General features: G+C 42.8%; 2 protein-coding genes and 1 pseudogene across 5 annotated transcripts in view; all 3 read right to left on the minus strand.

Annotated features, from left to right (window-relative positions):
• Positions 1-4,962: 4,962 nt before the first annotated feature.
• LOC309617940 (C-C motif chemokine 8-like) lies at positions 4,963-54,236 on the minus strand. 3 transcript variants are annotated; one of them, XM_082370939.1, is made up of 4 exons: positions 49,707-54,236; positions 9,517-9,532; positions 8,585-8,702; positions 4,963-8,190 (listed from the first exon to the last, which is right to left on the minus strand). In XM_082370939.1, exons 1-4 carry the CDS (start codon positions 49,764-49,766, stop codon positions 8,085-8,087), a joined length of 300 nt encoding a protein of 99 aa, XP_082227065.1. In that variant the 5' UTR covers positions 49,767-54,236; the 3' UTR covers positions 4,963-8,084. The 3 variants fall into 3 exon arrangements, with proteins under 3 accessions (XP_082227065.1, XP_082227064.1, XP_082227066.1); XM_082370938.1 differs by lacking the exon at positions 49,707-54,236 and having other exon boundaries at positions 9,517-10,502; XM_082370940.1 differs by lacking the exons at positions 4,963-8,190; positions 8,585-8,702; positions 9,517-9,532 and adding exons at positions 47,432-47,981; positions 48,379-48,490 and having other exon boundaries at positions 49,691-54,236.
• Positions 54,237-55,186: 950 nt separating this feature from the next.
• Positions 55,187-60,254, minus strand: LOC309619399 (eotaxin pseudogene; annotated as a pseudogene). The gene is made up of 3 exons: positions 60,114-60,254; positions 59,557-59,624; positions 55,187-59,145 (listed from the first exon to the last, which is right to left on the minus strand). The product of its transcript is annotated as an eotaxin pseudogene (transcript).
• Positions 60,255-69,316: 9,062 nt separating this feature from the next.
• Positions 69,317-71,117, minus strand: part of LOC309618269 (C-C motif chemokine 2) — a 1,905-nt gene continuing 104 nt past the window's right edge. The window contains exons 1-3 of the mRNA XM_082371745.1: positions 71,063-71,117; positions 70,191-70,308; positions 69,317-69,819 (exon numbers count right to left, since the gene is read on the minus strand). The exon at positions 71,063-71,117 is cut by the window's right edge and continues 104 nt beyond it. Coding sequence (XP_082227871.1) covers positions 69,714-69,819; positions 70,191-70,308; positions 71,063-71,117 — 279 coding nt within the window. The 3' untranslated portion in view covers positions 69,317-69,713. The remainder of the gene's footprint in view (positions 69,820-70,190; positions 70,309-71,062) is intronic.

Consider the following 71,117-nt stretch of genomic DNA (forward strand, 5'->3'; position numbering starts at 1 on the left):
AGGTCCCATTTGTTTACTTTTGCTTTTATTTTTATTGCCTTGGGAGACTGACCTAAGAAAACATTGCTACGATTTGTGTCCGAGACTGTTTTGCCTGTGTTCTCTTCTAAGAGTTTTATGGTATCATGTCTTATATTTAAGCCTTTAAGCCATTTTGAGTTTATTTTTGTGTATGGTGTGAGGGTGTGTTCTAACTTCATTGGTTTACATGCAGCTGTCCAGCTTTCCCAACACCACTTGCTGAAGAGACCGTCTTGTTTTCATTGTATATTCTTGCCTCCTTTGTCAAAGATTAATTGACCAACTGACCGTAGGAGTGTGGGTTTATTTCTAGGCTCTCTATTCTGTTAGACTTAGATTTTCTTGATGGGTGTGGGGACCATGTCCCTTTCAGGAAGGGCCCTGCCATGCCAGGTTGACAGATGAAATACAGGATGTTTAATTAAATTTAAATTTCAGATAAACAATGACTTTTTTGTGTGTGTAAATATACTCTTGGCAATATTTTTGCTAAATCTGTAAACCCATAGGTCTGTACTGTAAATCATCTCCAAACTTTCCCCCAGGGGGGCCTGCTGCCATATAACCAGAGTGACTCTGCAGTGGGAAAAGAAATATTGACATCTTCTGGGATTATTTGATGATAGCTCTAAATGGATGATATTCTCGAGACACCTGAAAAGCCACTCGCTTACCAGTCAGAAAGGGAGCTTTTGGAGGTTCTAAATCAGTTCTTCAGGTATATGAAGAGAAGAAGTTCAGCTAGCTCTTTTCCAGCTCAATGAACTTTATAGAATAGAAGCCTCAAAAACTATAGAATCCTGTGATTTTAGACACATTCTTTTGCTGTAGAGCCTTAGCACCCAAGTGTCCTGCAATCTGTCTCCAATAGCCCCGGACAATCTTAATGCCTTACCATCTAAGATCCTATGAGTAGAGTTAACTTCACTCTGCAATGTTGTGGTTTTCAGGGGTGTGTTTACCTGCTGATGTCTATTCTCCAGGAATAACTTATTGGGAAGCCCTGATATATACCCGATGAAAACTACAACTGCTCAAGGAAGCAGAGCTGGGGAACCCTGTACTCAGACTTCTCCGTCCATCTTCTTTCACTGTTTAAGCCTCTGAGGAATATTGAGACAGTGCAACCTTTCCATTTTATAGAACAGGTATCTGGCTGCTGGGGTGACTAATGAAAAGAGGAGGGAGACGTGCTAGCTGGCACTCTCTGCCCCTCAGACGGGGTCTCTCCAGAGAAAGGCAAGCCTGCAGAGAAAGAGAATATTTCCATTGTGACCGTGGAGGAGGGAAGTCCGTCCACCACTACTGAACACCGTGCAAGACCACTTGCCTCACTTCTTCCTTCACATCACCTTCTTTCTTATCTCGGTCTTTGCTTATAATATCCCATCCACTTACAACATTCATCTTTCCATCTGGTGCGTACAGGAATTATGTGAGGTCTGGCTTACATTGTGTCTGGCTTCACAGATTTCATAGGGGACCAAACGTGCTCTGAAATGGATGGCTGACGACCTTCCAGCTCAAGCCCTCCTACTTCTACTCTAGAAAACAGATTTATCTTTCTGGTCACGCTCTGCACCAGCATATAGTAAAAAATGAATACTTACCAATGATCCAAGGAGCCTAAAAAGACACAAGGGTTCTCCTCTGTGGGAAGATTATCATGTAATTGATTTTCTGAGCCAGACAGGGGCGAGGCAGAATTGTCCTGGGCAAACTGAGGTGTGCAGTCTCCCTACCCACTGGGGTCTTAGCATTTTGCCTGTTGTTGCATTGCTAATTCAGGTGTTTATAGTTTTTAGTTTCTGCTGTCCTCCCTTTGGGGGAGACTCCCAGGATGAATGCCTGAGGCTGCCCCTTCCCACGACTAAATAAAAAATGCAGGCAGAAAAAACTTTGTATTTGGCACACCCTGGTGCAGTGGCCAAAGAAGCGGAAGTTCTTCTGTCCACAAGCGAGTGGACCCAAATTTGATTCGGTAACAGATTTTCCTCCTAATTCAATGTAATACCAATTAAAATCCAAGCAAGAATTTTGTGGAGATTGATAAGCTGATTCCTTTTAAAGGAGAAATAAAAAACCAAAAATAGTTATGACAACTTTAAAGAAGAACAAAGTTGTAGGACTTACACTCCCAGATGTTAACAGTTTTTAGAAAGCAATAGTCATTATGACATGGTGCCATCGTTCCAAGAATGGATGATATGCCAAGGGAACAGATTAAAGAGTGCAGAAATAGAACCATACATATATTGATATTGGATATTACCAAAGTTTGCACTGTGGAGTAGTTAAGAAAAAATACTCTTTTGAATAACTGATGCTGAATCAATGGGATATTTATAAGGAAAAATAAAATCTTGATCGCTAACTTTCAGCATACCCAAAAATCAAGTTAAGGTGGATTGTAGTTCTAAATGTGAACAACAAAAAATAACGCTTTTTGAAGATAATGTAAGAGAATAACTTTGTGACATCTGGTTAAAAAAAGTTTTCTTTAACAGAAAACAAAAGCACTAACCATAAAGGAACATATTGATAAATGAACTATTTTAATATTAGGAAGCTGTATTTCCTGTTAGGAAGGTCAACAAGATGGGGGTTCCCCATCCTAGCCTCTCCCTATCCACACACACAGTGCAAGGCCTGAAACTAACTCTAGCCACTGAGGTCTCTTTGCCATTCCCCAATCCCTCTGGCCTTTTCCTTATTTGAGGCCTTTGCTCTAAGTATCCCCCTCCTTGGATGCTCTTAACCCCACCTCTCTCTGGTAAATCAGCAAAGGCCTATCTTGGGCCAACTATCCTCTGGCCTCTGCCCAGGGATACTCATTAATGCATGATGAGGAAGTCCTGATGGGGGTGCTGAGTCTCTTTTCCCACCGTAATGGCACCCTCAACAGTGCCAGCATTGCACCAAGCACACAGTGGCACTCAGTAGAAGATGCTGAACTGAAATACATTTCTCTCCCAAGAGACATATACAGAGAAGCTCCAACTCAATAGAGTTAAAAACTAGGCTCTGATCTACTTAGTCGTTGAAGATTGAGACAGAATTTTCTCTTAGGCCAATTAATTACATTTGAACCTGTTGCCTAAGAACAATTCAACACATGTATGCAGCACCCTGATCCTGTATCTCTCTAGTTACCTACATCTTGGTCTTTGTAAGCCCTTCCGTGGAAATAAATAAATAAATCAAATCAAATCAAATCAGGAAGCTGTATCATCAAAAGGCAAAACAGGAGTGAAAAATAAAATGACAGATTATGAGAAGATATTTCAATTCACATGTCTGTCAAAAGATTCCTCTTCAGAAGATAGAAAGTACGTCTACAAATTCATAATAAAAAGACAGGCAATCTAAAAATAGACAAGATCCAAATCTAAACAATTAAAAATGGGCAAAGGATATGAAGTGGACCTTCATAAAAGAAGATATCCAATAAACATTTAAATAGATGTTCAACCTCATCTGTCAGGAGTAAAATGCAAATTTAAACCATAAGTATGTGGAATTATACACATAATCATTATGGCTAACTTAAAAAGAATGACAGTACCAAGTGTTGAAATACCAAATATGGAATAACTCAAACTCTCATACGTTGCTGGTAGGAGTGAATATAAACTGGTGGCATAGCTTTGGAAAATATTTAGCCATATCTGGAAAAGTGTTTGGTGGTTGAGTATATGCTTAGTATATGCGTGTCCTATCATCCATGTGTGTATATCTATCTCTCTCTCTCTCTCTCTCTCTCTCTATCAATCTATCTATCCATCTATCTACCTGTCTATCTTTATCTATCTGTCTGTCTATCTATCTATCTATCTATCTATCTATCTATCTATCTATATGTACCATCTACCTGTAAAACCTCAAGTTCACACTGATACCTCCAATTGCAGTCCAACACCACAGGGTTTTTCTAGCTTCCAACATTCCATATTTTTCTATGGAAGTTTCTCCAACAGTAAGGGAGCTGGCTTCCATTATCTTCAACACATTTACTTATTTGCTAAATCCTTCTTTAGGTCACCATTCTCCTAGCTACGTGGCTAACTCAGTCCTCGTCCTGTTGACCCTGACTTGTGGGCTGACCTGTTGAACCCAGTTCTACCAAACATGCTGGTTGAGTCCACAGTCTTGGCCCCAGCCCTGGTCCCAGAGAACATACTGGGTGAATCCCTGATCTTGGTCCCAGCCCCAGCCTTGGTAAACACACCAACCAAATGCCCAGCTAAATCCCTGGCCCTGGGCCAGCGAACTTGCCTGTTGAAATCCACGCATTGACTGGGGGAAGGAGACCAAATAGTGACTGTATAAAACAATGAATCAATACGGCAGAGCCTGAGATGAGAACTTCTCTCATACATAGCTCCTTCGGGAAGTGATCCCAGGGATCAGGACTGAGAGGCAGCCGAGTGAGATGGAAAAGGAGGAGAAACGAACAGAAGCATGCAGAATCAAGGTCAGTATAGTGGGCGATGGGGATAGCTTCTCCTGAACTGACTGATGTGCCTGCAGAATGGCTCCCAGAATCAGCCGCTGGAAGGAAGGGTGGCAGAAGCATTTAAACTGCATTGGTGGAAAGTTGTCACCCAGAGTGTTCACTGCCCCGCACTTCTGAGCCTCAGGCAAATGTGCAGGTTGAGCCAACCCTGACCTGAGATGACACCCAAGGGGGAGCCTGTGTGCAGAAAGCAAGAAGTGAGGAGACACAGAGCAGTTGTTGAGAGAGTGAAATGAGTCCAAGCCCGCAGCAAGCTCCCTGCCCGAGCCCAGGGTGAAATCAGAGGAGAGCCCAAGAGGATGCTTGTCAGCTTCAAGTAACCTCACCAGTTCTTTGCCCCCAGTTGACAAGGGAATGAATTGTGCTCACAGATATGAACCCATTAATGGAAGGATGTGTTTTTCTTTTTTAAAAAAACTTTAAAATTTATATTGGGGTATAGCCAATTAACAATGTTGTGAAAATTTCAGGGGCACAGCAAAGTGACTCAGCCATACGTATACGTGTATCCATTCTCCCCAAACTCCCCTGCCATCCAGGCTGCAACATAACATTGAGCAGAGTTCCCTGTGTTATACGGTAGGTCCTTGTTGGTTATCCATTTTAAATGTAGCAGTGTGTACATGTCAATCCCAAACTCCCTAACTATCCTTTCCATCCCACCCTTCCCTCTGGTAACCATAAGTTCATTCTCTAAGGTCTGTGAGTCTGTTTCTGTTTTGTAAATACGTTCATTTGTATCATTTCTTTTTAGATTCCGCATATAAGGCATATCATACGATATTTCTCTTTCTCTGCCTGACTTACTTCACTCAGTATGACAACCTTTAGGTCCATCCATGTTGCTGCAAATGGCATTGTTTCATTCTTTTTAGTGGCTGAGTAATATTCCATTGTATATAAGTACCACATCTTCTTTATCCATTCCTTTGTTGATGGACATTTAGTTTGCTTCCGTGTCTTGGCTTGTAAACAGTGCTGGGGTGCGTGTATCCTTTCAGACAATGTTTTTCTCTGGATATATACCCAGGAGTGGGATTGCAAGGTCATATGCTAGCTCTATTTTTATGGGGATTTTCAAAACATTAATATTCAAGTGAAGGCACATAAAACATCAATAACTTAAATAAGATGACATATCACTTAACACATTTATGTTTAATGTCATTAACAAAGTTCACTGTGATTTGAAATACAACGACATAATCCCAGAGTGCCTCTGGTTAACGCTCGGGGAAAACAAATAGATTGTGTCTTGTGCTGTAGCCTGGTGCCAGTTTAGGGTGAGTCTCTTGCCTTTGGAATTTAGGATTTGTGTCTAGGTGTTCATGAAACCCTGGGCCCAGATCTCCGGAGCCAGCTTGACCTTGAGGCTGTGGAAGAGAGCGGTGAGAACTGGATGGAGCCTACTGTGGTTGGAAAGCACTCCTTTTGCCCAGCTGACATTTAGATGCCTTATTTAGATGCCTGGGGTTTAGGTGTGCTACCTTGGACTTCAATGGAAAGCTTATCTTCAGACAGGTTATATACCTGACTTGCAGGTGTTTGCCATTAGGCTGGGCTCCTGGCTGGCTCAGTGGTTTTAATTCTAGGCACTTTCTTCCTGGTCCTACCCTAGCCAACAGATGTGGCCAAGTTCCCAGGAGACATGGCTCCTAGAGCAGGAGAGAGCTTATGAGGTTGTCTGCCAGATCCTCTCACTTCCTGCCTGTGACACAGAACAACTTCCACTTTTGTATGGGGCATCTTAATGCCAGAGAGAGAAATTGACTTGCTGTAAGTGACTCAGAGAGTCAGGGTCAGTTCTGGGATCAGAGCCCAAGTCTCTTGCCTTGCTATGTTTCCATGTTTCTACTGGAATCATGGTATTTCTCCAACCAATGACAGCCCCCCTCGACTTGGGTCAGCAGGACAATAATCTTCTTTCCCTTAATGAGGGGTCTGGTCTTTGTGTCTTGGTACTGTGGGCCTCATGTCTGAAAAAGGAGCCAGCTATGCTCACGAAGTACAAGAGAATCTTGACCTTAAGAGGCTATTAAGGAAAGGAGAGTCCATGCCTTCAAGTGGATTTTGCAAATTCTTGAGATTGGGGTTTGAGGGTATAGTGATAGAGATGAATTCATTCTGTGTCTCAAGGGTGCAAGCCCTGTAGATATTGGTTTGCAAGATTATAAGAGAAGGGTCTGTGTCTTGGTCAGTTATTCTCAACCTTCTACAACATTTAACCTATCACTCTTTCTGGCCCATTCTTCCTCACTTCATCTCCACTCCCACCCTGTACCATTTATGTCCCCATCATTTCCCCTGCACCATGGCGGCAGCCTGCTCTCAGGCCTCTATCTCTCACACTCCATCCTGTCCTCAGATACTAGGTTATTCTTCCTGATGCTCGCCTCTGAATGTGATATTCTCCTTCTCTCCTATTTCAAAACTTTCGGTGCATCTCTATTACCTGCTGACTTCCCAATCTGAAATTCAAGAGCCCCTACAACCTGGTTCTAACCTGCATTTCTAAAACTCTGACTCCTCTTTCTTCCCAGAGCCCAGCCAGATGGGATTCCTTCCTCTGGCCCACTCCCCTCATCTCCCTCCTGTATCAGTTCTGAAGAATCCTTTCATTTCCCATCATATTCGAATCTCTCAAGACCAGTCCTGTTGAAGACTCATCTCCAGTAAAGAACCTTAAGTGGACCTCTAAGTTATAGACATCTAGTTTCCTGTTAGACTCAGTTTCATTTCTGGGATATTACTCTGGGTTTGAGAATTAATTAGATGGAGAAAACCTGGGGCTATGGAGAAAAGTTTGAAGACTGTTGCAAGAGATCAAGAGAGAGACCAGGCAAAGGTAAGTGTGGAGAGAAAAGCAATAGGACTCTAGATTCTATTAAATAAGGGCAGGTGATTTAGGGACTGGAGCCACAGGACTGGAACAGTCTGGTCTGGTCCTTCTAGGTTCTCCCTAATCCTCAGCTGAGTCCAAAAGACTCAATTTAGAGGATGACCCTCACACTCCAAATTGTCACTCATTGCTGCCATTTTCTCCCTTCCTGCCAAATGTTACCCCATGCAAAATAAGACCAAGTAGTTTAAAATTATATATATTTTTTGTTTGAAAAATTCCATAGTCATTTAATAACATTAATTTCCATCACAATACTACATAGCACACATCGACTTACAGGAGCACTGATTTCCTAAGAATCCAAAGGTGTTTCACTCTGATGATCGGTGGAAGGACCTCAAGATACTACAGGCATGTAGGAGGGAGAACAGTGCCATCTTACCATGAACTTAATTGAGCTCACAAAGGAAAACTCATCACCGAATGCTGTGTTTTTACATTCACTAGGATTTATGGCAGATAAAGTTAAAACATCAATAACTTAAATATAATTAAATATTGTTTAAGAAACTATGTGTTTTAAATTATTAAACAAAGAACTTCTTTTTGGACATTATAATAAAATAATACAGCTGGGGAAGGTTGGGGGGGAAATAAATAAGATTTTCCAAGGCTCTGACTGTCTCTCAGTCCAGGTACGAAGGTTCAAGCCTTCAGGGCTTGGGACTTTTGATCCAGGAGCTTTATGGAATTCTGGACCCACTTCTGCATGGGGTCAGCACAGACCTCCTTGTCCGCTTTGGTCTTGAAGCTGTGGGGAAAAGAAGGCACAGTTAAATGGAGTGTCTTGAGGATTTTGCCCAGGAGTTTGGCCCGTTGGCCCCTGAACATGATTAGCCCTTGCTCCCTGGGTGAGGAGCCTGGATGGGGACCTGAAGAAGGGGAACTGGGAGGAAGAGGCCTCTCTTCCAGAAAGGAAGTTCTGTTGTTACTGCTCCAGGGGAAGCCTTCCTTTAGCTCCTGGCTAAAGGAACTTGGATGATCTGACCAAGCTTCCAGAAGAGCCTGGAGCGAGTATGGATTCCTTCTCATGGGCTTCATTTGTCTATGGGGTAAAGGGTCCTTTGGATTAGATGGCATATTTATCTGACTCATTTGGAAGTATTGAACTTTTGGCTGACGGTGCCCGGGCATGGTCCACTCACATCACAGCTTCCTGGGGACACCAGCTGTTGGTGATTCTCGTGTAGCTGTCCAGCTTCTTGAAGGGGATCTTCCTACTGATCACAGTAAAGCAGCAAGTGATTGGGATGGAAACTGAATCTGAAAAACATTTTGCAAAGCATCAGAGAGTTATAATGTACTGTAAGCCTGCATTTGTAAGAGAAAAAGGAGAAGGTAGAAGACAAAGCAAATACACAAGTTCTAACTAAGACCTACCATTCCCTATTTCAGAGCTTTGGTCCAGATCCCATAGATAAAATGTTATCTGTGAGTCAATTTCCTCTGCTGAACTATGGGGCCCCTCATTGTTGACTGCAGATGGAGAAATCTTGAGTAACCAGATTAATCCTTGTAGCGTGATTCGGAGGGTCTACGGATCCAAAACCTCTGACCCTGGGAAGATAAGTTCTAAGACCTTGCTTCCCAGGTATTTGTCCCCATGGGCTTAGAGCCAACCTATGTCACATGCTGAGATGCCACTGGGTCCTTATTCTCCTTACACAGCCACCCTTCTGGAAGCTACCCTGGACCATAATCCAACATTTGAAACCTCCAGCAAGAGTTTCGTCCTCTCTACTACTGCCCGAACTGTCCTTCCTGCCCACAGTGAGAAATGGTTCTTCCTTCTGTGCCACATCTCCAAACAAGGTGAGGATTGTTGAGATAGCAGCTACATTTAATGTCCCAAAGCTGGTGTCGAGAAAGATCGTGGAGCCTGGTTCCAGTGGCCTGGGCTTCTAGTTCTGGTTCTGCCTCTGACCAGTTGTGACATGCCAGCTCTTCTTAATTCCCCTCTGGATTTCATTCTCTCCATCTTTTGAATGTAGGCTATGCAGCAAGCATGGGATGACACGCTGGGTGTTAGTGCCTGGGGTAGTTAAAATGTTAAGGCTTAAGAAGAGAGGGGGCTTACCTGGCTGAGCGAGCACCTGGGTGCTGAAGGCAGCTGCTGTGAGCAGCAGACACAGGAGGGCTGCAGACACCTTCATATCGGAGGGTGAGCACGGGAGCTTCAGCCTGATGGAGGTTTCTGAGCTGGTCTCAGCTTCTCTGCAACTCTGACTCATCTGGCTGATCTGCCTGCCTTTTATAGGGAGCAGAGCACATGGGCGGGGTCGTGTTTAAGGAAGGATAAAATAGGCCCCTAAATGTGGTGAGTAGGTACCAGATCCTGGTGATGATTTCCAGACACCGAGAAAAGGAAGTTGTGCAGTTTCCATCATTTGTTTAGACTCTGGGGCAGTGGTGGAAGAGTATGTGGTTATGCCCAGTAAAGCGTAGGAAGTGACCTTATTGGCCTATTAAGGGCTCTGATTTCTTTGAAATGGAACATGATCTCTTGGAAAGGAAGAGTAGAAGCTGAGTTGCTAACGGAGTGAAGAGAACCAAGTGCCTGACCCTCCCCATGTCCCGGGAGGTCTGGGATGGGGCCCTAAGGCTTTGCCTGGTCTCTTTATCAGATTCGTGTCCCTGCCATCCTAAATCAGTCAGGGTCCTTTAAAACCTCATACAGGTAGCTTGATAGAACCTTAGCAGAATGACAGAATCCAGGAATCTTCAAGTCTTAATGCCCTGGAATGTTCTGTTGTAGAGCCTAGGAATTGGGCGGCAAATACCAATCTTTTAGGGTGGTGATTTCCAAATATTTTATCTAGACACTAAAGTTTCTTTCCAAGTGAAATGATACGTGGAAGCCCAATATATCATGCAGATTCAGGTAGAATGGGTCTGTTTGAAAAAGGTCTTTTGCTTTTGGTGTCAAATCTTTTGCCCATTTAAAAAATTGTTTTTTTTTTTTTCTTACACTTGACTTTAAGAAGTTCTTTGTATATATTTTTCATTCAAGTCCTTTACCAGATATGTGCATTGCAAATATTTTCTCCACAGGCTGTAGCTTATATTCTTAACGATGGCTTTCATAGAGCAGAAGTTTTAAATTTTAATAAAGTCCAATTTATCAATTTTTTTCCTTCATAGATGTTGCTTTTGGTATTATAGCTAAAATCTCATCATCAAACCCAAGTTTGCATATCACCTTTTCAATGAATATTTCCAGACTTTCCACAAATCATTCAATATTCTCCAATAATCTTGAATGTTAAAGACTCCACAGGAGTCCATATATAAAGGCACCATAATTAATTGAAGAATTTCAGTTGGGAATTATATAATTTCCATTTTTTCACAATCATAAACAATAATTATGAGAAAACTGATGCAATATTATCATTAATGTCTCCAATCAATTCCATAGCTAAGGGATTAATCAATCAAAATATGTGGATATTATTAAGGCTCTTAATCAAATTACAGCATCGTTACATTGTTGGACGGTTTGCATCTTCATTAAAATGCGAGTTTGTTGTTCTTAAAAATATTTAACGATTGCTAAGAAGATATTTATCTCGTTAAAAGGTAAAACTAAGCTGTGGAATAGTGGTTTCCTTTGTGGTGTTGACATCATGAGGGAGCCTTTTTAGAGGCAGAAACATTCTATATCTTAATCAGAGGTGTGCTTAAACAGTTGTCTACATATTTAAAATTCATGAAATTGTACACTTAAAATGTCTGTACTTTATTGTATGTAAATTAAGCTTCAACATAAAGTAAATAAAAAGAAAAAAGCACAGCACTATTTTGCTTACATTCCAATTTATTTATTTTTTTTAGTGAGTCTGTTAGTTGATTTTTTTTTTCTTGTGAGTAATACATTCATGTTTTTATATCAGATGGCTTTTTATTGTTCTTATTGATTTGGAAGAGATTTTTGAACATCTACCTCATGCATTTTCCATTTATTGCAAATACTGTATGAACTTGTAAGAGTACAGAGTTTGCAGAACATGAGACAAATCAGTGTCATCAGAATTTCTCGTGACCAGAAGGGAACTTGAGTTCTTCCAGACAATCCACCTTCCTGGTGTAGTGTGTAGCACGGATCTCTGTGTGGGAGGGTGTTGTCTAAGAGGTTGTTTGCACACATTTTTCATTCAGAAATAAAGTCATTGTCTTACAGAATACCCTCAATGCCTCATTAATTTCTCCTCTGAGCTGCCTTCATATAGAAAGTGCATCTATAAGCAGATGACAAAAATGGTAGCAAAAATCATATTATTGAGAATCAACAAGGGTTGGTCAAATGAAGGGAATTAAGTGTCAGGTAACTTGATTCCAGTCCTGCTGGAGCCAATAACAAGCCAATGACTTGCCCAATGTGACCATGGGTAAATCTTAACTCCTAGATTCATTCTCCTCATCTACAAAATAGGGAGTTTTGACAAGTTCAGTGATGACAAATAGTTTTCAATAATTTATTAACTTAATAGATTGATGGCAGATAACCAGAAAGGTTTCTTGGAAAAAAAAAAACAAAACCAAACCTAAAACTCTAGTGAGGCCTTACCTTGGGTTATTGAATGCAATGCTGTGATTGATTAGTGATGTCTGCCATGGGTACAGCAATAGAAAGTGGTACTACCTATGTAACATAGTTGCTATTCCTGGATTAAATAATATTTAAACTTTTCTTTAACTTAATTCATTAATGATTGTTTGCAAAGTATCTAGTCAGAGACCAGAGAAGCTAGCAGGCCTGGCAGAGAAGCTTCTTAGCTGTCAGCCCTAGGAAAGGCAGTGAGTAGCATATGGCAAGTGATCAATAAGCTAGCTGTCATCAATAGTCAAATAAGAAAGGTATCGTGTCTAGAACATGCTAGGAAGGGACCCAGAGTGTGGTTCTTGGTCTCCTGTACAAGTTCTCTCTAAAATTGCTTCCAAACAAAGATATGTGGTAGGGATAGACCTCCGGGAATATCTGTGCTATAGGTGAGGAAAGAAAAAGAGTCTCCCGGAAGCAGAGAAGTGCAGTCCTGGGATCCTGCCATGAACAAGAAGAGTGGGCCCCAGAGGAGACGGGTGTCAGATTCCAAGGCTGACACACCAAGGGGCACCAAGGTCTTAATTCTACAGGGAGCTCAGAGATCTCAAGTGGTAAGTCACTTTGATTACGAAATTTCCCTCTCTTGTTTTGTTTTTAAACTGAATTCGAGAAATCCCATCATAAAAGTTAAAACGAAACTTTAGGTCATGCAAGTTCAACAGCTGTTTTTTTCCAGCAGCTTGGCTGTGCTGTTTAAGGAAGTGTTCATTCTGCACTCTCTCTTTCTTTTCTCCTCGGTGTCTTCCCAATGAGCATCTTCGTAAAGCAATTTTGACAAGTCACCTATGGCTCAGTGGCTGTGAAGGGGCACCCGAGGTCAGAAACAACCTCTGTGAATAGAGGGTCAGAAATGGGTACCCTGCTGTGGAAATAGATCTGGATTCTTACATGATTCTTTTTTTTTTTTTTTAATTTATTTATTTATTGACTGTGTTGGGTCTTCGTTTCTGTGCGAGGGCTTTCTCTAGTTGCGGCAAGTGGGGGCCACTCTTCATCGCGGTGCGTGGGCCTCTCACCATCGCGGCCTCTCTTGTTGCGGAGCACAGGCTCCAGACGCGCAGGCTCAGTAATTGTGGCTCACGGACTCAGTTGCTCCGCGGCATGTGGGATCTTCCCAGACCAGGGCTCGAACCCGTGTCCCCTGCATTGGCAGGCAGATTCTCAACCACTGCACCACCAGGGAAGCCCTTACATGGTTCTTAAGGATTGTGATTAGATGCAACAGCATCCTGGGAATCAGGATTTCTGCTTTCATTTTCCAGCTCTGTCCCAAGTGTCCTCAACGGTCACAAAATTATGCAATGAATTAGAAAAGACATTTGCATTTAATTTAGTCAACCCTTTCCCTTTACAATTGAGAGAATAAATTATGGACGTGAGATGATTTGTCATAGGTTGTACAACTACTCTGTGACAAGCCAGGGCTGGTGAATGGGCATGTCAGAATGAAAGCCATCATTCAATTCCGAGGTAAAATACAAGAACCAGGCAGAAATATACAGTGAGGTACCCAGGAACCCCAGAGACTGTCCAATGCGCTGGTCCCCGGGTCTGCCTGTAATATCAGAATACCCTGGGCAGTGATTTATAACGTGGAAGGGACGCCTTAACCTACTCTAACACACTGACTCAGAATCTTTGGAGATAATGCCTCGAATTCTCTGTTTTTGGAGTGTTCCAGGTGACTTTTAACCATGGCCAATTTGGGAGCCATGAATCTGGTTTAAATGCTTCATTTATAGATATGTAAACTGAGGCACGGAGTGGTAAATTGATTTGCTCAGAGTCACTCTGACAATTTAGTAAAACCCCAAACCAGAACTCAGAGATGCAGTCACTATGCCCAGTTACACACTGGGCTGGGCCTGCTTCTTTGGTTCCTGGTACAGGCAGGATCTTCATTCTAACAGAGGCCCCAGAACCTCCAATGTCTTGTGTCTGTAGGTTCATGTCACAGGGATAAGCAACTGTGGGCCCAGTTGGAATGTAAATGATTTCAAAGAGGATTATTTGATAGGTCTTAACAAGAGGAACATGAAAAGATTCTATCTGAACTTGGGAATATGTAGTTTATCCCACCAAGCCCTTACATCACCATTTCCCACTCAACGCCTAGTAAGTGCTAATAACAGAGGACCTTTTGAGACTCAATAGACTACCTAGAATGTCTATTCTTGTCCTTTATAATAACTCCACGGAATCAATTGGAATTTTGATAGCAGCAAGCTGTTTAGTTGCTCCAGGGGCTTTGGGGGTGCCATTGGGTTGTGGATAGAAGTTGCCCTGACCCTAAGTTCCTGACTGGCTTGGTAATGTGGATTTTAGACATTGCCTTGCCCTACTCTGTCTCCACTGGTGCCCACGGCAATATGGTCTGAGAGACATGGCTTCAAGAACGAGAGGTGAAATGGACTTTGTTGGATTCCCATATTTCCAAAGTGAACGCATGATCTCAACTTTATTGATGAAGCAGCCGAAGAACAGGACAAAGTAATGATACGTGCTATGTGTCACAAAATAGAGCACCCAGGTCTCTGGTTATCCAGGCCAGGCTCTTCCCAGGGCCCCTGGTTTCAAGTGTAATGCATGGAACAGTGTGATACAGCATGGCACAGCATAACACAGGGTGGTCTCTTATCCCGCTTTGAATATTTTCCTGACTAATAACTGAGTGGAGAGTGCTGGTTCTGCTGTAGTCTTTCTTCACTTGGGCTGTTGAGGTCTTTATCAATTAAGAATATCTCTGGTCACTGTGGCAAGTCAAAGAGACGTGGAGATTCTTATACTAGCTTTTAAGGCCTCTGCCTGGAGTGACACAAAGTGGGTCATACCACTTCCCTAATATAGGAAAGGAAATAGACAATCAAGTCCAGGAAGCACAAAGAGTCCCATACAGGATAAATCCAAGGAGAAACACACCAAGACACATATTAATCAAGCTATCAAAAATTAAATACAAAGAAAAAATATTAAAAGCAGCAAGGGAAAAACAACAAATAACATACAAGGGAATCCCCATAAGGTTAACAGCTGACCTTCCAGCAGAACCTCTGCAAGCCAGAAGGGAGTGGCAGGACATATTTAAAGTGATGAAAGGGGAAAACCTACAACCAAGATTACTCTACCCAGCAAGGATCTCATTCAGATTCGACAGAGAAATTAAAAGCTTTACAGACAAGCAAAAGCTAAGAGAATTCAGCACCAGCAAATCAGCTTTACAACAAGTGCTAAAGGAACTTCTCTAGGCAGGAAACACAAGAGAAGGAAAAGACCTACAAAAACAAACCCAAAACGATTAAGAAAATGGTAATAGGAACATACATATCGATAACTACCTTAAATGTAAATGGATTAAATGCTCCCACCAAAAGACATAGACTGGCTGAATGGATACAGAAACAAGACCCGTATATATGCTGTCTACAAGAGACCCACTTCAGACCTAGGCACACGTACAGACTGAAAGTGAGGGGATGGAAAAAGTTATTCCATGCAAATGGAAATCAAAAGAAAGCTGGAGTAGCAATTCTCATATCAGACAAAATAGACTAAAATAAAGACTATTACAAGAGACAAAGAAGGACACTACATAATGATCAAGGGATCAGTCCAAGAAGAAGATAGAACAATTGTAAATATTTATGCACCCAACATAGGAGCACATTAATACATAAGGCAAATGCTAACAGGCATAAAAGGGGAAATCGACAGTAACACAGTCATAGTAGGGGACTTTAATACCCCACTTTCACCAATGGACAGGTCATCCAAAATGAAAATAAATAAGGAAACACAAGCTTTAAATGATACATTAAACAAGATGGACTTAATTGATATTTATAGGACATTCCATCCAAAAACAGCAGAATACACTTTCTTCTCAAGTGCTCATGGAACATTCTCCAGGATAGATCATATCTTGGGTCACAAATCAAGCCTTGGTAAATTTAAGAAAATTGAAATCATATCAAGTATCTTTTCCGACCACAACGCTATGAGACTAGATATCAATTACAGGAAAAAATCTGGAAAAAATACAAACACATGGAGGCTAAACAATACACTATTGGTTTAGGTTTTTTATCTTGTGAATTGATAGTCTCCTTAGCTTAAGAATTCACTTATTTTTCTTCTTTATTTATAAGAGACTTTAAAACGTCTATCTCTTGTATATTTCATTTTTTGAAAACACAGTATCACCTCTTAACGATACAGAAGTTACAGAACATGAACCATAGTTCTGACCTCAGGATTTCCTCTTAGAAGAAGAGGAACTTAAGCCCTTCCAGGACGGCAGCTTTTTTAAACTCGGGGACTCTCCCCACCAATTGCATCATGTCTGATACACATGGTCCAGCGTGGTTTAGGGACCAAGTTTGTATTTAGCTGCAGTCCACATGCAAGGTTCACTAAATAAGCCCAGGACATTTTTATTCTCCAGTGAGATGACATGATACAGAGGTGCATCTGGAAGCAAGAACTAGAAATAAGACTAAAAGTCTATTATGAGGACAAATGTGTTCATCGAAATGCAAGGGGTTAAGGTCCAGCAGGCATAATCCTGTCTTGCCTGCTAAGTAGCTCTGTGACCCACCCAGATTCCATTAGGCCCACCTGCCTCATCTATGAAATGGGGGGATGCACAAGATCAAGGATGACAAATCAGTTTCGGTGCATGTGTCAACCCAAGAGGATGGTTGGAAGGATAGCGAGGTCTTACACTCGGCTATGAGAAATAGTGATGAGACTCTTTACTGATGTCCTCCATGGGCACGGTGTTAGGGAGGACCCCAGTTTTGTGACATGGCCATTTCTGGGCCAAGAGATACCTATGCTCCCCTCCATTTTATTCTCCCAAGATCATCTGGAATCGGGTCCAGTCTGAGACCAGACATTTAGGACATTAGGAATCACCTGGGAAGTGTTCTTTCCTGCTTAGCTCCATCTAGGAGGAAGGACAGTGGTTAAGCCAATGAACTCCAGGATTTGGATGCTTGGATGCTTATTTCGGCTCTCTGTACCTCAGTTTCCCTATCAGTAAAATGAGTGAATGAAAAGAGTTGACACAGGAGAGCATTGAACAGTGTGTTATTAGCATATAGTAAGTATTTATTAAGTTAACAGTTATGGATATTCATAATGAGGGGATGCAGTGACCAGAGGCTGCTAGGGAGGTACCTGGGGTGTGGACTGTTTCTTGGTAAAGATGTAGTAGGACCTTCTGGAAGACCTGTGCTATAGATGAGGAAATAGAAAGAGTCTCCTGGAAACAGTGGAGCATGGGGTCCTCAGACCCTCACACAAACCAGAGGTGCAGAAGACTCTGGGCCCCCAGAAGGAATGGGAGACAGATCCCAGGTAGGACAGACACAGAGAGTCACCTCGCTCAGGTTCTGCGGGGAGTTCAAAGACTGCCGTCAGCAAATCCCTTTGATTTCTCAATTTCCCTCCTTTGGTTGTGGTTTTCATCTGGATTTGGGAAATCTTAGTGCAAAAGCTAAAACGAAACTCGAGACTGCTCAAGTCCTGTAGCTGTTCTGGCCAGCTGCTAGACTGCCCTCCCCAGGGAGGGGATCCTTCTACCTTCTCTCTCTCTCTCCCCTCCTGGGGGCTTCTCAACGTGCCTGTCATTTAGGAGCCGGTGGATGGCAAGCCTGTGGTCTAGACAATAAGCTGGTAGAGGACAGGTTTAAGTTAGCATTGGGAAAGAACTGAGGCTGCTGCCTTGGAAGCCGGTCTCCATCTTCTTAAGTGACTCTCAAGGAACATCAGGGTCAGGTCGAAGAAGAGCCTGGGAATCCCAAGCCCGGGCTACATTTTACAGCTTTGCCCCAGGTTTATTCAGAGATCACAGAATCATAGAAACAATGGAAAGAGGCTGACCATTTAGTGCAGAAGAACCTGAGAGGGTGATGCTCAATTACACATCATGCATCCGTGTTTGGTCCCTGGTCCCTGGTGGGAACTGTTCTCTATCAGAGGTCCCAGAGTCTCCAGTGCTTTGAGTTTACAGGTTCATGGACAGAAGTGAGAGGACAAATGGGCGGAGGACCACTTCAAAATGAAGAGCGATACCTTTAAGGAGGGAGTGCAAGCAGATTCTATTTGAGGTTGTGCACTTGTGGCACTTGGTGGCAGTGCATCTCTACCTATTGACCCCAAGGATGTAGCAGCAGAGGGTGGTCCCAAAAGCAACAAGAACAACAAAAACCCACCTCATGCCTCTTACCATTCCCCACCTTCTGCCCAAGACTTGCCTAGTGCCAGAGGGGCTTCTGAGTGTGGATCATATGGCGGCATCTTAGTCATCTGTACTCTGACTCACTCTGTGCCCCTCCACTCCACTGGAGGTTTAGGGGTCACTCTTTTTTTTCTTTTTTTAATTTATTTATTTATTTATATTTATTTTTTGGCTGTGTTGGGTCTTCGTTTCTGTGCGAGGGCTTTCTCTAGTGCGGTGAGCGGGGGCCACTCTTCATCGCGGTGTGCGGGCCTCTCACTATCGCGGCCTCTCTTGTTGCGGAGCACAAGCTCCAGACGCGCAGGCTCAGTGGTTGTAGCTCACGGGCTTAGTCGCTCCGCAGCATGTGGGATCTTCCCAGACCAGGGCTCGAACCCGTGTCCCCTGCACTGGCAGGCAGATTCTCAAACACTGCGCCACCAGGGAAGCCCCTAAGGGTCACTCTTGATGGGCGTTTGGAGATAGGATCTTGGTGTCTGAAGAGGTACACGGGACCACTGGACCCAGTCCTAGGATGAATGAAGATGCTAATTGCTCCCAGGACTTGGGGGGCCTCCTCGGGGGCTTTGATGAAAACTCTGTGCCTAGGCAGGCAATGGCTGAGCCAGGAGTGGGTTTACAGTAACCCAGGCCCCTGGCTGGCCCCAAGTACGGATTTGAAGCTCGGTCCCTTCCAGCTTCTCCCAAGACATGGCTCCTTGAACTGAGGGAAATGGTGAGGTCACTTACCAGACTCTCTCCCTTCCTGCCTGTGATACAGTATTATCCCCGTTGAATGGAGAGGGAAACTGAGGCCCAGAAAGAGAAGTTGATATGCCTGCGTGCACAGGGAGTCAGTGCCACATCTGCAATCAGCACTGACATCTCCTGCCTCCCAGGCCTGGACATTTCCAGCCCCCCACGCTCCCAAGTACACCGTTATGTACAGCAGCCATCTCTCCCTGAAACTGGCAAGTGTGAGTCCCATTAGTTGGTCTTTAACTTTGTTGGGGAGGCTGGTTTCCATACAAGTGGGTCCCATTTTTGAAAGAACAGCAAGCCAAGCTCATATACTGCAGTGGGATCTTAGGGGACCATCCAGGAAGAGGAGACCCTGTCTCTTTAAATGCTTGTTCCTAAACCTCTAGAGTTGGGCTTAAGGGGATAGTGATAAAGGGAAGAAAATTTCGGGCATAGGGTGGGCATGCCTGTAAATACCAGCTTGTGGTGTTTGGGGAGCTGGCTCTAGGAGCTGCATCACTGGCCCTCCTCTCTGTCCTCATGACTGAATATCTTCAGTAAATCCCCTACAAGCTGCCTCCTCTCCTCCACCCTCACCATTACTTCTTGCCTGGATCATCGCAGAGACCGGCTCTCAGGTCCTGCCTTCCACACCCCATCCTGCCCACAGCTTTCTCCTCTGAGAGCACACTTCTGATTATGGCACTTTGGCTTCCCTGCCGGTCAAATATCCTCAGGATCTCCCTATCACTTTCAGAATTGAACCCCAGCTGTCCACCTTGACATTCAAGATCCTCTAAAACATGACTCCAAGCTCGCATTCTAAAATTTCTGAACTTTCCTCCTATTCCTGGACCGAATTCCAGCCAGATGAAATTTCTGCTTCTTGCCTACTCATCTGCCCATCCTGAACTAATTCTGTAGAATCCTCTGCTCTAATCTCGCCCCACCCTTTAAGGCAGGTCCTGCTTATGTTTCTTCTTCACTGAAAAGTGTCACCTGACTATTAAGTCTGTTGTCACCAGCATTCCTCTGAGGTCTCAGTTCACATAAGATCTCTGGGGCTGAGGATAGATGGATGGGAATGATGAGAGGCAGGGAGAAATCCCAAAGGCTATTGCAATAGATCTCCCTCCCACGAGATTTCACTGTGTGGGAGGGAGGGCTTGGTGGGCAGGTGAGGAAGGGAATGGCTGTGGGATGGTGCTGGACAGGCGACTTGAAGCCCTGGAGTCCCAGCAAGCTGCGGTGGGGCACCGGAACCCCAGAGCTGGAATGGCCCTGTCTGTCTTGAACCTCGGCATGGAGAGCAACCAAGTCAAAAGGCCATTCATTGGGGGCATGCCCCCCACTTCCTAAAACCGTGGATTTTTCTGGGTTTGTCTCAGCTTCTCTGCTCCCCTGGCGGCTCTGCTTGATTTTTATAGAGTTGTGATCCATTATTTTATAGGAGGTAGAGAGTTAGGAGGATGCAAGGGAAGCCTTTCTCTTAGTAGGGTCACGGTCAAGGAATGATGAAATGAGATCCAAGATCTGCAGAGTAAGCAGTGGGGTCCTGGGGAGGCTTCCTGGAAGAAAAAAAGGGAACCAGCGGAGCGGGCCTGGACACATCTTCCATCTGGTGCCAAGACTAACAGGGCTGAGATAGGAAGAGGAGGTACAGTTATGCCCAATCTAAGAACAGGAAAGCCTCTGAGCTGGATCAGCTTAGGGGCTCCACTTCCTTTTCATTGAAAATCCTTTTGTAGAAAAGGGAAGAAGAAATGAAACTGGTCATAAGAAAGATAAGCAGATCCAAAGTTCCCCCTGTTGGGCTGAATGAAGGACTCCAGGAATCCTAGTTATAAAGCTCTTGGATCATAACATCAGCAGAGTTCAAAGCTGGCAGATAAAGATCTTGTAGTGCTGTGGTTTTCAAACCTCAGCTTAGTTGTCATATTCTTTCTCCAAGTGAGATCATGGGCGGAATCCCAATGATCAACCAGGGCAAGTGGAGCCGTCTGTACGAGGCAGAAGCTGGAGGCCCTGGTCCCTCATGCCAGGCCTCCAGGGAACTGCTCAGAGTGAGATGCACTGATGAGATAGCTCCCCCGCCACCCCCACACACATCAAGAACTAATGGGCAGGGGTGAACACAGCATGCACATGTGTTCTACTTGCTGAGGATTGGCTCCCTCTAGTGGACAGTTGGTGCAGAGGTACGCAGGGCATCAGAGAAAAACACTGCATCCAATATTGGCTTGGAAGTATTTTAGAGACATTTGTCCAGCTACCCCTGAACTCTGTGCTCATCCCTGCTTCTGTCTAGGCTCCCTCTGCCCAAGTAGAACGTCCTCTTTGAAGATCTATGGATGAATCACGGGTGTGGAGGATGGCACGGGGGCCCTGTCCAGAGGTGACTGAGCGCCTCTTGTGGATGTCAGAGCAACAGGTCAAGGGCTATGGCCTTCAACTGATGAAGCCCCTTACCTCTAGGAACTTCCTCAAGGTGAAGGCCTGAGTGTCCCTGTCCTGGGACCAGGGGAAATGCCTGCTTGTGTCCACTAGATAAAAGCCCTGTGCACATCAACACGGGATGTGGCAACAGGGGAGGAGTCAGAAGCTGAACCTTAATTTCCACGTCTGGAATTGGGCTAATACAACTTGTGAGGCTTAAATGCACTGAGGTACACAAAGTGTTTTCGAAAGTGGCTACTGGCACGTGGTGAATTCTCCGTAAGTTTAATAGTCGTTACTTTTAGGGACTTCAGAAGAAGTATGGTCTGGCGTCTCTGGGCAGAGACTCAAAAGTGTAAGACAATGGAATTCTCATAATTTCTCCCCCAAATTGACCTGGGGTTCCAAACTGAGACATGTTGCAGTGGGGATGGTTTTTTCAGGAATGCCTGTGTTATGGAAAAAGAAACAGGAGGAATACCAGCTAGAGGGGCAATGTCCAAGATACTGTGACGAGGATTAGATGTTTTTGTTTTTTTTTTTTGCTTTCCCACAATCTGTGAAATTTATTGAGATTTCTGGCCTATAAAACTGGAGAATATAGCAACCCACCTGCACTAGCCTCCTTTTTCAAATGGTAACAAGTGCTTCAACCTGTTCTTAGTTTCATTTATTTATTTTTTTAACACCTTTATTGCAGTATAATTGCTTTACAATGGTGTGTTAGTTTCTGCTGTATGACAAAGTGAATCAGCTATATGTATACATATATCCCCATATCCCCTCCCTCTTGCATCTCCCTCCCTCCCTCCCTTTCCCACCCCTCTAGATGGTCACAAAGCAGCAAGCTGATCTCCTTCTGCTATGTGGCTGCTTCCCACTAGCTATCTATTTTACATTTGGTAGTATATATAAGTCCATGCCACTCTCTCACTTCGTCCCAGCTTACCGTTCCCCCTCCCCGTGTCCTCAAGTCCATTCTCTACGTCTACATCTTTATTCCTGTCCTGCCCCTAGGTTCTTCATAACCTGTTTTTTTTTTTTTTAGATTCCATATATATGTGTTAGCATACAGTATTTATTTTTCTCTTTCTGACTTACTTCACTCTGTATGACAGACTCTAGGTCCATCCACCTCACTACAAATAACTCAATTTTGTTTCTTTTTATGGCTGAGTAATATTCCATTGTATATATGTGCCACATCTTCTTTATCCATTCATCTGTCGATGGACACTTGGGTTGCTTCCATGTCCTGGCTATTGTAAACAGTGCTGCAATGAACATTGTGGTACATGACTCTTTTTGAATTATGGTTTTCTCAGGGTGTATGCCCAGTAGTGGGATTGCTGGGTCGTATGGTAGTTCTATTTTTAGTTTTTTAAGGAACCTCCATACTGTTCTCCGTAGTGGCTGTATCAATTTACATTCCCACCAACAGTGCAAGAGGGTTCCCTTTTCTCCACACCCTCTCCCGCATTTACTGTTTGTAGATTTTTTGATGAGGGCCGTTCTGACAGTGAGGTAATACCTCATTGTAGTTTTGATTTGCATTTCTCTAATGATTAGTGATGTTGAGCATCCTTTCATGTATTTATTGGCAATCTGTATATCTTCTTTGGAGAAATGTCTGTTTAGGTCTTCTGCCCATTTTTTAATTGGGTTGTTTGTTTTTTTTAATATTGAGCTGCCTGGGCTGTTTATATATTTTGGAGATTAATCCTTTGTCCGTTGATCTGTTTGCAAATATTTTCTCCCATTCTGAGGGTTGTCTTTTCATCTTGTTTATAGTTTCCTTTGCTGTGCAAAAGATTTCAAGTTTCATTAGGTCCCATTTTTTATTTTTGTTTTTATTTCCATTACTCTAGGAGGTGGGTCAAAATATTTTGCTGTGATTTATGTCAAAGCGTGTTCTTCCTATGTTTTCCTCTAAGCGTTTTATAGTGTCTGACCTTACATTTAGGTCTTTAATCCATTTTGAGTTTATTTTTGTGTATGGTGTTAGGGAGTGTTCTAATTTCATTCTTTTACAAGTAGCTGTCCAGTTTTCCCAGCACCATTTATTGAAGAGGCTATCTTTTCTCCCCTGTATATTCTTGCCTCCTTTATCAAAGATAAGGTGACCATATGTGCGTGGGTTTATCTCTGGGCTTTCTATCCTGTTCCATTGATCTATATTTCTGTTTTTGTGCCAGTACCATACTGTATTGATTACTGTAGCTTTGTAGTATAGTCAGAAGTCAGGGAGCCTGATTCCTCCAGCTCCGTTTTTCTTTCTCAAGGTTGCTTTGGGTATTCGGGGTCTTTAGTGTTTCCATACAAATTGTGAAATTTTTTGTTCTAGTTCTGTGAAAAATGCCAGTGGTAGTTTGATAGGGATTGCATTGAATCTGTAGATTGCTTTGGGTAGTAGAGTCATTTTCACAATGTTGATTCTTCCAATCCAAGAACATGGTACATCTCTCCATCTGTTTGTACCATCTTTAATTTCTTTCATCAGTGTCTTATAGTTTTCTGCATACAGGTCTTTTGTCTCCTTAGATAGGTTTATTCCTAGGTATTTTATTCTTCTTGTTGCAATAGTAAATAGGAGTGTTTCCTTAATTTCTCTTTCAGATTTTTCATCATTAGTGTATAGGAATACAAGAGATTTCTTTGCATTAATTTTGTATCCTGCTACTTTACCAAATTCATTGATTAGCTCTAGTAGTTTTCTCGTAGCACCTTTAGGATTCTCTATGTATAGTATCATGTCATCTGCAAACAGTGACAGTTTTACTTCCTCTTTTCTGATTTGGATTCATTTTATTTCTTTTTCTTCTCTGATTGCTGTGGCTAAAACTTCCAAAACTATGTTGAATAATAGTGGTGCGAGCGGGCAACCTTGTCTTGTTCCTGATCTTAGTGGAAATGGTTTCAGTATTTCACCATTGAGAATGATATTGGCTGTGGGTTCGTCATATATGGCTTTTATTATGTTGAGGTAAGTTCCCTCTATGCCTACTTTCTGGAGGGTTTTTATCATAAATCGGTGTTGAATTTTGTTGAAAGCTTTTTCTGCATCTATTGAGATGATCATATGGTTTTTCTCCTTCAATTTGTTAATATGGTGTATCATATTGATTAATGTGCATATATTGAAGACTCCTTGCATTCCTGGGATAAACCCCACTTGATCATGGTATATGATCCTTTTAATGTGCTGTTGGATTCTGTTTGCTAGTATCTTGTTGAGGATTTTTACACCTATGTTCATCAGTGATATTGGCCTGTAGTTTTCCTTTTTTGTGACATCTTTGTCTGGTTTTGGTATCAGGGTGATGGTAGTCTCATAGAATGAGTTTGGGAGTGTTCCTCCCTCTGCCATATTTTGGAAAAGTTTGAGAAGGATAGGTGTTGGCTCTTCTCTAAATGTTTGATCGAATTCACCTGTGAAGCCATCTGGTCCAGGGCTTTTGTTTGTTGGAAGATTTTTAGTCACAGTCTCAATTTCAGTGCTTGTGATTGGTTTGTTTATATTTTCTATTTCTTCCTGGTTCAGTCTTGGAAAGTTGTGCTTTTCTAAGAATTTGTCCATTTCTCCAAGGTTGTGCATTTTATTGGCATATTGTTGCTTGTAGTAATCTCTCATGATCCTTTGTATTTCTGCAGTGTCAGTGGTTACTTCTCCTTTTTCATTTCTAATTCTATTGATTTGAGTCTCCTCTCTTTTTTTCTTGATGATTCTGGCTGATGGTTTATCAATTTTATCTTCTCAAAGAACCAGCATTTAGTTTTATTGATCTTTGCTATTGTTTCCTTCATTTCTTTTTCATTTATTTCTGGTCTGATCTTTATGATTTTTTTCCCTCTGCTAACTTTGGGGTTTTTCTGTTCTTCTTTCTCTAATTGCTTTAGGTGTAAGGTAATGTTGTTTATTTGAGATGTTTCTTGTTTCTTGAGGTAGGAGTGTATTGCTATAAACTTCCCTCGTAGAACTGCTTTTGCTGCATCCCATAGGTTTTGGGTCGTCATGTTTTCATTTTCATTTGTTTCTAGGTATTTTTTGATTTCCTCTTTGATTTCTTCAGTGATCACTAACTAAGTAGTGTATGTTTAGCTTCCATGTGTTTGTATTTTTTACAGATTTTTTCATGTAATTGATATCTAGTCTCATAGTGTTGTGGTCAGAAAAGATACTTGATATGATTTCAATTTTCTTAAATTTACCAAGGCTTGATTTGTCACCCAAGATTTGATCTATCCTGGAGAATGTTCCATGAGCACTTGAGAAGAAAGTGTACTCTGTTGTTTTTGGATGGAATGTCCTATAAATATCAATTAAGTCCATGTTGTTTAATGTATCATTTAAAGCTTGTGCTTCCTTATTTATTTTCATTTTGGATGATCTGTCCATTGGTGAAAGTGAGGTGTTAACGTCCCCTACTATGATTGTGTTATTAAAGTCCCCTACTATGATTGTGTTACTGTTGATTTCCTGTTTTATGGCTGTTAGCATTTGCCTTATGTATTGAGGTGCTCCTATGTTGGGTATATAAATATTTACAATTGTTCTAACTTCTTCTTGGATTGATCCCTTGATCATTATGTAGTGTCCTTTGTCTCTTGTAATAGTCTTTATTTTAAAGTCTATTTTGTCTGATATGAGAATTGCTACTCCAGCTTTCTTTTTATTTCTATTTGCATGGAATATATTTTTCCATCCCTCACTTTCACTCTGTGTGTGTCCCTAGGTCTGAAGTGGGTCTCTTGTAGACAGTATATATACAGGTCTTGTTTCTGTATCCATTCAGCTAGTCTATATCTTTTGGTAGGAGCATTTAATCCATTTACATTTAAGGTAGTTATCGATATATATGTTCCTATTACCATTTTCTTAATTGTTTTGGGTTTGTTTTTGTAGGTCTTTTCCTTCTCTTGTGTTTCCTGCCTAGAGAAGTTCCTTTAGCTTTTGTTGTAAAGCCGGTTTGCTGGTGCCGAATTCTCTTAGCTTTTGCTTGTCTGTAAAGTTTTTAATTTCTCGGTCAAATCTGAATGAGAACGTTGCTGGGTAGAGTAATCTTGATTGTAGGTTTCCCCCTTTCATCACTTTAAATATGTCCTGCCACTCCTTTCTGGCTTGCAGAGTTTCTGCTGAAAGATCAGCTGTTAACTTTATGGGGGTTCCCTTGTATGTTATTTGTTGCTTTTCCCTTGCTGCTTTTAATACTTTTTCTTTATATTTAATTTTTGATAGTTTGATTAATATGTGTCTTGGCTTGTTTCTCCTTGGATTTATCCTGTATGGGACTCTCTGCCTTTCCTGGACTTGATTGACTATTTCCTTTCTTATATTAGGGAAGTTTTCAACTATAATCTCTTCAAATATTTTCTCAGTCCCTTTCTTTTTCTCTTCTTTTTCTGGGACCCCTATAATTTGAATGTTGGTGCGTTTAATGTTGTCCCAGAGGTCTCTGAGATGGTCCTCAATTCTTTTCATTCTTTTTTCTTTATTCCACTCTGTGGTAGTTATTTCCACTATTTTATCTTCCAGGTCACTTATCCGTTCTTCTGGCTCCGTTATTTTGCTATTGATTCCTTGTAGAGAATTTTTAATTTGATTTATTGTGTTGTTCATCATTTTTTTACACTTTAGGTCTTCTAGGTCCTTGTTAAACGTTTCTTGTATTTTCTCCATTCTATTTCCAAGATTTGGGATCATTTTACTATCATTACTCTGAATTCTTTTTCAGGTAGACTGCTTATAGCCTCTTCATTTGTTTGGTCTGGTGGCTTTTCACTTTGCTCCTTCATCTGCTGTGTGTTTCTCTGTCTTCTCGTTTTGCCTAACTTACTGTTTTGGGGGTCTCCTTTTCGCAGGCTGCAGGATCGTAGTTCCCATTGTTTTTGGTGTCTGCCCCCAGTGGCTAAGTTCAGCGGGTTTTTGGTGTCTGCCCTCAGTGGTTGGTTCAGTGGGTTGTGTAGGTGTCCTAGTGGAGGGGACTACTGCCTGTGTTCTGTTGGATGAGGCTGGATCTTGTCTTTCTGGTGGGCAGGACCACGTCCTGTGGTGTGTTTTGGTGTGTGTGTGATGTTTTTATGATTTTGGTCAGCATCTCTGCTAATGGGTGGGGTTGTGTACCTGTCTTGCTAGTTGTTTGGCATGGGGTGTCCAGCACTGTAGCTTGCTGGTCGTTGAGTGGAGCTGGGCCTTAGCGTTGAGATGGAGATCTCTGGGAGAGCTCTCACCGATTGATATTATGTGGGGCTGGGAGGTCTCTGGTGGTCCAATGTCCTGAACTCGGCTCTCCCACCTCAGAGGCTCAGGCCTGACACCCAGCTGGAGCACCAAGACCCTGTCATCCACACAGCTCAGAAGAAAAGGGAGAAAAAAAGGAATGAAAGAAAAAAAATAAAGTTATAAAAAATTATTAAAATAAAAAAATTTAAAAAGTAATTTAAAAAAAGAAGATAGCAATCCAACCAATAAACAAATCCACCAATGATAACAAGTGCTAAAAACTATGCTAAGATAAACATAAAAATCAGAAAATAGTCAGTCATATACAGCAAACCCCAAGTCTACAGTTGCTCCCAAAGTCCACCAGCTCAATTTTGGGATGATTCGTTGTCTATTCAGGTATTCCACAGATGCAGGGTACATCAAGTTGATTGTCAGGATTTAATCCGCTGCTCCTGAGGCTGCACCGAGAAATTTCCCTTTCTCCTCTTTGTTTGCACAGCTCCTGGGGTTCAGCTTTGGATTTTGCCCCACCTCTGCATGTAGGTCACCTCCTGGCGCCTGTTGTTCGCCCAGACAGGAGGGGGTTAAAGGAGTGGCTGATTAGGGGCTCTGGCTCACTCAGGCCGGGGGGAGGGAGGGGTACGAATGCAGGGCGAGCCTGCGGCGTCAGAGGCCGGCGTGACGTTGCACCAGCCCGAGGCGCGCCGTCTGTTCTCCCAGGGAAGTTGTCCCTGGATCACGGGACCCTGGCAGTGGCGAGCTGCAGCGGCTCCCGGGAGGGGCGGTGTGGAGACTGACCTGTGCTCGCACACAGGCTTCTTGGTGGCTGCAGCAGCAGCCTTAGCGTCTCTTGCCTGTCTCTGGGGTCTGCGCTGATCGCCGCGGCTCGCGCCTGCCTCTGGAGCTCATTTAGGCGGCGCTCTGAATCCCCTCTCCTCGCGCACCAGGAAACAAAGAGGCAAGAAAAAGTCTCGTACTCCCTCCCGGCCAGCTGTGGCGCACTAGCCCCTTCAGGCTGTGTTCACGCAGCCAACCCCAGGCCTCTCCCTGCGATCCGACCGAAGCCCGAGCCTCAGCTCCCAGCCCCGCCCGCCCCGGCGGCTGAGCAGACAAGCCTCTCGGGCTGGTGAGTGCTGCTCAGCGCCGAGCCTCCGTGCGGGAGTCTCTCCGCTTTGCCCTCCGCACCCCTGTGGCTGCGCTCTCCTCCGTGGCTCCGAAGCTTCCCCCCTCTGCCACCCGCAGTCTCTGCCCACGAAGGGGCTTCCTAGTGTGTGGAAACCTTTCCTCCTTCACGGCTCCCTCCCACTGGTGCAGGTCCCGTCCCTATTCTTTTGTCTCTGTTATTTCTTTTTTCTTTTGCCCTACCCGGGTACGTGGGGAGTTTCTTGCCTTTTGGGAAGTCTGAGGTCTTCTGCCAGCGTTCAGTAGGTGTTCTGTAGGGGTTGTTCCACATGTAGATGTATTTCTGATGTATTTGTGGGGAAGAAGGTGATCGTCTCGTCTTACTCTTCCGCCATCTTGAAGGTCCTCCTGTCTTAGTTTTATGTTTGATATTTAAATATTCTTTATGGGAGAGCAGCTATTCCTACCAAGAAAAAAGGTTTTGAAGTCTTCACTTTTGAGTACAGTTACTTTTATGTGACGGCAAACGTTCCCAGGAGCCGTCTTCACATTTCTTCGTGAACTGGTCAAAGAGGAGTCTTAAGTCCTTGCTCCAGCTGGGGTTGGGGAGAGCACGATCCTTAGAATTGACTTTCTCAGTGGAAAACAACCTCCGCGCAGGTCCCGGGTCCCTCGCCGGCGGAGGCGCGCCTTCCCGGCGGCCGTGCAGGGACCGGAGCGTGTGCGGTCTCGCGGTGCAGATCCTCAGCATGGCTCTGGGCACATGTGGGGCTCCAGCCGCTGGAAGCACAGCGGCTGAGTCAAAGGCCGACTCTCCCACCTCAGATTAGATGTTTTGAGTGCTCCAGGCCTCAGGCAATTTGACTGATGTGTTCCAGGGACGACAGCCTCTGAGTGATGCCAGCGTCATAGCTGGTGAGTGTTCAGTGACGCCAGGCTGCTATTTTCATTTTGCAGTTTCCTGCCCCAGACTTCCGCTGTGCTCCCTGGGGAACTCAGTGTGAAATATTAACCCACTCATTCCCACCATCCAGGTTCGGCAGCTGTTCTGTCCGGCTCAGCTGCCTTCTGCAGCGTGGTGGGCGCTCTCTGGCTTTTTTCTGCGACCTCCCAGCCAGCACTCACCCAAGGCGGATTCAATTCACATTCGCTCTTGCTGGTGCCTGGGGAGTCTATGATCGGGATTCACTCTGATGGGGGCAGGATATGAGTACCCAGTTATGGAAACTGATGTCCTGACTTCTTACCTGGTCCCTAAGAAATAAGAACGGTCAGGTAGAAGTGCAACCTGGGAATCCAGACTCCCAGCTTTGTTTTATAGCTCGGATGCAGAATTCATCTGACACCACACAACTAGAGAAAGAAGTGAATAGGACCCGAGAATTCATTGTCTTCTACCCTCTCCTTTCTTGGATAGAAAAACCAAGGCCCAAGGATGGACACAAAATCCATCAGGCCATGCAGGGTATTAGAGGCCTATGTGTCCCAGTGCCCAGGTCCCCTGACATGTCCCATGAGGTTCCTACTATATTGTACTCTCTCAAGCCCAGGGCCTCAATTGTCCCTTCTATAAAAGAGAACCAGCTGAGATTTGGGATCAGCCTTTCCCAAAATTTCTTGGAACTTTTTGGAAGAAACGATCTATAAACTCATTTTCATATAAGAGCTCAGCATTGCAACTGACACACAGTAAAAACTCAATAATGATGGCTGCTTTTTTGAATTTGTTCTCCATGCCAGGGACTATAGAATTTATGCATGTTATCTAATTTAATCCTCCTGGCCAACGTCTGAGGTAAGTGCTTTTATGACGCTCATTATAAAGATACAAGAAGTGCAGCTTAGAGAAGCCAAAAGCCTTCCTCATATGGGACAGAGCCCATAAAAGGGAGAGCTGCCTCTCTGTGCAGACCTGCCCTTGAGCTATGCTGAACACACACCCATGTGCCTTTGTTCTAGTGCTATTTGTCTGTTATTTCACATAATCCTCTAGTAGCAGGTGTCTTGATCCCCACTTTACCGGGGAGATTAAATGATTTCCAGAGAATGCAGAGCTGGTTCAGGCAAATCAGAGCTGAAGCAAGTCTAGCAGGTAGAATAGGGTCCCCAAGCCTCACCCCCACTCTAATACATTAGGCAGAGTCTTTGGGAAAGATAACTTAGAACCTGTGCTTTTAGACATAGAGAACAGACTTATGGTTGCCAAGGCGGAGGGTAGGTGGAGGAGGGAAGGATTGGGAGTTGGGCATTAGCAGGTGCAAGCTATTATATATAGAATGGATAAACAACAAGGTCCTACTGTATAGCACTGGGAACTATATTCAATGTCCTGTAATAAACCATAATGGAAAAGAATATGATAAAGAATGCATATATATGTATAACTGAATCGCTTTGCTGTACAGCAAGAAAGTAACACAACATTTTAAGTCAACTATACTTCAATGAAATAAAATTTTAAAAAAAGAACCTGTGCTTTTAGACATGTCTGTGGTCATTTTAATGCACAGTCAATGAGAAGTCATATATCTAGTTCAAGGATCCCTTTTATGGTTGGGTACAACAAAGCCCAGTGAGAAAATGTAAGTTTCCAAGAGTTACCTTCCAGGCTAGCTACAGAACCCATCCAGGGATCAGACATGCCTTAGGTCCAGGCCTGCATCCTTATAGCAGCTGCCATGTTGCTCTGCCTAGAGCCCCATTCACTCCTCAGGACCAAGGTAATCATTCCCCCAACTTCAGCCGCATTGGTGGCCAACAGGTCTGCACTGAGTGCCTCTCTAGGAATTGCCTTGGGCTGTAGGGAACTGCCTTCCTCAAAGTCACATCCCCTTTTCTGGGGACTGCCCACACCCAATGATGGGTGATATAGACAGATAAAGGCCCATTCCTTTTTCCTTATGTGGGCTAATTCTAAAGGAGCATCCCTGCTCCAGAGCGCCTCATAGGATTAGTCTGGGAGCACACTGGGATATCCCCTCCGAAGTCAGAGAATAATTGTAGCATCCCTCGCCTCCCACCATTGAAAAAAGAGACACAGTGCCTGTCAGTCAGCTTCTCTGTCCTCGGGAAGGCTGCTCTGACCACGTATACAAAAGGCTTCCACTTGTGACTTCCAGGCTTCCAGGGGCGCCGAGCATGAGTGGGTTCCAGCAGGTCTGGATGTGGGGCAAGTGATCCTGCAGCTTGTGCCATATAACCAGCTCGACGCAGGTATTAGAGGTAATGTGGTGGGGAAAGAAGCCCACTGTGCCCCGTGGAGTCTATGACTCTGTTGGAGAATCACAAAATGGACCCCTGGGCTTCTGGACCAAGACCATGCCATCTAAAGAGGAGAATTTATATCTTCTGAAAAAAGAGTTCCCAGTGTGTTTACTGCCCCAGGCAGAGACAAAGAGCCTGGCCAGAGGAATTCAAGTAGACTTGCAGCCAGAACTGCCTGTCAGGAGCTGGGTTTAGTGAAACCCACCAAGTTATAAAGCCAGGTGGGCCCAGCAACAATCCATTGTGAGATTAAATCAGCACCTTGGGACTGGGCACAAGCAGGGCCAGAGGGCCCCCATCCTTAGGCACTTTCCAAAAGTAACCTCGTTAACGTAACAGCTCATATTAGCTCTCATCACTGGAAATTCCAGTTTTAGGAGCTCTGTGCCAGGAACATGTATTTCTTATTATTAATTGCAACACCATAGTATCATTTACAGCCTCAAGACCAGCTGCAGCAGTGGATTAGCGTTTTCATCTAAGAGTTTGCTTCCCAGAGAAACCATTCGATGACATCCCTGTTCCCTGGTTGGGGTCTGTGTGTAACTGAGCAGGACCCTATGGAACATCCTCACAACACCGCCCCCCCCCCAATGTATGTCTTCTGCTTGCTTTTTGTCTGTAGAAAAACTTGAGTCAAAGAATAATTGTAATCAGAGGAGTGAGAAAATGCAGAAAGAAAGGAAAGCAGTCAAGCAAGACAAAATAATAATAGTTTAGCCATTACACAAAGTCAAGGACTTTTAGTTCCTCCTCAAGGGCTATAGAGAATATTCTGAGCCATATCCTTGGGCTGTTATGCAGATACTGAAATCCCCACCAGACCGGAACAAGTTAACTGTGTGCTGCCCATGAGCACATAGACCCCAGACCGATTGGAACCAGAAGGTTAATGATGTTGACTCCTGATGACCTCACCACCAACCAGTCAGAAGAATGTCCACGAGTTGATCACACACCCCACACCCCACAAACCCCTCCCTCACCCTATCTTTAAAAACCTTTCCCTGAAAGTCTTTAGGGAGTTCAGGCCTTTTAAGCACTAGCTGTCTGGACTCCTTGCTTGATGCCCTGCAATAAATGCTACACTTTCAGCCATGTACCAAATGTTCATTGCAGCTCTATTTACAATAGCCGGGACATGGAAGCAACCCAAGTGTCCATCGACAGATGAACGGATAAAGTAGATGTGGCACATATATACAATGGAATATTACTCAGCCATAAAAAGAAACGAAACTGAATTATTTGTAGTGAGGTGGGTGGACCTAGAGTCTGTCATACAGAGTGAAGTAAGTCAGAAAGAGAAAAACAAATACCGCATGCTAACACATATATATGGAAACTAAAAGAAAAAAAAAAGGTTCTGAAGAACCTAAGGGCAGGACAGGAATAAAGATGTAGACGTAGAGAATGGACTTGAGGACACGGGGAGGGGGAAGGGTAAGCTGGGACGAAGGGAGAGAGTGGCATGGACATATATACACTACCAAATGTAAAATAGATAGCTAGTGGGAAGCAGGGGCATAGCACAGGGAGATCAGCTCGGTGCTTTGTGACCACCTAGAGGGGTGGGATAGGGAGGGAGGGAGGGAGACACAAGAGGGAGGGGATATGGGGATATATGTATATGTATAGCTGACTCACTTTGTTATAAAGCAGAAACTAACACACCATTGTAAAGCAATTATACTCCAATAAATATGTTAAAAAATAAAAAAACAGTCCAAAAAAAAATGCTACACTTTCTTTCACCACAACCCGGTGTCAGTAGATTGGCTTTACTGCAAGGGCAAGAAGATCCAGGTTTAGTTTGGTAAAATGTGTGCCATCAGAAGCTTTAAATATCTCCAATGTTTTGTGCCCACCATTCAAACTCCAGGGGCAGATGATGCTGTGCCTGGTTAGAGGTGAATCGGGCTCAGGATTCCTTGAATGAGAAGAGAGGAAGTTTGGCAATAGTGATGTGAGCAAATTCTGTTTAGTCTTTCACAAATGGAAGACACTCCCCCCTGCCACTCTCTTTTCTTGATCCCATCTTCAAGATTTTCCTGGCACCAGAGGGTCTGCTGATCCCAGTAAGCTGTCCTGTGGCCACCACACTGTTGGTCTGCTGGTGCCCGCCTCTGGATATGCTAACATTTGGAGGTGCCTCTCTGAGTGGCATTTAGGGCTGAAGTCTGCTGGGCTGCAGGAAAGGCAGGGAGGTTTGTTGTCCTTGGAGTGAGGTCCAGTGATTACTCAATGGGAGACTTTCTGTGGTAGCCACTGGGAGCTCTCTGGTGGCTCCTGGGGTCCCTGCTTCTACTTGAGGCTCTGATAGAAAAGCTTCCCAGAAAGGCAGTCTGAATGCACGGATGTGTCAGTTGGCTTGACCCTTGTGTGATTGTGGGAGTGTGAGTAAGAACCCTCACCCAAACTTCCCTGCCCCTGTGGGTAGAGATAGTGATGTTTTCCAAGAGAAAGTGCTCTCAGAGCAGAAGATCTTGAAGGACCATTTATTTGATCCCTTAGATCCTTCCCTGTACAAACAAAAAGAACAAGAGTCTCACTCACCATCCAGTTATACAAAGGGTTAAGTTGCAAGCCACAGACAGTGCACCCTGAGGGGAATTCAAGATGGAGAAAAACAGAGAAGCATTCTGAGTTTTGGAAATATAACCCCTAGATAGTTAAGATGCATATCTAAGGAAGAATTTCAATGAGCCCAGATTCTTGCATATTCCCACGCACCGAAAAGCACTAAAATCATTACCTTGAGATATCTGGGTTTATTTTTTTTTTTTTTTTTTTTTTTTGCTGATTAGCACTAATCTTTTACCAAAATGTATGCTTGACTACATGTATTTCTCAGCCAAAAAATTTATATATATCCTGGCTCCTTCCCTACCTCTTCGGAGCAGTTCTTCAGAACTATCTGAGGGGCTGTCTTCCAGGATCTAGTTCTCAGTAAGGTCCCTGAATAAACCTGAAACTCACTGCTCTTATGTTGTGTGTGTTCTTTCAATCAACATCTAAAACATCATTATTCTCATATTATGGATGGGGTAATCAAAACCAAAGTAATATAGTGAGAGAGACCATTTCTAAGGGCTAAAATGGAAGTCACCTACCTCCCAGGTAAGTGTGCTTCCTGATGCCTCATGCTGCCATTTATATTGCCTTCTGCCATGGTCACCACATATAGTGGCCCAAGGGGACTTTGGTGTGAATGGTGCCCCTTGGAGCTATGCAATGCAGTGACACTGCTGGATGTAACAATATGTAGGGGACAATCGGCTCTCCAGATTGGCAGCATCAGGCTGCGTGGAATTACACCAGCAGAGCACCAGTGACCCTTTTCTACCCTAGAGGACACGGTGGGTCTTTGTGTCCAGGGGTCACGTGACTGACAGAAATGCCAGTTGATTTCATATGCTGCAGGGGAATCCTGATTTGAGCTGCTGATACAGGAAGTTGGGGTCCTGTCCACTTGATTGGAAGCTCTTGAGCTTGGAAATTTGGGGTGTAATGGGAAGAGTGATGGAGGGAAGTGAATTTTCTGGGTCTAAGAAGCCACCTTTAATTGCAGCTTTGTGGAGTTTGGAAAGTTTCCACATCACTAATCCTGCTTCTCCATCCACAACATTCAACATTTCACCTGACCTAGTCCCGTTCTCCTTACAATTGCCCTCTCCCCCCTTCCCATCTACAAGTTCCCTGGCTGTGTCCCCCATTACCTTGTTAAAAGAAGACAGCAGGCCCAAATGGAGTCACTTGTGCTAAACCCCATGTCAGCAAACCAAGACTTAATATCTAACCTAATTGCAGTTTCAATCTCCCAGGAGTATAACCTTTTACCAGGCAACATGAAATTATCTGGTCAGCAATAGTGAGATGATCCCTCTGATAGGCCCTTCTGTTCCCCCTAGAAAGGCGACCTTGCCTGAAATAATCCATTCTTTGCTAATAATTTCCTTTTTCCACCCCCCTTCTGCCTTTAAAAACTATTCCTTTTCTACAGCTTGAGGGAGTTCTTTTCTATTGCTAGAAGGGATGCTGATTCATGAATCATTGAAAAAAGCCAATTTGATCTTTAAATTCACTCAGTTGAATTTTTGTTGTTTAATAGATTTAGTGGCAATGGTGGGACTGAAGGAGACTTCTGACAGCTTCGGGACAATGCGAAACATAGGTACTCCATGAACCCTTTGAGTTCACTGTCTTTTTCACCAATTCTGAGGGTAAGTTTCCTCTTGATTTTGAGCATCACTCTCTTTGCATCAAGCTCAATTTAATTAGCTTTCCAGGGACTTCCCTGGTGGTCCAGTGGGTAAGACTCCATGCTCCCAATGCAGGGGGCCCGGGTTCGATTCCTGGTCGAAGAACTAGATCCCGCATGCATGCCACAACTAAGAGTCCACATGTCACAACTAAGAAGCCCACATGCCACAACCAAGATCCCCTGTGCTGCAACTAAGACTCAGCGCACCAAAATAAATAAATAAATAATAAATATTTTTTAAAAAAGAGTTTTTTAAAAATTAGCTTTCCAGTTAGCTCTCCTTTTGTCTGAAATCACTGGTTCCAAGTTGGGAGCTGCTGGTACCTTAAACCACAGTTGCCTGTTTGATTGGAAACCCCAGCTCTTGGTTCTGTCCCCAGATTCCACGTTGGGAGCTGCTGGCGGTTTAGTCTGCATTTCCGTATTTGTTTTGAATCAGCCTAAAGTCTCCATTCTTTGGGGTTTGCTGGTTCAATCCTTCCCCCAGTCCCCAGTTCCACACTGGGAATTGCTGGTGGTGTGCACAAGGCCTTTTCCTGGCCAGGGTGCAGTAACATCTGTTGGTTATTGCTGATATATTAAGGTGCACATGTTTGTTTGTCTTGTTTTGTATCTATAAAGGCTACAGCTAATGGTAATCTGGGAGGCCAAAAAGCTAAAAAAATTGGTGTGTATGGATCAAGCACATAAGAACTGTTAAAGCACTTGCCGCCAAACCCAAAGACTTCTGTGTTAGGATAAATTGGCCATCGGGTGGGTCAAATTGACACTAGGTCACTCACCAACTTCAAGAAATTTTCCGTGCAACAATGTACACTGTAAAATACCACATAATCCCCAACTCAGTGGCACATCCCTTATAGGTATTAGACCAGCTTCGAGAAACCCAAAGCCTTAGCTAATGGGATCCTTAAACTCTAAAGAGTCAAGGGCACCACCTTTTGGCACAACTGCTTATTTTAAGTCTGAAAAATATGATCCTGAAAGCTACAAATATCTACAAAAATGGCAAAATCTTACCAAAAACAGTCTAGAATTACAATGGTCATCATGGAGAACATTTTAATTAGACATGATCATTCATTTAAGAAGAGCACTTGAAAGTCAGGATTCCCAAATTAAACAAGCAGAACGGGGTACCTATTTTAACTGGTATGCAGAGGCCTCCAAAAGCCTTCAAGATTCCAAAATAGCCTCATTGAACATTGCAACAGGATAGAAAGCCCAGAAATAAACCCACACACCCATGGTCAATTAATCTTTGACAAAGGTGGCGAGAATATACAATGAAGAAAAGACAGTCTCTTAAGCAAGTAGTGGACAGACACATGTAAATCAATGAAGTTAGAACACACCCTCACACCGTACACAAAAATAAACTCAAAATGGCTTAAAGATTTAAATATAAGACATGACACCATAAAACTTCTAGAAGAGAACATAGGCAAAACATTCTCTGACATAAATTTTAGCAATGTTTTCTTAGGTCAGTCTCCCAAGGCCGCAGAAATAAATGCAAAAATAAACAAATGGGGTCTCATCAATCTTATAAGCTTTTGCATAGCAAAGGAAATGATAAACAAAACAAAAAGTCTACAGAATGGGAGAAAATATTTACAAAAATGTGACAACAAGGGCTTAATTTCCAAAATACACAAACTGCTCATACAACTCAATAACAAAAAACCAAACAACCCAATCAAAAAATGGGCAGAAGACCTAATAGACATTTATCCAGAGAAGACATCCAGATGGCCAATAGACACATGAAAAGATGCTCAACATCGCTAATTATTAGAGAAATGCAAATCAAAACCACAATGAGGTATCACCTCACACCAGTCAGAACGGCCATAGTTTTAAAATCTACGAATAACAAATGCTGGAGAGGGTGTGGAGAAAAGGGAACCCTTGTATACTGTTGGTGGGAATGTAAATTGGTGGCTACTATGGAAAACAGTATGGAGGTTCCTTAAAACACTAAAAATAGAGTTGCCATATGATCCAGCAATCTCACTCCTGGGCATATGTCTGGAAAAAAACTCCAATTCGTAAAGACACATGTACCCCAATGCTCATAGCAGCACTATCTACAATAGCCAAGACCTGAAAACATCCCAAGTGCCCATCAACAGACAATTGGCTTAAGGAGATGTGGTACATACGTACAATGGAATATTACTCAGCCATGAGAAAGAATGAAATAATGTCATTCACGACAATATGGATGGACCTAGACATTATCATACTATGGGAAGTAAGTCAGACAAAGATAAATACCATGTGATATCACTTATATGTGGAATCTAAAATATGATACAAATGAACTTATTTACAAAACAGAAACAGACTCACAGACATAGAAATCAGACTTATGGTTACCAAAGGGGAAAGAGGGTGGGGGAGGGATAAATTAGGAGTTTGGAATTAGCAGATACAAATTACTATATATAAAATAGATAAACAGTAAGGTCCTAACATATAGCACAGGGAACTATATTCAGTATCTTCTAATAAACCATAAAGAAAAAGAATCTGAAAAAGAATATATATGTGCGTGTGTGTGTGTATATATATATATATATACACACATATATAACTGAATCACTTTGCTGTACACCAGAAATTAACACAATGTAAATCAACTATACTTCAATAAAAAAAATTAAAAATAAACAACTCAGGGACTTGCCTGGTGGTCCAGTGACTAAGACTCTGCACTCCCAATGCAGGGGGCCCAGGTTCCTCCCTGGTCAGGGAACTAGATCCCGCATGCCACAACTAAAGATCCCTTGTGCTGCAACTAAGACCCCATGCAGCCAAATAAATAAATAAATACATATTTTTTAAAAACTCAATTTAAAAATGGGGAGAAAAAGAGAAAGATTCATTGCAAAAGGCCAATAAAAAATTAAGGACACTGGAGGTACCTAAAACAAAAGATAATAGGACCAGCATGACTCTTCCTGTTCCCCTCTATCCTTCTTTACCTGGGTACTCACATTTTACTAATTCTCTGAACTGCCTTTTTATTCTAAGAGACTAGTAAACCGTTATTTTTTTTTAAATTTATTTTTGTCTGCGTTGGGTCTTTGTTGCTGCGCGCTGGCTTTTCTCTAGTTGCGGTGAGCGGGGACTACTCTTCGCTGCGGTGCGTGAGCTTCTCATTGCGGTGGCTTCTCTTGATGCAGAGCACGGGCTCTAGGTGTGCGGGCTTCAGTAGTTGTGGCACGTGGGCTCGGTAGTTGTGGCTCGCGGGCTCTAGACCTTAGGCTCAATAGTTGTGGCACATGGGCTTCATTGCTCTGCAGCATGTGGGATCTTCCCGGACCAGGGCTGGAACCCGTGTCCCCTGCACTGGCAGGTGGATTCTTCACCACTGCGCCACCAGGGAAGCCCAACAGTTATTTTTAAAAATGAAAACTGCCCAAGATTGCAGGCCATCCTCCTCAGGTATCTTCTACTCCTTAGTCAAAGACTGAACTAAGGGCCATAGCTAAAGGGTTTCCTAAACCCAGGGAGGATCCCAGGAGTTTTTTGAAGAATTTAGAATCCTTACTGGGGCTTATGACCCGGGGCTGCCAGATCTTTATCAGCTTGTGCCCGGGTTGGTGGGACCTGGGGAAACCCAAAAACGGATACAGAAAGCAGAATGGCAAAACCCCGAGGATGATGATTGAGAGCCTCAACCAAAAAAAAGCTCGCAAAAGAGCCACCAACCTTTTACAAACCATTCCTAGAGTCTTCCCTGCACTAATTTTTCTACTTTTCAAACATTCAAACAAAAGAAAGAATGCTTGTCCTGAGGCATTCCGGATTTCATATAATAAATGATGTCACCTAAGCTGCTCCAGCTGCCCTATTTGTAAACAGAATATCTCTTGAGATTAGTGGATTAATAAAAAAGGCAGAAAATTTAATGGGAGGCCACTGACCTGACTGAACTCGTGACCATAGCTGAGCACTTTGAAAGGACTTTGAAACAAGATGGTAAACAAAGATCTGATGCATTACTGGCCTTATAACTACAACAGCACCAAGACCAGACCTCAGATAATACTTGGGCCTCCCACATCGCATCCTGCTAGGTCCATCATTAGAATGCCCAACCAAGAAGCAATGTCTCACTTGTAATCAGTTGGGACACTGGAAAAGAAAAATTGTCCTCAAAGTCCTATACAAATTCCTCAATATCCACGCAAATGTCCCTACGAGAGAACACTCATTTGGGCCTCTTCCAAAACTGATGGGGGGCTCTGAGGGACCCGCTGGTAACTGCTACCAGCCATACCCTTAAACAGCCCAGGGGAAACAAAAATTAAAATTGATGGAAACCTTGCCAAATTCTGGTAGATCCTGGGCTGCACTCTCCACTTTAAACCCCACTCTCATAGGACAACAAATCCTGTGAAAAAAAGGTTTCCATCTAATAAAGTTCAGGGAGAATTTCTATCTCAAGCAATGCAAAATGATTATGGGTAAAGCATTATTTTTTGCTGTGTGACACAGCCCCAGTTGATGTATTAGGTAGAGATCTCTTTTCTAAATGAAAAGGACTGATATGTTTTGCTTCCCATGGAGACTCCACCTTAGAATTTCCTGACCAACTTCAACCTGATCTTATATGTTTTTTACAATTTGTCCTTGGTTTGCAAGAAGAATTCCAACAAAAGTCCCCTGATTTAATCGAGGTGCTCAAAAATCTGTGGGCTACTTCTAATACTGATGTTGGTGGAATAAAAAGTATAAAGCCTGTACATATTCAGATAGATATGGCTAAACTTCTTCCTAAATTGCCTCAGTGTCCATTAAAGCCTGAGACTGTACAAGGCCTCACACCTTGTCACATAGCAAAAGACTTAATCACGCTGAGGCTGGTCATTTCTCTACCGGCCCCTGCAACACGCAGATCCTCCCAGTATAGCTAATGGGCGGGATGATGATTTGTCCAGGACTTGAGAACTATTAACAAGATAGTTGTTCCCTGTTTCCTGGTGGTTCCAATCCTGCACATTCTTCTATCACAAGTTCCGCCAGACTCAGAAGGGTTCACTGCTGTGGACCTTTGCTCAGCCTTTGTCAGCATCTCTGTGGACCCCAACAGCCAATATCTATTCATCTTGACTTGGAACCATCAACAATATACCTGGACAGTCACGCTTCAAGGGTTCACTGAGGACTCTCCTGTTCCTCCCAAGGGCTCCACCGAGATGTAAGACCCTCCAGTGTCAGGAAATCAACCTTCTACAGCATGTAGATGACCTCTTGCTGTGCTCAGTTACCAAAGGGGCACCCATAAAGCATTCCACTTATTTGCTGTAAGTAAAAGTTACAGTTATATCTAGACACTGTTCATTACCGAGTCGTAATGTAAGTTCTTGGGGAATCCAGCTATCTCCAAAAATGATTAAACTAAACCAAGGACTTCCTAGGCCCACAACTAAGTGACAGCTTTGTGGCTTTCTAGGCCTCGCTGGCTATTTATTGCCTTACAGTTTCCTAATTTTTCCCTATTAGCTTCCCCTTTCTATGAACTTAGTAAAATTTCTGTCCCTGAACCACTTCCATGGGAAAATAAACATGAGTAGGCCTTTCTAAGACTAAAACAAGAACCTCCCGTCCTAGGGCTACCTCACTATTCAAAACCTTTCACCTTATCTGCGCAAGAGAGAGAGAACCAGGCCCTGGGAGCATCGAGAGCCTGGTGATAAACACAGGCCTGTCACAGCATCAGCTTGATTCCATTTTTCCTGCCACTCCAGCTGTCTTAAGGCTGTAGCCACAGCTGCAAAGTTAGTAAAGCCTCAGAGGATCCAACCCTAGGAAATGATGTTTATTTACAAATTCTTCACACTGGCCAAAGTCTTCTTAATTCTGAGCTGACCCAACATTTCTCTGCAAGCAGACTGACCTTCTGTGAGATCCTTCTGTTCTCACTGCCTAATCTGTACCGTAAACACTGCAACATCCTTAATCCTGCTATGTTACCACTTCTACCTGATGAAGGTGAGCCCCATGACTGCGCGGTAATAATATCCCATTTTGTGACACAACGTTCTGATTTACAGACACCCTGTCGAGTAATCCTGATCTAATTTTGTTTGTGGATGGTTCAGATTGTAAAAAACTGAGAAAGGCGATTTCCACACTGGTGATGCTTTTACTACCCAAAATGAACTACTTGAGAGGGAAAGTCTCCCACAGGCTAAATCAGCTCAACAAGCCAAGCTCTGTGCCAGTTACCAGGACAAACTGTTAATATTTATACTGACAGCTGGTATGCCTTTGGTATTGTCCGTGATTTGGGAATGTTATGGAAACAAAGGGGTTTTCTTACATCCTCTGGGACCCCAATCAAACATGGATGACAAATAAACAACCTTCTTACTGCCGTTCTCTTAGCTTCTGAAATTGCTATCATTAAAATTGAGGCTCACACTAAGAGGACTGAACCTGAATATCAGGGAGACACCCTGGCTGGCTTTCATGAGAAGGCCATAAAAGTCTATAAAAGTTGTGGCACGGGACTTCTCTGGTAGCACAGCTGTTAAGAATCCTCCTGCCAGAGCAGCGGACATGGGTTCGATCCCTGGTCCTGGAAGATCCCACATGCCGCGGAGCAACTAAGCCCGCGAGCCACAACTACTGAGCCCACTTGCCACAACTACTGAAGCCCGTGCGCCTAGAGCCCGTGCTCCGCAGTAAGAGAAGCCACCGCAATGAGAAGCCCGCGCACCGCAACGAAGAGTAGCCCCCGCTCGCCGCAACTACAGAAAGCCCATGCGCAGAAACAAAGACCCAAGGTAGCCAAAAAAAAAAAAAAAAAAAAAGCTGTGGCACATGTGGATGAAGTCCATTCTGCCTCTATATTGTGACCTTTTGCTGCCAGACTTCCGCCATGCTGATATCCTTGCAACAGAGCAACAATCTGCTCCTGAGTCAGAGAAATTAAGATTGACTGTGGTTGTAAATTCAATAAACAGTCAAGAGTTATGGGGAAATCAAGATGGCCACTTGTTTCTTCACAGCTTCCTGGCCAGTCCCGTTTTTCAGGTTTTGCATTCTTTCACTCACCATGGTGCATTTAAGATGACTCAAATTTTAAATAAACTTTGGTGGGAAGATGCCAATAAAATTGCAAAAACCGTTTACCAGAAATGTCTGACCTGTCAGGTCCCTAATCCTGGAAAAATTATCTTTGTTCCCAGAGGCCTCCGACCTCCTCCCTCTGGACCCTTTTACACCTGCAACTGGACTTCATTCAGTTGCCACCTAGAATGGGTTATCACTATGTTCTTGTCATGGTATGTATGTTTGCTGGATGGGTTGAAGCTTTTCCCTGCCACAAGGCTGACGCCCTCATAATGGAAAATAAAACTTTTAGAAAATGTGTTTTCCAATTTGGGCAAAACTTCCACAAACTCCAGTGATCAAGGCACCCACTTCTCAGGGGGGGAAAATCATACGAGCCTTAGCAAAAACCCTGCAAAGTTTTTGGGGTCATTAGTGTCCCTATCACCCTCAATCATCAGGCAAGATAGAACTAATGGGACCCTCAAACTTAAAAATCTCTAAACTTGCTGAAACTACTGGACTCCCTTGGTCTAAGATGTTGCCTCTGGCCTTGCTGACTGTTTGTAATACACCCTTTGGGAAACATAAACTCACTCCACATGAGATAGTCACCGGTAGACAAATGTCCCTTGGTATACAATGGTCTGCTGATCCCTTGTTTCATGCTAATGTGATCAGCTACTGTAAGGCTTTAATGTCTTATGCTAAAGCCTATCAACAGGTTAAAGAAGATTTCCTGTATTCCAATTCAAAAGATCGTGTTGGTCACAGTCTGGAGCCTGGTGACTGGGTATTCTGGAAACGTCATCAGAGGAGAACAGCCTTCGGACTCCATTCGAAAGGACCTTACCAAGTGTTCCTGACCAGTAACACTGCTGTGAAACTAGAGGGCATTGAGCCTTGGGTACGCACATCACAGCTAAGGAAGCCTCCACCTGACATCTGGTCCTGTACAGATGCTGGAGACCCCTGAACCAAACTATAAGAGAGAAGCAGCTGATTTCAAAGTAGACTGTTTCCACCCAAGACGCCGGATCAAGACTTCATACTTTAACTGAACATGAAATTTTTTTTCTTCTCTTTCTCTCTTTTACTCTGGCATTGGCTTGGAAAGATAACACTCTGATCTGTATCTCCCAGGCCATTGCTAAGGGGAGTAACCTTTCAGAATGCTCAACTTGTCTTCAAAGATTCTAATCTATCCATGATGCTAGAGACCCTCTGTGACCAATTTCTCTTCTATTTCCAATGTCACTGCAAACTACGATTGACCCCCATTTAGAACTCTCTTACTAAGTTCAACTCTTATCACCAGAACATCCTGTGCCTTGTTTTTCCCTTTGTCAAATCATAACTGTATGTACTCAATTAGACACAAATACCTACAAAAATCTTAGTACATTTGCAACCCCACGTTCCCATGATTTTCTAAATCAGACTCCCCCCCCCCAATCGCTAAGAGATCTCACCAGCAGTGCACATCTTTACAAAGCATTTAGGATGACTCTTTATTTCAGGCTAAGAGATTCTCTTCCCATATGTGCTGAAGACCTGACTGACCCCTGGCTTGGATGGGTAAATGCAGCAAACCCTGTGAATGAGTCCATTAACAGTACCCAGAATGGTCTGTGCCTCAACATGCTTTGTCTCTCTCTGTGGTTGTTTTCATTCTCCCTGGGCCTATGTATGCCTAGATGCCTAGGGCACAGCCAGGCAATGCCTCTTAGGTTATCTAACTGTGCCTCTAACTTTCCACAAATGAGTTAAGTCATCTCATTGATTGACTTCCCTGGATTTACACCACTGAGTTAGAAAGGAATTATCAGAAGGTGTTCATGACTCAAGATTAGCTTCCTTTGGCAGGGCCATACTTCCCTGGTTATGAGTAAATACAAATGGCAATATGATCAGGAACCCCTCCTTAACTCCTGAAGACATTGCAGATTCCATTGCTAAGACAATAGCTGCCCAATAAAGATCCTTAAACTCTCTGGTCAAGGTTCCTCTTAATAATAGGATAGCCCTTGATTATCTTCTAGCTGGACAAAGAGAGCTCTGTGCTGTGGTCAACACCACTTGCTGCACCTGGATTAACCCTTCTGGGGAAGCTGAGACTCGGTTATGTAAGACCACTGAGCAAGCCACTTGGCTTAGGAAGGTGACTCCTTCAATGGTTCTTTCTTTGACTTATTTGATTTTGATTGGTTTGGGTCTTAGAGACCATGGCTCGAAGTGTACTCCAAACATTAGGGATTATCTGGCTTATAATAATCATAGTAATCTCTCTGTTGTGTTGAATTCTCTCTAAGACTGGAATGTCAGAAGACGAACAAAGAGAATAGCCAACTTAAAAATCGTGGACCTGAAACCATGACCTATGGACATCACAGCGATGTAGGAAAAAATGGTCCTGATGTAGGAAAAAATGGTGAATACCACACAGAGGATGGATAAAAGCTGTGAGAACTACAGAGCAGTAGCTAAGAGTGGTGCTAATGCCTTAAATTTTGATCTCATGTCTCAGTTATTCTGAAAGTCTGATCGAAAGCGGCGGTGGGGTGGGGGATAGTTTTAAAAAGGAGACAGAAAAAATAAAAAATAAAATGGAATAAATAAAACAAAATAAAAAGGAGACAGCAGGCCCCAAATAGAGTCACTTGTGCTAAACCCCACATCAGCAAACCAAGACTTATTACCTGAACTAACTTCAGTTCAACCCCCCAGGATTGTGACCTTTAACCAGTCTACCTGGAATTATCCGGTCAACACTAGTGAGCTGACCCAACTGCCAGGTCCTTCCATTCTCCTTAGGAAGGTGACCTTGCCTGAAACAATGCATTCTTTGCTAATAATTTCCTTTTTCCATCCCCTTTCTGCCTTTAAAAAAACCATTCCTTTCTACAGCTTGGGGAAGCTCCTTTTTATTGCTAGATGGGCTGCTGCCTGATTCGTGCATTGTTGAATAAAGCCAATTTGACCTTTAAGCTTATTCAGTAGAATTTTTGTTGTTTAACAACCTCATGCCTATACATTGCAGAGTGTACCGGCTGCACCCCCTTACCCCTCCCACTCCAGCCCATAGAGGTGTTGACTGAAGAAGCCCCGCTGATCATGGCACTCCCCTTCCCCACTAAACCAAAACTTTCAATGTCTATTAGCATTAGGGTGACCAGATGTTTCGATTTGCCAGGGTCGGTGTTAATTTGTATCTGTTGTCCCAGCATAATTATTAATGGTGCCTCCTTTTATTCTCAAACGTGCCCTAATTTGGGTGATAAAAATGACATGTTCATCTTACTTATGACTATCTGAATGGAGCATAAACTCCCCACCTTCACAGACTGGCCTCAACCTTCCTTCCCAGATTTCCCCACCACTTCACACAGACCCCAATCTAACATCTTCCCAGTGGGCCTCCACCCAACTTGATAAACACATTATAATCCTCCCCCCCGCCCCCGCTTCTAGGCATTCGCTCAGACTATACCTGTCTCCTTTCTACCTGGCCTGAAAGAGCTTTCAAAGAGCCCCTGCGCTTGTCCATCCATGAAGACCTGGTTTAAGTTACAGGATGAAGCTTCCTTAAGTGCTGATAAAGGCTTAGTCTAAATAAACCTCTTGTCAAGGGTTGTCTAGGCTTCCTTTGACTTCCCAATGTCTCTCTTCTGTTTATCTTGGGTTGGAGGATGATCAGAGGAGTAATGTCAGGCACAGGGAGAATATCACAGGCTGTTGCAACGGGTCATGGGAGAGATTTGGGGCAAGCATGGGGCTGGCCAGGCAAGGAATGGTGGTGAGAGTCCTGCTGAATAAGAGACTGAAGTACCTGGGGTCTGGGAAACCTCTCTTGGGCACTGGAATTAGAGGGATGGAAAGGTTTTGTCTGGTCTTGTCAGTTTTACCCTGAATCTCATTGCAGACCAGCAGAACCAAAAGGCCATTTCTCAGGAACACCGTTACCGCCCCCATAACCATACCTCTCACCCCTACTTCCGTCTTTCTCCCTCCCAGCTCAATGTGGATTCCCCACAAAATATACGACTGCTGACTGTAATAAAAATATATTTTCTGAATTCTTAAAATAACATATATTTCCATTTAACATTATGAGCCACACCTTTGGTTCACAAGAGCAATGTCTTCTTAAAAATACAAAACATTTTTGTATCGATGATCCTTGCCAGGACCCTTACAAGATTCCAGGGAATTAAAGAGGAGAGAGACAACATTACTCATACATTGCAGGGGATTGATTTGGGCCTCACAGAGGGGGAGGGACCCAACCAAAGCTTTACATTTCAAAAGTAACAAAAATTCATGGCAGAGGATTTTTTAAAAAGTCAATAACTTATATGCAATATATATATTTTAAATTATTAAATAAAAGCCATTCCTTTTGGAATGAGGTTATCTCAGAATACATCTTACGAAGATCAGGAGAATGAATCAAGCATTTTGAGGCTCTGGTTTGGTTTTAAAAGGTGAATATTTATGGCTTCAAAGTTTGGGATTTTTGGTCCAGGTACTTCATGGCATCCTGAACCCACTTCTCCTGGGGATCAACACAGAACTTCTTGGCCTGCTTGGTGCTGAAGCTGTGGGAGAGAGGGAAAGAACTTATTAAGGATCCTCTTTGAAACTTGTGCCGATTTAATCCTAAACCTTCCAGGACCATCTGCCATGGGATGAATGGGTTACCATGGGAGCAGAGGAAGGAGATAGAGGAAGGATGGGATGCTGAGGGTCAGTGGCTGCTCTTGATGGCTCAGTAAAGCCATTCTTGCTCCTGACTCGAAGGAACTGGTATGACCTGAACAAACTTCCAGGCAGGGAGCTAGAGGGAAATTTTCCTGTTGTGAAAACACATGGATTGGATTATAGAGATGGAACTCTCTAAGGGTAAGTCTCCAGGTAACTCTAATGCAGTTTCAAGAGCTCTGTCCCCCAGAAATGGAATTTTGGGCTGGGAGAGGGTAGGTTTTGTCTACTTACATCACAGCTCTCTGGGGACATTTGCTGTCGGTGATTCTTCTGTAGCTCTGCAGTCGCTGAAAGGAGATCTTCCTTCTGGCCACATTAAAGCAGCAGACGGTTGGGACAGCAGCTGAACCGGGGAGAAATGAATAGAAAGACTGAGCACTAATGATATGTAGATAATTTTTAAGCATGACTTTGTAAGGAAAGAAATTTCAGGAAGGCAAGGAAATGTAAGAGATGGAGGCAGAACCCATCTGCTCTGAGGTCCTGTACCTCTGCCTTTGATTTGGTGTCCCCAGCTGTACAGTAGGGACCCATCGCTACAGGCAAGAATACGGAAAAAGCTTGGTCAATGCAATAAGCTCCAACTTTGTCATTACGAACAGCTATGTCACTAAGTGATAGTCATAATACTGTTCATCAAATACTCTCCATTCTCTGTTTTCTGGACGCATGGTAGACTTGCAAGTCTTGGCCACTTTTGGTTGATTGGAACCATTAACGAGTTTTGAGCGATAAGTGAGAAGACAAAGTGACAAGTATCATTTCTAAGGTAGCTTTTGTAATTGTCAGTGCAAGACCCTTGAGAGCTTTCTTTTCCTTCATTACAGTAAGCAGCGATGTTCCCAATCCATCAATTGCCCCATCAATCCAGAGTCCTAAGCATATGAAGTAAAAGCTCTAGCCAATACATTATAGATAGTTAGTATGAGTAAGAAATTAACCTTTGTTGTTTTAAGCCATTGATAATTTAGGATTGTTTGTTACCACAGCATGCATTGTCTTATTCATACTGATACATGCAGTAAATCTAAGCCATCAGAGGATGAAAACATGAGTTATGATACAAACATATAGATACAATCACAACACGTCACCTTGAGAGATTCCCCTGGGACCTCATTCCCTTCCTCTAACCACTGTTTCTGAAAACTGTCTGGGGATCCAGTAAAATTTTGGGGTGTACAGTCAAAGCATTATTTTTTCTCTCCACCACTGACAAAAATGCCCCCTGTGCCTGCAATAAGAGAGGGTCTTTCTTTTGTGTGCCCCCATCCCCAAGCATGAGAAGGCAGCCAGATTATGGATGGACACAACATCACTCTCAGTACTCATGTCAGGAAAGAATGTGGGGACAGACCTCAGTAACCTGGGTTTCTAGTTCTGGCTCTTTCTCTGATTGTGAGGTCGGGGTTCTTCTTGTCACTCATGGGACCCGTTTTCCCGTCTTTAAAATGAAGGGGTCTGCAGCAAGTCTCTGCAGATTCTTGCTGATCTGACAGTTCTGGTGCTGATCAGCTTTGCTGTAGAGAGAGAAGGGACTTACCTGGCTGAGCCAGCACCTGGGTGCTGAAGACGGCTGCTGCGAGCAGCAGACACAGAAGTGCTGCCGAGACCTTCATGTTGAGGGGGGAGGTTACCAGCTTCAACCTGAGAGCTGTTGGTTTCTGGGTTTGTCTCAGCCTCTCTGCAGCTCTGGTTGCTCTGCATGCCTTTTAAAGACAGCACAGGGCGTGGGAGCTTCCAGGGAAACCTTTGCTTGGCTACAGTCATGAACAAATCATGACAAAGGCAGGTCCTGAATTGCTGTTCTAGATTCCATCAAGTTAACAGTACATAAGAGGCAACCTTGGGGGAGGGGATGACACATTTTTCATTCATGCATGTTTTTGGAATGACTGAACACAAATGGTAACCTAGAGGGTCATTTTTACAAGCTCTGCTTTCTCTGAAATGAGCCATCTGCAGTGGGGGAAGAGTCAGGGAGACAAAGGGCATGAAGAGATGAGGAGATTCAAGCACCTTCCCTCGTCCCTTTGTTCACATGGTGGTCTTTAGGATTTTAGAGGCCAGAAAGGGGCCCTAAAACTTCTGCTAGGCTCCCAACCAAATGCAGAGAGATCTCAGCAGCTCTGAACATTGCTTGGTCTCTGGGAACCCAGGAATTGTAGCACATGAGAAACTCACCCCATAATTCAATCTAGTGGTCACAGAATCTTAGTGCCCTGGAATTTTAGTGTTATAGGACATCAGAACTGAATATTTCTTATTTATCTTGACTTCCTGTGCATTCTTTACTCAGCTTTGTTAAGGAAATTTGACAAATAAAGGTTGTATATATTGAAGGTGTACAGTATGATGGTTTGATATTCACATGCATTATGAAATGATTATTGCAATTAAGTTAACTCACACATCCATCACCTCCATCACCACACATAGTTAACTTTTTGGGGCATGTGCATGGTGAGAACACTTCAGATCTACCCTCTTAGCAAATTTCAAGTATATAATATAGTATTATTAACTAGAGTCACCTTGCTGTACATTAGACCCCCAGAACTCATTCATCTTATAACCGAATGTTTGTACACTTTGACAAACATCTCCCCAGAAATACAAATCAAAACCATAATGAGGTATCACTCCACACCTCTTAGGATGGCTTTTATAAAAAAGACAAGGCACAGTAAGTGTTGGTGAGGTCGTGGAGAAAAGAGAACCCCTGTACACTATTGGTGGGAGTGGAAATTGGTGCATCCCCTATGGAAAACAGTATGGAGGTTCCTGTGCATTTCTAAACTATTTGCTTAGCCGCTAAAGCCTTTTCCAAATGGAATCAAATAGCCAAAGCTTGTTCATCAAATACACTGTAGTGGATTGGGTCTGTTTGAAGCATAATAGGTGGCCCACATGCCCTCACACCCCAAGGATTCAAGGAACACGTTTGGAAAACCAGCAATCTAGTTCAACCTCACTCCCTGAGCACACATTGCAGACGAGGTGCCCAATGGCTAAAAATATCAAAGAGAAAGAGGAGACAAGAACCCACATGTATCCTCTTCGTGCACAACACTAGGCCCTCTAGGAGGAGATGGTGCAAGGGGAGGTCATTATCAATGGGGTCTTTTAATGAGGTCCTTAATTAAAGTCTTTAATGGGGTCACTGCGGTGAATACAGAATTGAATACTGGTATGGAGGGACTGCAAGGCCCTTTCCGGGCTTTTCCTTTACACTCCCATATCAGATTGGTACAGGTGGCACAGAGAGGTGTGTTGAGAAGGACTCTGAGGGCTTGCCTTGCATTAGTAGACGACAGTGACGTGGCTAACTGGTCATGTCCATCATGGACACGAGATTAAGAGAGTTCACTTACTGGCCTACGTGGTCTCTCAGCTCCCATCTAGAGTAACTGGTCTACAAGTACCTAAAAAGGAACCAAGTAGAGACCAGGAAATCTGGATTTTCCTTGTTCTTTCCTGCTCAGCTCCAGATGAAGTTGTCTAGCGTGGTCTCTGGAATCAGGATCCTGAATTTGGGTGATGGCTCTGCCACTAATTAGCTTTGATACCATGGACAACTTACTAGCCACTCTCTGCTAGGTTAAGATGGGAATAATAATCATGCCTACCTTAGAGAATTGTTGGGTGAAACAAATGAGTTAATATATATATAAAGTGCTCTGTGGAGTGATCACTCTGTTACTCTGTAAGTGGAAATTCCTATATATTAGTATTTAGAAAGGGGGCAGATTTTGTGGGCCAGGGGATGCTAGAGAAGGACCTTGAGTCTGACCAGATGGTTTCATCAACATCTTCTCTCCAATTTTCCCAACTGTTTCCAAATAAAGGCATGTTATGCTAGGGACATTCTCCAAGAGTGCTTGAGTTACACTAGTGGAGGAAAAAAACCCTTCAAAGCTGTGTCAATATAACAAGTTTGGCACATTCAAACATGTTTGGCTGACAAGGTTGAGTGATTATGTTCTCTTCGGAGGAATAATTTCATAACTCTCCTGGGTTTTTAGAGGGCCCTATTAGCAAGGAACTTTACATTCCTGTGTTTCCCTCCAAAGCGCTGGATTTCATCTGGATCAGAGAAACCTCAGTAGGTAGAAATAAGCTAAATCTTTAAACATTTAAGTTCAGCAGCTGTTTTGTCCAGTTGCCTGGCTGGCTCTTACAGGTGGGGACAGCTTCACTGGCTGTCGCGCCTCTCTTCCTTGGAAATTCGTCACTCAGTGGTGACGTGAGCTGGATTCATTACTTGCCTCTGGCCTGGAGCCTGATAAATGTGAGACTTTGGTCAGGAATGACTCTGAGTGACGGGCAGAACGTGGGTCCTCACGTTAACAAATGAAATCTTTAACAAATGAAATCTGATCTTCCTGACTGTTTTCCAAAGAATGACTGATGATCAGTGGCCAAGGATCCCAGGAAGCCAGACTCCTTGTTTGTTTTGCAGCTCTGCTCCAGATTTCCTCTAATAATGCAAAGTTATATACAGAATTGAAAGAGACATTAACATTCATTTTATTCCAATCCTTTCTTAAAAAAAAAAAAAAAGAATAGAGACCTTAAGCTTGGGGACCACTAATAGAATCCCTAAGGCAACGTGATGTGTTTTATTTTTTTATTTTTATTGTTTTTTTAACATCTTTATTGGAGTATAATTGCTTTACAATGGTGTCTTAGTTTCTCCTGTATAACAAACTGAATCAGCTATATATTTACATATATCTCCATATCTCCTCCCTCTTGCTTCTCCCTCCCACCCTCCCTATCCCACCCCTCTAGGTGGTCACAAAGCACTGAGCTGATCTCCCTGTGCTGTGCAGCTGCTTCCCACTAGCTATCTATTTTACATCTGATAGTGTATATATGTCCATGCCACTCTCTCACTTCGTCCCAGTTTACCCTTCCCCCTCCCCGTATCCTCAAGTCCATTCTCTAGTAGGTCTGTGTCTTTATTCTCGTCTTGCCCCTAGGTTCTTCATGACCATTTTTGTTTGTTTGTTTTTGTTTTTGTCACTGTTGTCTGTCTGGCTAGAAGACTACCTCCGTGAGGGTGGGGCTGTGACCAGCCACTGCTACACCCCAGGACCACTGCATCTATTGAGATGATCATATGGTTTTTCTCCTTCAGTTTGTTAATATGTTTCATCACATTGATTGATTTCCATATATTGAAGAATCCTTGCATTCCTGGGATAAACCCCACTTGATCATGGTGTATGATCCTTTTAATGTGCTGTTGGATTCTGTTTGCTAGTATTTTGTTGAGGATTTCTACACCTATGTTCATCAGTGATATTGGCCTGTAGTTTTCTTTTTTTTGTGACATCTTTGTCTGGTTTTGGTATCAGGGTGATGGTGGCTTCGTAGAATAAGTTTGGGAGTGTTCCTCCCTCTGCTATATTTTGGAAGAGTTTGAGAAAGATAGGTGTTAGCTCTTCTCTAAATGTTTGATTGAATTCGCCTGTGAAGCCATCTGGTCCCAGGCTTTTGTTTGTTGGAAGTTTTTTAATCACAGTTTCAGTTTCAGTGCTTGTGATTGTCCTGTTTGTATTTTCTATTTCTTCCTGGTTCAGTCTCAGAAGGTTGTGCTTTTCAAAGAATTTGTCCATTTCTTTCAGGTTGTCCATTTTATTGGCATAAAGTTGCTTGTAGTAATCTCTCATGATCCTTTGCATTTCTGCACTGCCAGTTGTTACTTCTCTTTCATTTCTAATTCTATTGATTTCAGTCTTCTTCCTTTTTTTCTTGATGAGTCTGGCTAATGGTTTATCAAATTTGTTCATCTTCTCAAAGAACCAGCTTTTAGTCATATTGATCTTTGTGATCGTTTCCTTCATTTCTTTTTCATTTATTTCGGATCTGATCTTTATGATTTCTTTCCTTCTGCTAACTTTGGGGGTTTCTTTGTTCTTCTTTCTCTAATTGTTTAGGTATAAGGTTAGGTTGTTTATTTGAGATGTTTCTTGTTTCTTGAGTTAGGATTGTATTGCTATAAACTTCCTTGTCAGAACTGCTTTTGCTGCATCCCATAAGTTTTGGGTCGTCGTGTTTTCATTGTCATTTGTTTCTAGGTATTTTTTGATTTCCTCTTTGATTTCTTCGGTGATCTCTTGGTTATTCAGTAGTGCATTGTTTAGCCTCCAGGGGTTTGTATCTTTTACAGTTTTTTTCCTGTAATTGATATGTAGTCTCACAGTGTTGTGGTCGGAAAAGATACTTGATACGATTTCAATATTCTTAAATTTACCAAGGCTTGATTTGTGACCCAAGATATGATCTATCCTGGAGAATGTTCCATGAGCACTTGAGAAGAAAGTGTATTCTGCTGTTTTTGGATGGAATGTCCTATAAATATCAATTAAGTCCATGTTGTTTAATGTATCATTTAAAGCTTGTGCTTCCTTATTTATTTTCATTTTGGATGATCTGTCCATTGGTGAAAGTGAGGTGTTAAAGTCCCCTACTATGATTGTGTTACTGTCGATTTCCCCTTTTATGGCTGTTAGCATTTGCCTTATGTATTGAGGTGCTCCTATGTTGGGTGTATAAATATTTACAATTGTTCTATCTTCTTCTTGGATTGATCCATTTATCATTATGTAATGTCCTTCTTTGTCTCTTGTAATAGTCTTTATTTTAAAGTCTATTTTGTCTGATATGAGAATTGCTACTCCAGCTTTCTTTTGATTTCCATTTGCATGGAATGTCTTTTTCCATCCCTTGCTTTCAGTCTGTATGTGTCCCTAGGTCTGAAGTGGGTCTCTTGTAGACAGCATATATACGGGTCTTGTTTCTGTATCCATTCAGCCAGTCTATGTGTTTTGGTGGGAGCACTTAATCCATTTATATTTAAGGTAATTATTGATATGTATGTTCCTATTACCATTTTCTTAATTGTTTTGGGTTTGTTATTGTAGGTCTTTTCCTTCTCTTGTGTTTCCTGCCTAGAGAAGTTCCTTTAGCATTTGTTGCAGAGCTGGTTTGGTGGTGCTGAATTCTCTTACCTTTTGTTTGTGTGTAAAGGTTTTAATTTCTCCGTCGAATCTGAATGAGATCCTTGCTGGATAGAGTAATCTTGGTTGTAGGTTTTTCCCTTTCTTCACTTTAAATATGTCCTGCCACTCCCTTCTGGCTTGCAGAGTTTCTGCTGAAAGATCAACTGTTAACCTTATGGGGGTTCCCTTGTATGTTATTTGTTGCTTTTCTCTTGCTGCTTTTAATATTTTTTCTTTATATTTAATTTTTGATAGTTTGATTAATATGTGTCTTGGCATGTTTCTTCTTGGATTTATCCTGTATGGGACTTTGTGTTCTTCCTGGACTTGATTAACTATATCTTTTCCCATATTAGGCAAGTTTTCAACTATTATCTCTTCAAATATTTTCTCAGTCCCTTTCTTTATGTCTTCTTCTTCTGGGACCCCTTTAATTCGAATGTTGGTGCGTTTAATGTTGTCCCAGAGGTCTCTGAGACTGTCCTCAGTTCTTTTCATTCTTTTTTCTTTATTCTGCTCTGCAGTAGTTATTGCCACTATTTTATCTTCCAGGTCACTTACCCTGTTTTTCTTTCTCAAGATTGTTTGACTATTCATGATCATTTGTGTTTCCATACAAACTGTAAAATTTTTTGGCCTAATTCTGTGAAAAATGCTATTGGTAATTTGATAAGGATTGCATTGAATCTGTAGATTGCTGTGAGTAGTATAGTCATTTTCACAATATTGATTCTTCCAATCCAAGAACATGGTATATCTCTCCATTTGTTTGTGTCATCTTTTATTTCTTTCATCAATATCTTATAGTTTTCTGGGTATAGGTCTTTTGCCTCCTTAGATAGCTTTATTCTTAGGTATTTTATTCTTTTTGATGCAATGGTAAATGGGATTGTTTCCTTAATGAGGTATCACCTCACACTGGTCAGAATGGCCATCATCAAAAAAATCTACAAACAATAAATGCTGGAAAGGGGGTGGAGAAAAGGGAACACTCCTACACTGTTTGTGGGAATGTAAACTGGTACAGTCACTATGGAGAACAGTATGGCGATTCCTTAAAAACTAAAAATAGAGCTACCATATGATGTAGCAATCCCACTCCTGGGCATATATCCAGAGAAAACCATAATTTGAAAGGATACATGCACCCCAATATTTACTGCAGCACTATTTACAATAGCCAGGATATGGAAGCAAGCTAAATGTCCATCAACAGAGGAATGGATAAAGAAATTGTGGTGCATATATACAATGGAATATTATTCAGCCATAAAAAGGACAAAATAATGCCATTTGCAGCAACATGGATGGACCTAGAGATTGTCATACTGAGTGAAGTAAGTCAGACAGAGAAAGACAAATATCATATGATATCACTTATCTGTGGAATCTAAAAAAAGGCTATAAATGAACTTATCTACAAAACAGAAATAGAGTTACAGATGTAGAAAATAAACTTATGGCTACCAGTGGTGTAAGAGAGGGAGGGATAAATTGGAAGATTGGAATTGACACATACACACTACTGTATATAAAAGAGATAACTGATAAGGACCTACTGTACAGCACAGGGAGGGAAGTCTACTCAATACTCTGTAATGGCCTATATGGGAAAAGAAACTAAAAAAGAGTGGATATATGTATATATATAACAGATTCGTTTTGATGCACACCTGAAACTAACACAGCATTGTAAATCAACTATACCCCACTAAAAATTATAAAAATAAATAAGTAAATAGATAAATAAAAAACCTTATATTTAAAAGTCTTGTATTTAAAAGACTCTTATTGTTCATTATATTATCTCATATAGTCCTTTTGGAGCAATCAACTTCAATCTTTCATACAAAGGGTAAAACTGAGGCACAGAATGCTGGAAGTATTTTCCTGAGCCATTGGTCACGGTAAAGCTAGCCTATGCTTCAACGATAACAATCATGACAATCTCCGTAGCTTATTGCAACATTTATTTTCTGTTTATGTCACAGCCTGATATTGGTCAGGTTGCTTTGTCAAGAGTGCTCTCTTCTGAGGAGTGACTAAGATCCAGCTTGTTTGTAAATTACAGCCACCATCTGGAACGTGTGGCCTCCAAGTTCACTGAGGCAGGGAGAGAGAGAGTGGATAGATTGTGTAGGATGTTTCAAAGACCCAGGCATGGATGCAGTTTATATCACATCTGCCTACATCCTGTTGACCTTCATGCATCACATGACTCTAGTCTAAGTGCAAAGGAGGCTGAGAAATGAAGAGGAGCACATAAATTTTGATCAGGGCTGATCGTTTCTCTCATAGTCTGTCCTTTGCTCACTTCCTTCTCAACATAGGTTAACACAATTAACCTATCCCCGAGAGAGAGACAACCCAAGGTCCTTTGTAGTCATTGCATCAACCTAAATGTCCAGGATCTCTGGATGGCAGGTGGACCTCTCTGTCAGGTGAAGATACGGATATATTTTGTCCAGTGACCTATGAACTAAAAAGACAAACTGTTTGCCCCTAATGTAATATATCAAGTTTGCAGAGGACAGTCTACTTGCCATCAACACCCTCATTCATGGAGGGGAAGATGGTAGACCCCAGTGGACGGTACTGTGTCGCAATCCTGCAGTCCTTCAGGCAGAGGTTGGAAAAGTCCCTCACCCTTGATGAGGCTTGATTCTGCAATCTGGGGAGTCTCTTTTGTCTTTCTGATCCTGGCTCCTGATTGCCTTTGTGAGAACCCTCCTTTTACATTATTCCCCTTGGCCACCTTTGAAGTGGATGTGGAAGAGAGACATGGTCTTCTATGGGGGCTCTGCAGCCTTTGAAGACTGCTTGCTGCACTGTAGTGTTTGGAGCTTGTTTTCATCTTGAACTGTCAATGGCTTCTCTCTTTGTTTTTTTCTGTTTGTTTTTTTTTTCCAGTCCAAGCCCATTCATTCACCGTTTTAATGGCAATATAGTATAATTCTCTTGATAACTTAGTAGGCTGATACCTTTCCACTCAGTCAATTTCATATGCCAACAACCACAGCCCAAGTTTATTTCTGGATAAACTTCTCAAATGGTTTCTGCTTTTTCTTCTCCCTCTCTCTCTTTCTCTTTCTCTTCCTCTTATTAATGGAGCTTGAAATGGCAAGGCTACAACTTAAATCTGATTCTGCTCTAAGTCACTTCATCCAACTAAGAGTTCTTTTTCTGAATTTTATTACTAAAATTCTTTTACTTTTTCCCCTTAAACTCCTTCTTTTAAGGTTTGGGACCCAGAAACAGATGGCTTTCCCAACAATCTCAGGTCCTGGATCTGGAGACTTTATTCTATTTCATTTCTACTTTAAAACCTGTCCATTCTTTTCTGAGCTCATCTCTTTCTTGCAATACTTTAACAAATGAAGACAAAAACAACCAATATATGACCAATGTATATTTTTCATACTCTCTCCTTGGAGCTACAGTTTCAGCAGACAGGACCTCACAGCTTTGACCCTTTGTAACATGAACCTCCATCTCTTCAACCTGAGATATTAGCTTCCTTGCTGCTGCTGCTGAATGTCTAATCAATACCACACATTTTAGGTTTTTAATGGCAAATCAGTGAGGTAGAGGGGAGAGGAGCGCCCTGTAGTTTTTAGGGTACTGATGTGATGTGAGGTGTCCAAGGGTCTGCATTTAAATCCCACTTTTATTAAATTAATTAACTGAATTAATTCCATGTCACATTAAATTAGAATATTACTTTTAAAAATATAAAATGTTATGGAAGAAAAACTATGATTCAAATTATTACACAAAGCTCACATTCTTTAGAATTATAATAAAATTATCTCAGAATGCATCTTGGGAAGGATAGGGAATATAAATTAATTGTTTCTCAGGTGCCAGCTTGGCTTCAGTGCACCCATGAGTGTCAAAGCTTTGGTGTTTGACTTTTCTTGTCCTGAGATCCTGGACCCATTTCTGCTTGGGGTCAGCACAGACCTCCTTGGCCAGTTTGGGCTTGAAGCTGTGGAGGAGAGATGGCACAGTTAGATGGGGAGCCTTGAGTATTCAGGCCTGGGAGTGTAACCTACTGTATAGGAAACATGCCTGGCCCAATAGTCTGGATGATGGAGCTGCCCCAGGGATGGAGGAGGAGAAGGGGCCTTAGGAGAAGCAGCTGCCTTTGCTGGTCCAGGGGAAACCATCCTGGCTCCTGGATGAAGGAACTGTAGAGCTGAACCAATGACTGGACAGGACCTGGGAGGGAGAAGTCTCTTTATTTTCTTGAATTCAGTTTTCCCAATGGAAAATTTCTAGAATTGGATTAGAGATGGTTTAAAGCATCTCCAGCTCAGTCTGATAATAACCCTATCCACTGCCCCGGGGGAAGGACTCAGGACCGAGGGTTGAATGTGGGTGGTCGTGGTCCACTCACATCACAGCTTCCTGGGGACACTGGCTGCTGATAATTCTTCTGTAGCTCTCCAGCTTCTGGATGGGGATCTACTTATTGGTGAGTCTATAGTAGCAGGTGGTTGAATGATTAATTCCTTCTTAGTGAAACAACAAAAGAAAGGCTACTTAGACTGTGTTCCGGGGCTTTCTGTTTATAAAGTAGAGAACCATAGAAGGAGGAGTCAAAGAAAAGGGAAACTGCCCATCCTAAACCCAGTGGTCTGCCCTTTGAGGTGTTCCTTAAACTCTCCGTCTCACTTGCATGTGCTGTAAAGTGGGAGGGCACCATCACCAAATGAGAGGAGAAGAACTGACTGCAACTCTGGGCTGACATGCTTGGAGGGGCGAATAGAATATTACAATTCCTTAGGGCAAAAGGACCTCAGGTATGGGTCCTCTATTAGGCTCCAGCCAATCTATGCCCAGTCATGAATTTTCCTGATACCCACTGCCTCTGCAGAGATACGTCTCTGGAGTCCAGATTCTGGGTCTCCTCCTTTGCCCTCCACCATATCTGGAAATATTCTGCACACCCACTGGTACAGACCCTCTCTCTTTGATATCTTGGTCCCCAAACACTGCTGAAAGGAGCCAGGGTAGTAACTGCAGTAGGATCATGTTTCCAGAGCTGGAGTTCTGGAAGGAGCTGAATTTGGTGTCCACAGCTGGAATTCCCATCCCGGCTTTGCCCAGGAGAAGCCGTGCAGTCAGGCTTATTCCTTATCCTTCTCAGACTTTTCTGATCTTGTAAAAACAGTTGTTAAAGTGAGAGTGTGGATACCCCTCTGCTCTGAAGGCCCATCATGACCTAGAGACGGGGTGATGTGCTTCAAAGGGAAGAAGAGGGGGGCTTGCGTGGCTGAGCGAGCACCTGGCTGCTGAAGGCAGCTGTTGTGAGCGGTAGACACAGGAGGACTACAGAGACCTCTATGCTGGGGGGTGAGGACTTGAGCTTCACCATGGCAGTTGCTGGTTTCTGAGTTGGTCTCAGCCTCTCTTCCCCTCTGGTGGCTCTGCCTACTTTTTATAGAGAGCACACAGGAATAGGGAGAAAGTCAGTGGGTGAGAGGCCCTTATTCTTCTGGGTGAATCACAGGATGGAGTAATAAATCGGCCGAGCCATCACCCTGCCCTGAGGAAGCTGTTAGGAGATAGAGAAAAGTGTGAGTTGATGCTGGACTGTTTTCCTTCTAAGATCAGGAGCGGTAGGGGAGGTAGGGGCTATACCCAGTCAGACCACAGGATGTGACCTCTGGCTGTTATTAAGCGCTCTGCTTTTTGAAATAAAACACTTTCTGTAGAACAAGGAAGGAAGTAGGGATACCAAGGTCAAGGAGATGAAAGGAATTTCCCCATTTTCCTTTTAGGCTCCCGGGTGCAAGGTCAGGGAACATAGACCATGTATCTTAATGTAAGGAGTGTAAAAGAATTTGCAGACACGTTTTAAAACCACTGTTTTAGCTTTCAACCTTACACTGTTGGGTGTGATGTTAGCTGTGGGCTTGTCATCTATGGCTTCTATTATGTTGAGGTATGTTCCTTTTATACCCCTTTTGTTGAAAGTTTTTATCATGAAAGGATGTTGTATTTCATCAAATGCTTTTTCTGCATCTGTTGAGAAAATCGTGGTTTTTAATCTTTCATTCTATTAATGTGGTGTATCACATTTATTGATTTGTGCATGTTGAACCATAGTTATGTCTCAGGGATAAATCCACTTGATCATGGTATAAGATCCTTTACATGTGCTCTTGAATTCAGCTTGGGATATTTTGAGGATTTTTGCATTTATATTCATCAGGAACATGGGCTGTAGGTTTCTTTTCTTGTAGTGTTTAGCTTTGATATCGGGTAACGCTGGCCTTGTAAAATTAGTTTGAGAGTGCTTCCTTCTCTTCAAATTTTTGGAAGACTTTGTGAAAAATTGGCATTAATTCTTCTTTAAATGTTTGGTAGAATTCATCAGAGAAACCTTTTAGTCCTGGGCTTTTCTTTGTTAGAAGATTTTCGATTGCCTATTCAATCTCCTTACTTATTATTGGTCTGTTCAGATTTTCTATTTCTTCATGACTTGGTTTTGGTCGGTTTTAAGTTTCTAGGAATTGATCCATTACTTCTAGGTTATCTAATTTGTTGGTGTAAACTGTTCATGTAGTCCCTTATGACCCTTTGTATTTCTGTGGTATTGGTTGTAATGTCTTCTTTTTAATTTCTGATTTTATATTTATTTGAGTCTTCTATTTATTTGAGCCTTCTTTCTTCTTTTTCTTAGTTTTCTCAGTGTAACTAACTGTCAACTTTTGTTTATCTTTTCAAAAAACAAAAACCAACAGCTCTTAGTTTTGTTGATCTTTTCTGTTGTTTTTCTGGACTCAGTTTAATTTATTTCTGTTCTGATCTTTGTTATTTCCTTTCTTCTGCTAGCTTTGGGCTGAGTTTGTTCCTCTTTTTTCTAGTTTCTTAAGGTGTACAGTTAGGTTGTTTATTTGAGATCTTTTTTTTTTTTTCTTGATGAAGGCATTTATCACTATACACTTCCCTCTTAGAGTGTTTTTGCTGCATCCTATAAGTTTTGTTGTATTGTGTTTCCATTTCTACTTGTTTCAAGATCTTTTTTTTGATCTCCCTTTTGATTCTTCATTGACTCATTGTTCAGGAGTGTGTTGTTTCATTTTCATATTTGTGAATTTTCCAGTTTTTCTCCTGTTATTGATTTATGGTTTCATACCATTGTGTTCAGAAAAAATACTTGGCATAATTTCAATCTTTTTAAATTTGCTAAGACTTATCTTGTTATCTATAATATGATCTATCCTGGAGAATGTTTGGTGTGTGATTGAGAAGAATGTGTATTCTGCTGCTGTTGGATGAAATGTTTTGTATATGCCTGTCAGGTGCATTTGGTCTAAAGTATAGTTCAAGTCTAATATTTTCTTATTGATCTTCTGTCTGGATGATCTAGCCATTATTGAAAATGAGGTATTTAAGTCCCCTACTAATATTGTTGTCTATTTCTCCCTTTAGATCTGTTAGTATTTGCTTAATATATTTAGTTGCCTCAATATTGGGTGCATATGTGCTTATGATTGTTATATTCTCTTGATGAACTGACACCTTTATCCTTGTATAATGACCTTCTTTGTTTCTTCTTACAGTTTTTGGCTTAAAGTCTATTTTGTCTGATATAAGTATAGCTACTTCTGCTCCCTTTTGGTTTCTACTTGCATCAAATATCTTTTTTCACCCCTTCACTTTGAGTCTGTGTGTGTCCTTAAAGCTGAAATGAGTCTCTTGTAGGAAGCATATAGTTGGGTCTTGTCTTTTTAATCCATTCAGCCACACTATGCCTTTTTTGGAGAATTTAATCCATTCACATTTAGAGTAATAATTGGTAGGTAAGGACTTAGGACTGCCTTCTTATTGTTTTCTTAACAATTTTGTAGTTCCCTTGAACCTTTCTTCCTCTCTCACTGCCTTCCTTTGTGAACTGATGCTTTTTCATAGTGGTATGCTTTGATTCCCTTCTCTTTATCTTTTATGTATCTGCTCTAGTTTTTTGCTTTGTGTTTACCATGAGGCTTACATAATATATCTTATAAACACAACAGTCTATTTTACACTGTTAACAACTTTACTTTGATTGCATACAAAAACTCTACTCATTTATCCCCCTTTTATGTTTGTTATGTTACAATTAACCTTTTTGTGTATCATGTAACCATTAACAAATTATTGTAGCTATATTTATTTTTAATACTTTTGTCCTTTAACCTTTGTACTAGAGTTACATGTAAAATCATATTACAGTATTAGAGTATTCTGAATTTGACTATATGCGTACCTTTACCACTCTATTGTATATTTTCATATAACTAATTAATGTCCTTTCATTTCAGCTTGGAGAACCCCTTTCAGCATTTCTTGTAAGGCAGGTCTAGAGGTGATAAACTCCCTCAGTTTTTGTTTATCTGGGAAAATCTTTATCTTTTCTTCACTTCTGAAGGACAACTTTTCCAGGTAGAGTGTTCTTGGTTGGCAGCTTTTTTTTTTTCTTTCAGCACTTTCACTATAACATCCAACTCTCTTCTGACTGCAAGGTTTTTGCTGAGAAATCCACTGACAACCTTATGGGAGTTACTTTTTTAAGTTACAAGCTTCTTTTCTCTTGTACTTTTAAGATTCTCTCTGTCTTTGATTTTTGACTGTTTTATTACAACATGTCTTGGAGAAGATCTCTTTGAGTTTGTTTGGGAACCTATGAATTTCATGAACTTGAATATCCAAATCTCTCTCCAGATTTGTGAAGTTCTTAGCCACTATTTCTTTAAATAAGCTTTCTGCCCCCTTCTCCCTCTCTTCTCCTTCTGGGACTCCAATAATTCACAGATTGTTTCTTTTGACAGTATTCAATAGATCACAACATCTTTCTTCACTCTTTTTACTTCTTTTTTCTTTGTTCTCCTCTGACTAATAATTTCAAAGGTCTTGCCTTCTATTTCACAAATTCTTCTTGGTCCATTCTGCTGTTGATGGCATCTATTGTATTTTTCATTTCATTCATTGTATCTCCAGCCACAGAATTTTTTAAAATGATTTTCTATCTCCTTGTTAAACTTCTTATTTTGTTTGTGTGTATATTTTTTGACTAATTTTGTTGAATTGTCTTTCTCCATGTTCTCGTAGCTCATTGAGATTCCTTTAAAAGGACATTTAAAATTCTTTTTCAGGTAAATAATAGATCTCAGTGTCTTTGGGTCAGTTACTGGAAGATTATTGTGATCCTTTGATGGTGTCACCTTTCCTCGACTTTTCTTGTTCCTTGAAGCCTTGTGTTGCTTTCTTTGAATCTGAAGTAGCAGTCACTCCCTCTGGTCTTTACTGAGTGACTTCAGGAGAGAAATACCTCCTGTCAACCCTGCTAGGGATTTTGAGGTTCTCTCAGAACTTCTAAAAATATGCTTGCTCCATGCTTTAAGCTCCCCTTTGTGGCAGAATTCTTTAACTTGCATGCCTTCTCTCAAGCCTGCCAAGTGCTTGACAGCCTCCTTTGCTTTCTCAAGGGCGGGGTTAAAGCCCAAGTAGATCTCTCCGTGAGGCACAGATTCAGGCCAGCTTTCTGCATGTGCTCTCTAGCTGTCTGCCAAAGCTCGCTCTTGCCATTGTCGGGAACACTCAGAGGGAGCCAGCCACAGGTTTGGTGTGTGTGTGTGGGTGAGGCTTATGGAGTGCTGGGGTGCCCGTGGGCCACTTAGGGGGATCTGCAGCTGAGATCTTGCAGTCTTCTCAGAGTCTGCAATGCAATTACTAGGATCTGTATCCTTCTAATGCCTCCCCAAAGTTCTATCTGCTGCTCTCCCAGCCTCTTCCTGCCCCCTAGTCATGTATGTAGTTCGGAATCAAGACTCTGTAAGGAGCAGGAAAGAAATGGGTTTCTGCGGCAGTGTCCACACAGCTGGGGAGCTGGGGAAGTTCACACACACAATCTCACTCCCTGCCCCCCAACCTCCCAGGAGAAAGCACAGCAGCTCAGAATGTCCTTCTTGGCACTGAGCTGTACCACTTTGGGGGAGGGGTAATGCAGGTAACATGAAACTGGTCCTGTTACGCTCTCCAATGCATCCAAACTTGATTTTTTTGCTCCAACTGCGTGGTGTGCTGGAACATCTCCACTGGAAACCTGGACTTCCACAAAGACTCTCTCATCTGTGGGAAATTGGCTAAGACACTGTTCTCCAGGGGCTTCCAAACCACAGACAGGAGAGGCTGGTGCCAATTCATGGGCTACTGCAGATTTCACAGCTAGGACTTCGATCTATATGCTTTTGATCTGATGAATGGGTGGGCAAGACTCCTCCCAGGTCCCGTGGCATACAGTGCTCGACCCCACAGCTCCAAAAAGGCATTTTTGTTCATGGATAACTGAAAAATTGTTGTTGTTGATGGGGAGATATGAGCAAGGGACATCTTATTTGGTCATCTTACTGACTTCACTCTTCTTTCCATTACTTTTTAAATTTTCTTGTGTTCCATAGTTTCTCGTGTACCATTTTATTTCCTCTTCTCTTTTATTGTATATTTTTGAGTTATTGTCTTAGTGGGCACTATGAGGATTACTGCTATTATTGTAATTTGTAACAATCTAGTTCAGGTTAATACCATCTTAATTTCAATAGTATATGTGAACTTTGATCCTATATAGCTCTCCCGCTATATGCAGGGAAGATGAATGAAGGATCACAGAATCTTGCTAATGCCTATCATCTGCCCCTTCTCTCTCTCTCTCTCTCTCTCTCTCTGGCTTATTTCTTTTGCCCCAGTCTTTTATTCACCATTATCAGGTGTGTGGGGAGAAGGTGGAAAGGGTGGGTGGGGGGGCAGAGAAAAAAAAAAAAAGGCTGCTATGAATAGAGGAGGGGGCCAGGAGCTAAGGGATGCAGAAAGCCTCTAGAAGTTGGAAAAGGTAAGAAAACTGATTCTCCCTTAGAGTCTCCAGAAGGAATGCAGCCCTACAGACCCATTTTAAACATCTCCAGAACTGTAAGATAATATATTTGTATTGTTTTAAGGCATTAAGTTTATGATAATTTGTTACAGTGGCAATAAGGAATGAATACAGATTTTGGTACCGGGAAGTGGGGTGCTGCTATTACAAATACTAAAACATGTAGAAGTGACTTTAGAATGGGGCAACGAGAAGAGGCTGGAAGAATCTTGAGCATGATAGGAAAAGCCTAGGTTTCCTGGAACAGACTGTTGGCAGTGACGGGATATGAATACACTTGGCATTCCCTCTTAAAACAGGGCCTCTTGCCAGTGCTTTGTGCTCAGAGATTCGTCACGCAAGGAGCAAGGAATCCCATGCTTAGCTGGAACAACAGCAACAACAAAAATGGATTCAAGGTTTCCTGGAAGTGAGTAGATATGGGTTGCAAAGGGAATGTGAGTAGATTATTTTGGGGACTTGAGCACAGGCATTGCCCCGTCCCTAAGCCTCCCCTCTTTCCAGACCCTCCACTTCAAATCAGCCTGGCATTAGAGGGTCTGATGCTCAGTAAGCTGTAGGGTGATGCCCCATTTGCATGCACTTCATTCTGTTTTTGCCTCCTGGCATCCACTGCAATTTGAGCGGTCAAGGCTGAGGATTGGAGGAGTGAAGGACGGACAGGGGGTACTGTTGGACCTGGCACGAGGGTCAGTGAGTTCCATTAATAGCTGCCAGTGAACTGTCTGCTGACTGATGTACCAGGGCCCTTTGGGAGTGTCCCTTGGAGCTCTGATGGAATCCCTCAGCCAGAATCAGGGACTCCGGATGGGCTCAGGAATCTGGATTCCTAGAAGCAGAATCCCCTCTCTTCCTCTTCAGCTCTAGGTGGTAGAAATGAAAGTTTTCCAAAAGACATACCCCCAGATCCCAAAACCTAGGGTCTGCTGGGTTCCTACTTGTAATACAACATCATCCCCATTTTACTGATGGAGACTCAGAATACTCAACCTGCCCTAGGTAACAGAGTGAGTCAGTGCCAGTTCCGGGATTAGAACCTAAGTGTCCTGCCAACCAGGGTTCTCCCCTACTGCCAAAGGCACTGCCTGATCTAGCTTGATACAGCAGCCCTCTCCCCACAAGAGTGGCCTCGGTATCTGCAAATTCACCGTGCAGAGTTTATTCACAGGGAAAGATATTTGCTTTCCTTAGTGGAGGAACTGTCTGTGTCTAGGTAGGTCAAATGCCTCACAGGTAGGTCAAAAACCATGCAAAGGGGCTTCCCTGGCGGCGCAGTGGTTGAGAATCTGCCTGCCAATGCAGGGCACACGGGTTCGAGCCCTGGTCTGGGAAGATCCCACATGCCGCGGAGCAACTAGGCCCGTGAGCCACAACTACTGAGCCTGCGCGTCTGGAGCCTGTGCTCCGCAACAAGAGAGGCCGCGACAGTGAGAGGCCCGCGCACCGCGATGAAGAGTGGCCCCTGCTTGCCGCAACTAGAGAAAGACCTCGCACAGAAACGAAGACCCAATACAGCCAAAAATAAATAAATTAATTCATTAAAAAAAAAACCATTATATAAAAAAAAAAGCCATGCAAAGGAATAGACAACTTAGGTGGACATTCTGGAAAAAGAGGCCTATCCATCTAAAATATGATCCCAGGCTCCTGGGGTTGGGATTGGGAGATAGTGATGGAGAAAAGTGCATTCTGGTTTCAGGGAAAGCTGTCCCCTTAAAATGTAGGTTGTAGAAGGAGCTTCCTCTGTATCTTAAGTCACAGGTCTTCTCCTCCATCTATGATACCCAGCATTTCACTCTGCCCAGCTCATTTTTCTCCGATGTTACCTCTTATACTCCATATTCAGACACTCATCATCTCTTGCCTGGACCATGGCAGTAGCCTCTTCCTTGTCCCTACTTGTCCAGGTCTGCATGAAGCCAGTAAGTTACATTTACTGAAACTCATCTCTGAACCTCTGAACATGGACATATCCTTCCTTAGTGGCCCAAACATTTCCAGCATCTCCTGTTAACCTATGAGGCTATTAACTTGCCACCTTGACATTTAAAACCCTTTACTCGGGACTTCCCTGGTGGCACAGTGGTTAAGAATTCATCTGCCAATGCAGGGAACAAGGGTTCGAGCCCTGGTGCAGGAAGATCCCACATGCCACGGAGCAACTAAGCCTGTGTGGAGAAACTAAGCCTGTGCGCCACAACTACTGAGCCTGTGCTCTAGAGCCCATGTGCCACAACTACTGAAGCCTGCGTGCCTAGAGCCCGTGCTCCGCAACAAGAGAAGCCACCACAATGAGAAGCCCGCACACTGCAACGAAGGGTAGCCCCCGCTCGCTGCAACTAGAGAAGGCACGTGCGCAGCAACGAAGACCCAATGCAGCCAAAATATAAATAAATAAATAAAACCCTTTGCTCAACCTTCCTTCCTAATCTTCCCTGTCACTTGACACAGACATGGAGCCCAATTCTCATCTAATTGGTTTTCTCCCTCTTTGATGGGCATGTCATCATCATTTTTACCTCTAGATATTTGGTCCCACTCTTCTCCTTTTCTTTTCCTTTTTCTTTTTTCTTTTTTGGCCATGCCACATGGCTTGTGGGATTTTAGTTTCCCGACCAGGGATTGAAACTTGGCCCTCGGCAGTGAGATCACACAGAGTCCTAACCACTGGACCGCCAGGGAATTCCCTCTCCTTTTCTTAATGATCTTGTAATTTGTCTAGAAAAATCTCATACATTCATCAAAGATAAGTTCAAGTCATATATTCTTAATGAATCTTATCGATGGTCATTAAGTCTCTCCCTGATTTCCCAATGTCTACAGTGTCTGTATTACTCCAAGTTGGAGGATTAACAGGAGGGGGAGAAATTGGAGGAAAGTAACACAGTTAGAGGAAAGTTGCAATAGATTATAGGAGATATTGAGGGCAGGGGTCAAGGGCTGTGAGCAAAAGGATGGGGGTGGGTGGGCTGTTGCTAAACAGGTGACAAGGGTCATTGGGATCTGGGCAGATGGTGTCGGGGATTGGAGTGGTAGTGATGAAATGCCTGATTGGATCCTGCCATAAAAATTCTTCTGTAGGCACTCAGATGAGCTCACCCAGTGGAAAAGACCAGAGCCAGTTCACATTCTTATTCTTCCAAAACATGAGCCCCATGCTCTGAAACCCTGCTCCTCCCCCTTCACCAAGATTATACTCAGCTTTTTAATTTCCTTCAAGAAAATGTCAAAAGACAGGTTTTGTACAAAAATATATATATTTTGTTCAATAGTTACATAATATACATTTCCACAATAGCACTTTCAGCAATGACTTAGAATGTAAAACAAAAAGTTTTTTCATTAATCATCCTTGCAAGGACCCTCCCGCCATCCCAGGGGTAGAATTGGGATTCACAGAGGAAAGCAATTTGCCCAAATCTCCATTTAAAAAAAAAAACAAAACACTAGTAGTCATGGAAGATAAACTTAAAACATCAATAACTTAAATAAGATTAATATTACTTAAGACATCATGTTTCATATCAATAAAGTTCATACTCTTTAAAATTATAATAAGATAACATCAGAGGGCATTTAAGGAAAGCTGGAAGAAAACAAACTGTCTTCAGATTCTCGGGTTGTAGAGGGAGTGCTCAAGGCTTTGGAGTTTGCCTTTTCTTATCCAGATGTCCCATGGAGTCCTGGACCCACTTCTGCTTGGGGTCTGCACAGATCTCCTTGCCCAGTATGGTCTTGAAGCTGTGGAGGAGAGAGGGGACGGTTAGATGGAGTTCCGTTGAGATTTCAGCCTGTGAACGCAGGCTATTTGCTCCAAGACGCTGCCATGGGAACTTGAGGAGGAAGGCAGGTGGAAGGAGGGAGCCCAGGGCAAGTCAGTCCTGTAGATGGCACAGTTAAAGCCATCCTGATTTCAGGCTAAAGAAACTGGGATGGTCTGAATAAGCACCCAGATGGAGAGTGATGTTTTTCCCTTGTGGCTGCAGTTTTTCCGTTGGGCACCTTTGGATATTGGATTAGGTCATGTAACTCTCTGACTTTACATTTGTGAGCCATGCCCCTAGTGCCCCGAGGAAGAATTGGACCACGGAGGCCTGAAGTGTTAAACTCACATCACAGCTTCTTTGGGACACTTGCTGCTGGTGACTCTTCTATAGCTCATCAGCCTCTGTGTCGAGATCTTCTTATTGGTGAGTGTATAGCAGCAGGTGACTGGGGAGTTAATTGCATCTGAAAATAGAACCACAAAGAAAAAGCACTTTAGGATGGAATAGGTTCTTTCTGATCTCAATCAGAGCAGAAAAGAGGAGTAAGGAGAACACAAAACGGAGTCAGGAGTGGAGGTAGAACTGCTTAAATCCCAATACTTCTGCCTATGCTAGAATAGCATACAAACTCAGTTTCCTATGTTCTAAAATGGGTATATAGCATCGATAATGAACTGAGGGAAGGGAGCTCTGTTAAAACTAAATAACTTTTGGAAGTGCTGTTAGGAGGAGCTAATAATCCAAGTTATCGGGGTCAGGGACACAACAGCTGTGGGTCCCCTTTAGGCTCCAAGTAATCGATGCTTGGTTGTGAGTTTCCCTGGTACCCACTGCCTCTGCAAAACTGAGTCTCTGGAGTCCAGATTCCAGGTCTCCTCCTCTGCCCTCCACACTATCTGGAAATACCCTGCCAGAGAACCCCCTCTCTTTATATCCCAGTCCCCAAATATTGCTGAAAGGAGCCAGGGCAGTAACTGCTCTGGGTTCATGCTTCCAGAGCTGGAGTCCTGGAAGGAGCTGGATTTGGGGTCTACAGCTGGAATTCTCATCCAGGCTCTGCCCAAGGGAAGCTCTGTGATCAAGCTCACTCCTATGCCTCTCTGACTTTCCTGATCTTGTAGTTAAAGCGAGAGTGTGGGTACACTTCTGCTCTGATGGCCCATCATGACCCAGAGATGGGGTGATGTGCTTCAAAGGGAAAGAGACAGGGGGCTTACCTGGCTGAGCGAGCACCTGGGTGCTGAAGGCAGCTGCTGTGAGCAGCAGACACAG

The sequence above is a fragment of the Balaenoptera borealis genome (assembly GCF_965194805.1).
Source record: "Balaenoptera borealis genome assembly, chromosome: 20".
NCBI lineage: Eukaryota > Metazoa > Chordata > Mammalia > Artiodactyla > Balaenopteridae > Balaenoptera > Balaenoptera borealis.

What these genes read in the sequence shown, in the direction of transcription:
- LOC309617940 (XM_082370938.1), bottom strand. Translation starts at nt 9,670, where the DNA reads ATGAGTCAGAGTTGCAGAGAAGCTGAGACCAGCTCAGAAACCTCCATC. An exon ending in CCAGGTGCTCGCTCAGCCAG is followed by an intron (nt 8,703 to 9,516) that starts GTAAGCCCCCTC and finishes AATGTTTTTCAG; the next exon opens with ATTCAGTTTCCATCCCAATC. An exon ending in TGTCCCCAGGAAGCTGTGAT is followed by an intron (nt 8,191 to 8,584) that starts GTGAGTGGACCA and finishes TTTTCCCCACAG; the next exon opens with CTTCAAGACCAAAGCGGACA.